The 72,089-nt window shown below is 42.1% G+C and overlaps 1 long non-coding RNA gene across 1 annotated transcript; it reads right to left on the bottom strand.

The window, feature by feature from the left end:
• Nucleotides 1-31,321: 31,321 nt before the first annotated feature.
• Nucleotides 31,322-70,165, bottom strand: LOC125129299 (uncharacterized). Its single transcript, XR_007135445.1, has 3 exons — nt 70,011-70,165; nt 67,180-67,516; nt 31,322-31,485 (listed from the first exon to the last, which is right to left on the bottom strand). It is a non-coding gene; the product is annotated as an uncharacterized LOC125129299 (long non-coding RNA).
• Nucleotides 70,166-72,089: the final 1,924 nt, after the last annotated feature.

Here is a 72,089-nt window from a genome sequence, read left to right as displayed (position 1 = left end):
GTTCCCTGGGAGCCAGGAGCACAAGGTAACTTGTTCATGCCCGAGCAGCACCCTGCAGGACTGCCCTTCCTGTGTTCCTGACTGTTTAGTACTCGAAAACAGTTGACCCTTTCTAATCTTTAGAAATAAAAGCTACATGGTCACTGGTGCCCAGTCACAGCTATTAATAGCCGGTGTTTGCTTGAGTACACGGGTGCACAGAGAGGTGAAGCAAATGGTCCAGCGTCATACAGCTGGTAAGAATGAGAACAAAACCTGAAACCAGGAAGTTGAGATCCAGAGCCAAGCTCTGAAACACTAGGTTTTGTTGCCTCTCAAGAGTGAATGAAACTGGATATCAGAGAGAAATGGGGGCCTCACTTTCCCATGAAATCAGCTGTGCTCTCACAGCAACAAAGTTAAATGTGGAACAAATCAGCCAAAAGTTTGACTAGTCAGCAGCAGGAAAGAGAGGTGTCATTCTTCAAACACAGCAAGAGCAAGAGGTCCACGTCCCTGGCCGTGGCCTTGGCCCCAGATGAAAGGGACAAGAAGGTTTGGGGTTGCTGGAGGAGAACTTGGATGGGGGCCCCATTGCTGATGAGCAGCTCCATGAGAGGTGGAAGGGGGAGCCCCCACTGTGGTGGCAACATGAGTGGTGGTGTCTCTGCAGTGCCAAGGATGCAAGTTCCATCCCCTGCCTGGCGCAGTGGGTTAAGGATCCTGTGTTGCCACAATTGCAGCATAGGCTGCGACTGGTGCTCAGATCTGATCTGTGGCCTGGAAACTCCATGGACCTCAGGGAAGCCAAAAAAAAAGAGGTGGAAGGGGCTGCACATGAAGGTCTAGATGGAGCCTCCACAGGAACAACGGGAACTGAAAGAGATTTTGGGCATAAGGCAAGGTCTGTGGCAGGCAAATTCACAGGGGTGGCCCCCACCCTGCATATATGTCCCCTCCATGTGACTACTTCCCTCATAAACTCTTGAATCCCACCCTCCTATTAAGCAGCAGGCATCTTATTAATGCTGTTGGATGACAGCCAGTTGTAGGATTTGCTTTAGTCAAGTATGGTCAGTAGGTCAGAGCAGCTAATCCACGAACCCTGTAAGGGGACAAAAATGCACTCATCCGAGTTATCTATTGCTGCATAATAAATCATTCCCAAATGTGGGGGCTTAAAAAACATCATCTCATGGTTTCCATGGGTCAAGACGCTGGGCTTGACTTCTTGCCAGCCTCTGTCCCTCACAAGGTTGCAGTTAAGATGTGGATGGGGGCTACTCTCATCTTGAGGCTCCACTGGGGAAGGGTCTTCTTCCTCGCTCCCTCCCATGGCAGCCTCAGCCTCTTGCACCTATTGGCTGGAGACACCAGTTCCTTTGCATGCAGGCCCTTCCACAGGGCAGCTCAGTACATGGCTGCCAGTTTGGGAGAGAGAGGGTCTTTTTATAACTTAACCTCGAAGAGACACTCCATCACCCATGTCCCCAGATCCAGCACGCACTCGAGGGGCGGGGATTACACGGGGCATGTGTACCACTGGGGTGTCTTAGCAGCAAAAGGTAGAGACGTGGGAGAGGTTCTATGATGGAAAAGTCTTATCAAAAGACTTACCTTAAAATTATAATTTTTGATACAGAAGCACCTCTTTACACAGTTAAGCTGCAAGAAGCCCATCAGCCAGATCATAGAAATATACAAGAAGAATGCAATGACATCCTCTTCCTTTTTGCCCAAGTCATCTGTGAATCCTCAGCAGTTTTCCTTCCCTGCAGGCACCACTTGACCTTTTGCAGTCCCGGGACTGGTGACCTATCATCCATTATGCTGCTGGCATTTGGGGCATGCATCTAGGGCAATAATTTGTCATCCATATTTGACACTTCTAGAGTGAAGGGGCACTGTTTCTAATTTTATGGGAACAACAGGCAAACCAGGATGCCTGGTCACCCTTCTCTGAGGCCACATCCATGCTCTCTCATCCATTCTCCTTCACCCTCTGTCTCACTTCTGTCCTCTTCTCCCATTGCTCACTCTCCACTCTCTCTTCTCTGTATCACTGCGTTAAAGTGAGCTGGCATCAGAGCATCATCCTTGAGCAGCCTGCTGAGGATGCTCCCTGGTCTGCACCTCGTGTGGCCCCTCCCCTCTCCTGGGTATCTGGTCCTACAGCTGCATTCAGAGATGAGGGAGCCTCACACGTGATGCTCCCTGCCCTGCTCAGCACTGCCACCGCTGTCAATGAAGGGTGATCCCCTTCCCCACTGTCAACAGCTCAAGGGGTGTGTGGGGGGGGGGTGGATGGGGGGGTGTGTGTGTGTGTTGTGTTCCCAGACAGGAAAGGATTAAAAGAAGTATGTCGATATTGATGGGTTGGCTTTTGGTTTTGTTTGTTTGTTTGTCTTTTTAGGGCCACACCTGTGGCATATAGAAGTTCCAAGGCTAAGGGTCGAATCAGAGCCACAGCCACCAGCCTACATCACAGCCACAGCAACACCAGATCCTAGCCACATCTGAAACCTACACAGCAGCTTGCGGCAACGCCCGATCCTTAACCCTGAGCAAGGCCAGGGTTCAAACCAAGGCCAGGATTCTTAACCCACTGAGCCACAATAAGAACTCCTTGGTTTTTGTGTTTCAAAAGCATTTCTTCAGAATCTCTGTGTGCAGAATGTCTGTTGGCTAATGAACCTTCACCTTGCGATGTTTTTTAATTATCCATTTAGTTAACATATCACTAAAAATATGGACTCCTAAACAGAAATGGGAACTTTGTTACTAAAATTGAATATAAAGATGAGGAACCATGGACCTCTTTTGCCCAATATCTCCAAGCCTTGTCCCTCTCTAAGGAAACAGATTTTTACAATCTCTGTTAACTCTCACCAATGGATAGACATTAGCCAGATTGTTGTTAGACAAATGAAATCTAAGAAACTACTTCCTTGAGCTGAGTTATTCATTAAAATAATGCTGCTGTCCATTATCCAGTTATTCTCCTTCCTTTCTTAGTAAACGTCCTTTAATTCATCCTAGAAAGCAGGTATGTGCACAGAAGAATATTTTCTTAAAACTGAAAAAGGAAGGTCTTATGATCTTAATAGCAATCATTTCTGGATCGTAAACACAAAAGCAATCCACATTGAAATTAACAGCTATAGCTTCTAATGATCTGGAAAAGCCATATATCTTTTTAACTGCTCAGTCATTCAGGACAGATGAACACAAAAGTGAATTTTCTCCTTTTTCTCAACTCAGGCAAACTGAATTGGCAACAAATAGGAAATCATTTTTCAGAGCTCTACAGCATGCATGTATAATATTATCAACTATAGACTGATATTAGTTTTGCAGCAAAGAAATGTTTCTATCATATTGTCCTTATCAAAGAAATTAACTAGAAGGACTGATAATTGGTGGGTAATATTCTCTCATGAGCTGTCTTTTAAATGGGTCACATTGTTCTCTATTTCATTGGAAACTGAAAATAGATGCTATATCAGCAATGTTTGTGGAAAAATAGCACATTATCCGGGACTGACTGGGGTGGGGTATATATTTCTTTATAAATTAAACTCTAGAAGAACCATAAAGTTTTTAGACTCTGACAGGATATATAAACTCCTCTCTTCCCAACTCTTCATTTTTTTTTACCTGAAGAAACAGACATCCAGAAATATTAAGGGACCAAAGTAAAACAACTCTTTAGTATCGGAATTATGATTTCAACTGTAAAAATTTGTTTTAATGTGAGCACATTAAGTGTAACTTTTTTCTGAATAACGATGGAGAAAAAGACAATTTATTCTTTCTGTAATGAATATCTTTTCAGAGTCTATAGATTTTACCCCTTGATGAGTCTTAACTGTAGTAAAATCAACAAGTCAAAACTGAGAAAAACAAGACAGAGGAACAATTTCCACCCCAAACAAAATGAAAGTAGCCCCCCACACACACACCGTTTTTGCAATTTCAGCAAACAGGACCTGGATCCTGCAGTGGTGTCTCTGTCTCCTGAGCTGAGTGTCATGTTCCTGGACTGCATTGCAGTTGTCCCCTCTGTTAGTGGAACCACTGGACCTATGGCCTCAGCTATGGCCACTTCAATATAATGCCATTTGCAGCAACATGGATGCAACTAAAGACTCTCAAAACTAAATGAAGTAGGTCAGAAGGAGAAAGACAAATACCGCATGATATCACTTATATGTGGAATCTAAAGTATGGCACAAATGATCCTATCTACAGAACAGAAACAGACTCACAGACGTGGAGAACAGACTTGTGGTTGCCAAGGAGAAGGGGAAGGAGTGGAATGGATGGGGAGTTTGGGTTTCATAGATGCAAACTATTGCATTTGGAGTGGATGGGCCATGGGGTCCTACTGTACTGCACAGGGAACTATGTGTGACTGGGTCACTTTGCTGTACAACAGAAATGGGATAAACACTGTAAATTAACTATACTTTAAAAAGAGAGAGAGAGAGATGGAGAAAGGAGTCTGGAAAGACTTTTCTCTTCCTGCTCCAGAGGGGCCACCATTAACCTCCCTGTTCCTGCCTCCTGAAACTGAAATGTCACATCAAGCATATCCTTCTAAAGCCAGCCTGCAAGAGCCACCTTTGAACAAGCTCAGATTAGTGCTCGATTGCCTTTGACCTCATGTCTGGAATACCTTACAGATGGTATTTCATGTATTTGGGGCTTGACAGGGCTGGTAGTGAGAGTTTTGTGTCCAGAACACACTAAATGAAGTTTCAGCTTAGAACCTTTTCCTGCCTCCTTCTTGCTGCTAAGGGTCATTCTGAAAAATAAAAAGATGAACAGCTGGAAGGCTAAGCAGTTTGCATTTTTTTTTTCCTCCCCACATACTTGATCTCCTACATCTTTGCTCAAGGACACACTGGGAGACGCTGGGCTCAGCTAAATTAGTAACTGATGGCAGTCCCTTGATAAATTAAAAAGAAATGAATTAATATCAGTACTCTGTAAGGTGAGGCCTAAAGCACCTCTTTGGCAGAGATAACTTAGGATGACCCAGTTATGATTATAATGAAGGCCGAATAAGGTGATAGTCCTCAGAGAATTTTAACAATTAGAAGACTGCTCAGTAATGGTAACCCACATAAAAACAATAGCTGATTTGTTGAGCACTCACTGTCTAGCAGACACTGCTAAGCTGTTTACAAACATTATCTCATTTATGCTCATAACGACCCTAAGAGATAGATTCAATTATTAGTTCCATGACTAGAAGCTTGGAGAAGTTCTGTAACTTGCCACAGGTCACACAGACAGCAAACAGTGGGATCAGGTCTTGAACCTATGGAGTTTGACTCCAGAACCCACACTTAACTGCTATTTGATAACTATAGCAAGAAGGATATCTCCCAAGTTGTAATGTAGTCGAGCATTTTTTTTTTTTTTTTTGGTCTTTTCTACAGCTGCACCTGTGGAGGTTTCCCAGGCTAGGGGTCTAATCGGAGTTGTCTACTGGCCTACACTAGAGCTCAGGTTCTGAGCCGTGTCTGCAACCTATACCACAGCTCACGGCAACACCGAATCCTTAACCCACTGAGCAAGGCCAGGGATCGAACCCAAAACCTCATGGTTCCTAGTCGTATTCGTTAACCACTGAGCCACAATGGACAAAATTATTTAAAGATCAGACAGAAATATAGATCAGTGGAACAGGATAGAAAGCCCAGAATTAAACCCACTCAACTACAGTCAACTAATCTATGACAAAGGAGGCAAGAATATACAATGAAATATAGATCAGTGGAATAGAATAGAAAGCCCAGAATTAAACCCACTCAACTACAGTCAACTAATCTATGACAAAGAAGGCAAGAATATACAATGGAGAAAAGATAGTCCCTTCAATAAGTGGTTCTGGGAAAACTGGACAACTACATGTAAAAGAATGACTTCAGAACACTTAGTTGACAGGGGCGTGTAAATCAGTGAAGTTAGAATACTCCCTCATGTCATACACAAAAATAAACTCAAAATGGATTAAAGACCTAAATATAAGACCAGATACTATAAAACTCTTTGAGGAAAACATAGGCCAAACACTCTCTGACATAAACCACAGCAATATCTTCTCAGATCCACCTCCTAGAGTAATGACCATAAAAACAAAAATAAACAAATGGGACCTAATTAAACTTAAAAGTTTCTGCATAGCAAAGGAAACCCTAAACAAAACAAAATGACAACCCACAGAATGAGAGAAAATATTTGCAAATGAAGCAACTGACAAGGGATTAATCTCCAAAATTTATAAACACCTCCTGTAGCTCAATACCAAAATACAAACAACCCCATCAAAAAATGGGCAGAAGATCTAAACAGACAATTCTCCAAAGAAGACATACGGATGACCAAAAAACACATAAAAAGATGTTCAACATCACTAACATTAGAGAAATGCAAATCAAAACTGCTATGAGGTACCACCTTACACCAGTGAGAATGGCCATCATCAAAAAGTCTACAAACAATAAATGCTGGAGAGGGTGTGAAGAAAAGAGAACCCTCTTACACTGGTTGTGGGAATGTGAATTGGTGCAACCACTGTGGAAAACAGTGTGGAGATGCCTTATAAAACTAAAAATACAATTACCATTTGAACCACCAATCCCACTCCTGGGCATCTATCCAGAGAAAACCATGACTCGAAAAGATACATGTACTCCAGTGTTCATGGCAGCACTGTTTACAATAGCCAAGAAATGGAAGCAACCTAAATGTCCATCCACAAAAGGAGTGGATAAAGAAGAGGTAGTACATATACACAATGGAATATTACTCAGCCATTGAAAGGAAAGAAATAATGGCATTTGCAACAACAAGGATGGACCTAGGAATTATCATGCTAAACGAAGTTAGCTAGATAGTGAGACACCAACTTCATGTGCTATCACTTACATGTGGAATCTAAAAAAAAAGGACACAATGAACTTCTTTGCAGAACAGATACTGACTCACAGACTTTGAAAAACTTACGGTTTCCAAAGGAGACAGTTTGAGGGGTGGGGCAATGCACTGAGGGTTTGGGGTGGAAATGCTGTGATGATCATTGTACAACTATAAATGTAATAAATTCATTGAGTAATAAAAATTTTTTTAATTAAAAAAAAAGTTTGGAGGGGTTGGGGAAAGGCTGGGGGTTTGGGATGGAAATGCTATAAAATTGGGTTGTGATGATCATTGTACAACTACAAATGTAATAAAATTCATTGAGTAAAAAAAAAATTAGGAGTTCCTGTTGTGGCACAGTGGTTAACGAATCCGACTAGGTAACCATGAGGTTGCGGGTTTGATCCCTGGCCTTGCTCAGTGGGTTAACGATCCGGCATTGCCGTGAGCTGTGGTGTAGGTCATAGATGCAGCTCGAATTCCAAGTGGCTGTGGCTCTGGCGTAGGCCAGCAGCTACAGCTCCGATTAGACCCCTAGCCTGGGAACCTCCATATGCCATGGGAGCGGCCCTAGCAAAGGCAAAAAGACCAAAAAAAAAAAAAAAAAAAAGGGAGTTCCCGTCGTGGCGCAGTGGTTAATGAATCCGACTGGGAACCATGAGGTTGCGGGTTCAGTCCCTGCCCTTGCTCAGTGGGTTAATGATCCGGCGTTGCCGTGAGCTGTGGTGTAGGTTGCAGACGCGGCTCGGGTCCCGCGTTGCTGTGGCTCTGGCATAGGCTAGTGGCTACAGCTCCGATTAGACCCCTAGCCTGGGAACCTCCATATGCCGAGGGAGTGGCCCTAGAAAAGACAAAGAAAAAAAAAAATTATTCAAAGATCAGAGTCAAAAGAGTTATCATGGCTCCAAAGTTGAAAATGGGAATGTTTGCAGAAATGGGCCAAGACGTAGATACAAAATTAGAAAAGCCTGTGCAAGCCAATGAGGAGACTGTTTAGGAAAGAAGGAAGCAGGCATAATATTCTGTGTTTTCTCGTTCTTGGCAATTATATGGAGTGACTTTTCCCCAAATGTAATTCCAAGTAAGTGATTAAGAAGGAATTGGAGGGAGCTCCCTGGTGGTCCAGTGGTTAGGATTCAACGCTTTCACCCCTGTGGCTTGGGTTCAATCCCTGGTCTGGGACCTGAGATCCTACATCAAGCTACAGCAAGAAGGAGTAGAAGAAATTGGAAAGAGGAGTCCAAGGCCAAGTGCTTACCGAAGTTCACACCCTGAAGAATTCAAAATATAGGCTTGGGCATCAAAAATCTCTCCTCTGCGTTTGTATCTTTTCACTAGAGTGAAAAAGTCTAGATCTTTGGTTTCCAAGACTATTCCAAGGATGCTGTGTAGCTGGGAGATGGTGAACGAACAACAGCTCTAAATTAAAACGAACCAAATTTTAACTCAGAAAAAAAAAAAATCGCCTATTTTATTTCCATGAAAAGGCTTATTTTAGAGAAGGGCAACAGACTTTTCCCCAGGTCGTGTCATGTATATTGCTGTTTAATCTTGGGTTTGAACATCTGAGAAGTTCTAAGATTTAGTGTTATTTTATGCAAACAGTTTCTAAGCTTGGGTAATAGAGTTTCACTGTGGCCCAGAAGAAACTCCCCACATTCGTGCTATTCAGGTGAAGTTTTCCCAAGTTCCCTTTTCCTCTGCAGAACAGCTAGTTGGTTGATGTCGCAGTGTTTAGACTATAGCGTTTTGCCAACTCTTATACCAAATCCTGACAGTTTTATTACCAATTACAAAATTAGAAAACCAAAGGTATACATGGTGCTTTTTTTCTAATGTATTTTGTTTAGCATGTGATAGTTTCCAGTTTGCTACAGTTCCTGATTTTTACACATGGAGAAGTTATAGGAAGACACATTGGATTACAATTTGCTTCCAAAGGTCCTTTGGTTAAAGGAAAAGTTACAACAGTGGAAATGTACCCAGGGTTCATTTGTGTACCTTCCTTTTTAATCCAACATTGTGGCTTTTGCTGATTTAAGAGAGGGCCAAGTGCCTACAGAAGTTCACTCTCAACAGTCTGGTAATCTTCCAAAGCATTTCTTAAGTCATTAATAACAGTGCCTGGATTGTGCTTTAGAGGAACTGAGCGAGGCTTAGACAACAATGATATTATTTCATTTCCAAAAGCACTTGACAGATTGGAAAGCTTTATTAATTAATGTATTTAGAAATAGTTATTAATTTTAACGCACTACAAAAGGAAGTGCAGAGGGATAAAGCAACCACAGATATGTGCTCAGTGCCCTCTGTGAGTCATATGCTCCTCAAATGATTTGAACACTGGATACAATGGCTCTCAAGATACTTCTAGAACAACCACCCTTCCTGAAGTTTACAGTCTTGCTGAAGGATCCGGTGGGGTGGGGAGCAGAACAATGAAGCCCTCAGTGGAGGGGTCTGTGTTAAGTGTCGACATCCAAAAAGTCAAGGTCTGCATAAGCTGTGTGCATAGCAGGGAGGGGGAGGGAAGGGGAGGAAAAGGGAGGCAGTCCTGGCGTCAGCTTGTGACCGGAGAAGGAGACACGCTTGGACTAAAGAGATTTTGCAAACACAACTGATGTGATGAATTCCGTGTGCCATGAGTGATCTTAGCAAGGAGAGGCTGCTCCCAGTCATGGCCAGCAGAGAAAGCGTCAAGGCAGTGATGTTTGAACTAGACATTCAAGAATGTATAGGATACCAGCAAGCCAGGGTGACTGGAGGATCTCCAACAGAGCAAAACTTGGAAGCAGCTGGACACAGGGGGAATGTAGGGCACAGCAAGCAGCACAGTGAGAGCGCTGAGAGCGGGCTGAGAGGCAGAACTGGCGAGGTGGGTATACAGGATTTTCAGAAGGGTATTGGAACCCCAGGAAATGCAAAGTTGAGCCTTCCCTAAAGCAGAAATGTAAATTCTTAATATGCCTTTGCTCCGTCAATTCAATATGAGAAACTGATTATTTTGCTTCCGAAATCTCTAAAAGAGGAATCCCAAAGGCACAGTTAGTCTTTGGAAAATGCCTGAAGCAATGCCTGTTGTCTTTCATGTTCCGTTTGCCGTTGGATTATTTATCAGGCATTCAGAGAGTCCGCTCTTCTGTCTAGTTGCCTGGGGTGAAGGAATGTAGACGCCTCCCCTGCCATAAGCTGACAGGATTACAAGGGATCATTTTCTAGCCCTGAAAACCGGGGAAGCTTTTGTCCTGTGCTCAAGGGACATCACATCCACAGAGGTCACTGTGAGATGCTGTTCTTCTAGAACAATCGAACAGAGAGTTTTCTTGCCCATCGCTTTGGTAAAGTTCAAAATGCAAGGTAGGGCAAAGTTTTACAAATCTTGAAACCCCAAAACAGATTTATCCCAAATAAGCATCCTTCATATGGATGCCGAAATTCTAGACAATCCCTTAACTGGTTCAAAGATTACTTTTCCCAGTTGAAATTGCTCTGCTGCCAAGAATGGATTTCTCAAAAGCTAGGCTTTTATATATTTGCCATCTTTTTTTTTTTTTTTTTGATTTTTAGGCCTGCGCCTGTGGCATATGGAGGTTCTCAGGCTAGGGGTCTAATCAAAGCTACAGCTGCCAGCCTACACCACAGCCACAGCAACGCCAGATCTGAGCTGTGTCTGTGACCTACACCACAGCTCACAGCAATGCCAGATCCTTAACCCACTGAGCAAGGCCAGGGATCAAACCCGCAACCTCATGATTCCTGGTCAGATTCGTTTCCGCTGTGCCACAACGGGAACTCCTATATTCGCCATCTTGATTTCAAGTGTATGTTCTTATGTTTTCTCACTATGGAACTGGTGTTTTATATGACCAATGGCTTCTGTGAAAGATCACTTTGATGTTTTCTCTCAGGTACAATTGGTCTTTTAAAGTACATGCTATGAGATTTTAGCCCATTATTATGAGATACTCCGAATTGGTGGAAAGTAGTATTAATGCTTTTGAGTTTTTACTACAGTAATAGAGATACACTTGATTTAAAAGATGAGGGAAGCAGAGTTTTAAAGAAGATCAACCTCTTACTCATGGCCTTTGCATGAGCCCTCCACCTTTCCTAGCATGAGATTTCTGTGATGCTGCTTTAGTGCTCTTAAAACTCATTACTCAGCCATCAAAAAGAACGAAATACCAGCATTTTTTGCAAATGGATGGACCTAGAAACCATCATGCTAAGTGAAGTCAGCCATACAATGAGACACCGACATCAAATGCTTTCACTGACATGTGGAATCTGAAAAAGGACAGACAGAATGTCTTTGCAGAACAGATGCTGACTCACAGACATTGAAAAACTTATGGTCTCCGGAGGAGACAGTTTGGGGGGTGGGGGGAATGTGCCTGGGCTGTGGGATGGAAATCCTGTGAAATCAGATTGTGATGATCATTATACAACTACAGATGTGATAAATTCATTTGAGTAATAAAAAAATTTTTAAAAACTTATTTCTTCAACAAATGTTCATTTATTAACTATCTAAAGACAACTCAAAGAATGTTAAGTCAACTCATATTTCTACTAGGCCTAAAACTGGATCTGTCCAGTTGGGCAGCTCAGCAGGTGAAAAGTTTTAAGAGTTCTAAGTAAGGTGGTAATATTTCCAAAGTGAACAATCTCTCAGATTTTTCTAGAAGCTGTTCGAAGAGTGAGTCCCTTTGGAGGACACCGAAGCCAGCGAGCAGAAGTGCACCAGGGCAGGTCTCTGGAGAAGATGGAAGCTCTCAGATGTCTTTTCCGAGCCGGCTGTCCAGATGTCCTATGGCAGCAGTAGCTACATGAGTCTTGGCAGGTTGCGTCTTTACACCAGCACAGCCACTGCATTCAGTCAGCAGCTGGGTGATTAATAATGAGGCTGGGGTATTCTGTGTGCTCTGTTGTTTAGGAAGAGGATACCCTCTCCCCTGTTAACATGTGACACAAAGGTCATCACACTGTCCATCCATATGCATCTACGATCTTCCAACCTTTTTCCTTCTAGACGCCTGACCAGCTGGCCAAGCCATTCACTATTTCGCATGGTTCTCATGATTTTCTGACTCTGGGCCACTTCTCTTTCATCATAAAGTGGATGACCAGGTGCATTGCCTGTTGGGAGGCTTTTCTCTGACCACATCCTACCAAGGCCACCTTGCAGGGAGCGTGCAGCAGAGTGGCCATCCATTCGCAGTTTGCACCCACCTAACAAGCTCACCCTCTACAAGTAGGTGTGGGCTTTTTCTTCCTCTCATGGGGTCCCCTATACAGCCAGGGATATGAGCCACCAGGGGGTGAGAACAAGTTACAGTGCGTTGGCACCTGGACCACTGTTCATGCCGTCTGCTTGGGCTCAGTAATGCTGCTAGGGCTCAATCCTGGACCAACTGTTCGTCTCATACAGGATGGTTGCTGGACCAGCCTTTATGATTTACCAGGTCTGCCCTGCTTATGATGGACAGACCCAGCTGAACGGCTACTGGGTGTAACAGAGCCCAATAACACACCAGGAGATGCTTTCCAAAACGCATGAAATTCTGTGCTGCTCTTAAACAGCTTGACTCCAGAACGCTGGGGGCCAGCTTTGTGATTCTCTGGCTGGGGCTTGCCATGTGTTCCACACAGCTTCTGTTCCCACTGCTGACACCTCCAACACCGGCTGCAGGGACCTTTCCCACTCGGTCGCATTCAGAGCTGGTCAGTAGCTTTTGGTCCACTTAGTGTTGGAACTAGGGCAGTATTCCCAGCTGTGGAATCTGCTGCTTCTACAACCCAAAGAGGCCAAACACACACTGCGAGTCTTTCTTTGTGAAAGATAGGGCAAGGTACATTGCTTTGGAGGTGCCGTCCTGACCACCAGACCCCTAAAAATTTTTACAAATATGGCAGTGCCATACCACTCATCTGCTTCCTGAAGTTCCTACCAAATCTCTACATTCCGTTGTAAGACTGGCTTTTTTTCAAGGGAAATTCCAGAAACTCTTGTCTCTCCTTCTTGCCATCGGTTGTCACATTGCAGCATACATGAGAATGCACTTGAATGCTTGCCCCAATGTGAATTATCAAGCCCTACCCACAGAGAGTCTGATTCCAAATATATCTGTGTGAGGAATCTGCATTTTGAGAAAGTACCTCCCACCCATGCTTCTAAAGGTCTTCGAGCAAGCTGTTCACTTTGCCTCTTGGCCTGCCTTTCTTCTTTTCTTCTCCACCTGTGACCTGCCCTTGCCCATTCTTCAAGACGCAGCTCCCATCAGTATCACCTCTTTTGTGAAGCTTTTCCTAACTCTCCCCAGGCTGGAATTAGTCCATCAGGATGTCACAGTAATTTTCATGCCCCTTTTCATCTCCATAGTTATTTATGTGAAGTCTCATCTTCCCACAAGGCTATAAACTTCTGAGATTTTTTTCATGTACCTTTTATCTCCAACAGTCATCCCAATGCTAAGTGTGTGGCAGGCACTCACAGTACACTTCTTGGATGGATCAGTGCATGAATCCTGGGGATCAAGGTGTGAAAATTCTGTGAATTGGTTGAGTTCCATGAGATAAAAAGTTAATATATCAACATTTAGTCCTTTCATTTTCTCACCAAGGGAATAGTATATGCTTTCTCCAGAAATCTCATCCTATACTCTTCTTAATCCCTTTATGGAGCTACAAGATAAGACCTTAATCCCTCAAGGACTGACATTTGATCAGCGCTTACAGACTTTTTCTAAACAGAGAACAGCTTTTTACCTATGATTTTTAAAAAATGGAAATTTTTCTGGGAAGAATTTTCTATGAATTTCCCATCCATTTCAACAGAGCACTTCTTTTGCTAATTAATTATTGATTTGCTTGACCTGACCCATTTTTGCAGTGCTGCGAGTTCGGGTCCCTGTGGATGCTGGTCTTTAATATCAACTCAAGGCAGAATCAAGTTGTTATGTCAGAGGCAGGGGCCTGGTAGTGGCATGAATGTCCTTTCTAAAGGCGGTGGAAACAGCAGAATGTCAGCGTGGTAACGGAACTTCTTAGAGTGAACGCTCTTGGTGTTGGGAGAGAACAAATCAAAGAAATCAAAACCTCAGAGCAACAGTTGATGGCACTTGAGAAATTAACAGACTTTTTCAGAGACAGCCTAAGAAACAAAGACCCTCCGACCAGAGTCTTGGTCTTCTCGTGTGATACTTATTACCTTTACCTGGGTTTTAGCTTCTGAACTGTGCTGGGTCAATTCAACAAATCTACAAAGCACATTCTTATTGGTTCCACTCAACTATGTTCCCACATCAGTGAAGAACCCTCGTCGCTTGATGCACCCAAAGGGAAGCTCCTGGTACATTGAAATAAAGTCAATAGGAGTTCCTGTCACGGCGCAGGGGAAACGAATCCAGCTAGTATCCATGAGGATGCAGGTTTGATCCCTGGCCTTGCTCAGTGGGGTCAGGGATCCCATGTTGCTGTGAGCTGTGGTGTAGGTGAAAGACTCAGCTTGGATCCCATGTTGCTGTGGCTGTGGTTATAAGCTGGCAGCTGTTCTTCCAATTCTACCCCTAGCCTGGGAACTTCCATATGCCATGAGTGTGGCCCTGAAAAGCAAATAAAGTCAGTAAAACGTAGGTAACAAGATGAAAAAAATAAATATGGAGCTTTTTCTGTATAATATGTAGTTGATAATTCTCCTAAAAGACCCAAAGAAATTATCTTTTTTGAGTTTACTCATCTAAACAAAATTAAAGACAAAAATCATAATGTTCCCCATAGATTCTAATGTATACTATTACCAAAAGGATAAAGTAAAACCTTCTTCTTAATAAAAGCATGTAAAATGATTTAAAAGATATGTACCATGAAATTACACTAGAAAGCTCCTATTTATTTGAATACAGTCTCTTCAATCTTTCTTTGCCATTTATGAGTAAATATTTGTATCTAAAAAGAAATTTGAATTCTAAAAAGAACAGGAGGCACTGAAGTATACAGAGAGGACCAGATACATTTATCTTATCACTTCTAAAACCCTACAGCTTCCGCCAGTGATTAGGAATTGTAGCACATTTTCTCCCCAGTTCGAAAAGAAAATAATGAGCTATACAAACATTTCCAGGATAATCAAGCAGAAATTTGCTGAAACGAACCATGAAAATTTTTTAACAATGCAAGAAAATAGTCAATGATATTTAATAGCCATCAAATCACTAATAGCTTCTAAATTCTGCTCCTATAATAGTAGGGGGATGGATGGGGTGAATGAAATGATACATGAAAAAGGAGTGACTCGTCCACCAACCAAATGGCTGTTTACAATGACAAATCGTCAGATTAATCAGCAATTCTTGGGCCAAATAAAAACCACTGCATTACTAAGCATATATATTCTTCTATGCTTTCTTCTAGCATTCCTTATCCTCTTTCTACCAAAATAAATACCTTCTGTCTCCATAAACATGTACATTACACATGGAAAAGGCAGTGAAGGGCACGCTGGAAATTAATGACTTTTTGATTAAGGTCCTTGTGAACCTACTTTAACATCACAGTATTCCTAAGGAGGAGTAACATGCGTGGGGAGTGGTCACCATACTGAAAATTTGTCTATCCGATCTTTCTTCTCTGCGACCCAAGCTACAAGAGAGGAAGTGGGATATTCAAGAAGTGGAGGGAGGAACCACAAAGACAAGCAGCCCACCACACACTTTCTCCAGCCCCGACACCCAGCGCTTGCATTGCTCGCCAGCGCCTAAGAGAGCCTCAGTGCAAGCACAATTCCAGCAAAATTACTTTTCATTGCCACCACCAGCTACACAGACAAAGGAAGGACCAAATTCTTGTCTTTGTGGCAAATCTGGGCATGCATCAATGGAAACCAAGCACAATAAAAGTTTCCTTGGTGAAAAGGATGAAGGCGGTGACTCTCTGCCATCTAATGGGTTCAGGTCCCAAAAAAGAAATTGTTTTTTCCCAAAAAGAAATTTTGACCTGACCTATAAACCAGGGGCTCTGGTCTAATGGATCTAATTCATTTCACCTTATGGGAATTTGTGGTTATTTCTTTATTGCTAGATGCAAACAATACCTATCCTGGCCCAAGAATGGAGCCTCAGTTACTCCCTAAGCAGAGGAGATTGATGTGGTGGTGGTGGTTTTCTCTAGACATAACAGCCACAAGGTAGCCAATGATATCGTACATGGATGACACAGTGACTGGCTTTCCAAGAGATGAAAATAGATTCGCACAGCTGTAGATACAGACTTTCTGTACGAAATAACTCTATTTCATCACCATGGAGAACTTGCCCAGTGGAGCTCTACCCTGCAGCAACTACACCTGCAAAAGTTGCTTTATTTTCAAGTGTTCCAAGCTCTAAATGAGTATTATTTGGGAATGTGGCCAGTGAAAGGAGAGGTGGCAGGTTCTGAGTATAAAGCGTTCAAAAGTCATGACCTCATTATAACAGCTATTCCAGGCAAGTACAAGTATACACCCTAGGTCAGGATAGTCTATAACTTGCTGTGAGGACCAAAAAAAAAAAAAAAAAAAATGGGCCCTTTATGACAGCTGCTAAACAGAGACTCTCATACACACATTCCATCTGGTTCTAGCTTGTCTATATCTTTCTGCCATCAATACTTTGAAGATTTAAAAGGTAATGATTTTTACTCCAAAACATTACCCTTGAAGTTTATTTCTCTAAGCCTCACCCTGCCTGTCCACCATACCACTAATATGTTTGCTGGCATGCAGGAAATTCAGTTAAAAAGTAAAAGACGTTTGGATGCTAACCAATGCTTACACTGCAGCTGGGTGCGAGTCTTTCAAAGGCCTCAAAAATGTGCATATTGTTGATCTACTAATTTCATTTCTAATAATTTTTCCAAAGAAAATAACTAGAGATTTGTGCAAGGATTTAGCTACAAGGGTTCTTATTCAAGAGTTGTTTTATAATATAAGAAAATAAGCCAACCACCTGAGCATACAGCTATATAAAATCTTTAAATAATTTGTGTGCATGTGTATGCATTAGAATATTTTGCTATCATTTAACAGTAATAACTATCTCTAAACAAATAGGAAAATATAGTGTAGCATTCAGTGGAAAGGCTTGGAAGGCAACATTTTGTACCATATAAACCATCAGGGAGAAAAAACTGAAAGAACACACACTCGACTCTAAAAGGAATTATTTATGAGTATTGGAACTAGGAAATGTTTTCTATAGTCTTTTCTCTGCTTTTCTATATTTTCCAAATAATCTGAAATAAATAGGTATCAGTTTCCTACTCAGAAAAAGTAATTTCCAGAACAATAAAGTAAATTGGGGAGCATAGATGTCAGTGGTTGGAAGCTATGAGCTCTTTGAGAACAAAAGTTTGCAGATTAAGGTGTGTGTTGACTTTGTATTGTATTAAACAGCAATACGTGCCACTGCTACGTCTGTGTTCACAAATTCCTGAAGTGGTTAAAGGCAAATATGTTTTTCCAGGATGTTTTGGATGAGTATTTAATGTGGCTGGTGGGTCGAAGCAAACAGCCAAGGAATAAAATGTTAGCCAAGGAGCAATGTGCAGGCAATAACCATTTCCTGCAGGTGCTGTGCTCAGAAATCCTGGGCATGAAAACTAAGGTTGACAATTCCTTTGACCATAGACATGGACTGACTTTCCTTCTGTTCCAACACGCCATGGCCCACACCACCAGGTTCCAGGGACATTCATGCCCTGTGGACTCAGGACAGTGGGTGACATGGCAGCCAAGCCGTCCAGAATACCCAGGGCTGGTCTGTTTCCAAGGGCCAGCACTAATCCCTGCACACCCGTGCAGACAGGAAATGAGACATTTTAAACTCTAAGAGAAAGATAGGTTCCTCAGAATGCAGATGGCTGGAGAAGAACATATAAACAGCAGGAGACTCTGGGAAGAACCAAAGAACCATTTGATTCTTGGTTTTTGGAGCCAGCAGAGCATCAAAGCCTTTGCACCAAATCCCAGCCCCGCCACTGACATACAGAGCACCTTCAGACATGTGGCCCAGACCTCGGCTTCCTCGACCACAAACTGGAGATACCGCTTGATCCTCACATTCATGGTAGTTATGTTCTATGAAGTAGCTGCCACACTGAAGTTGCGGGCCTGGAACCATCAACCCTACAAGAAACACAGGATTAGTTTGCTGTGAGTCTCTGGTCACAATACTCTCAGCAACCCATCAGTACCCAACCTTGTTTTATGTATGTTTTGCTTAAAGGCACCTTATTTAATATACATCATTGTTGACTTGTTGACAAACTCTGGGACTTGTGCCTACACGAAACTTCTCTGACGCACCCAGTCTCCCCATGGGGACACATCATGGCCTTCTTGTTCTTAACTATCTTTGTTTGGTTTGTGGGTTTTTGTTTGTTTTTATCCAAAACAAACAGTTTTTTTAATTGAAGTATAGTTTATTTACAATGTTGTGTTAGTATCAGGTGTACAGCAAAGTGATATGTACAGCACATATATAATATACACACACACATATACACACACACATATATATTCTTTTTCAGATTCCTTTCCATTGTAGATTACTACAAAGTATAAAATACAGTTCCCTGTGTTCTATAGTAGATCCTGTGGTCTACCTATTTTGTATTGAATAGTGTGTATCTGTTAAACATACTTCTAATTTATCCCTGCACCCCTTTCCTCTTTGGTAACCGTAAGTTTTCTGTCTGTTTGTTGCTGTTTTGTAAATATGCTCCTTTGTATCATGTTTTTAGATTCCACATATAACTGATATCATGTGATATTTGTCTTTCTCTGTCTGACTTACTTCACTTAGTATGATAATCTCTAGATCTATCCATGTTGCTGCAAATGGATTATTTCATTCTTTTTTATGGCTGAGTAATATTCCATTGTGTATATACCACATCCTCTTTATCCATTCATCTGTGAATTAACATTAAAGAGGTCCATGACTTGACTATTGTAAATAGTGTTGCTGTGAACATTGGGGTGCATGTATCTTTTCAAATTAGAGTTTTCATCTGTTTTGGATAGGTGCCCAGGAATGGGATTGCTGGATCAAATGGTAGCTCTGTTTTGTTTTTGTTTTTGTTTTTAAGGAATTTCCTTGTTATTAGGAAAACTCGTTAGCACTGTACTTGGGGGTAATTTTAAACAATGAAATCACCAACACAAAGCACAAAAATGCAAAAACAGCACCACAGGGACCCCCCCCCCCAAAAAAAGGCATTTGTTTACAGTCTGAGGCTGAAACAAGAAGGCAGAGTATGGCCTTGTTGCACCTCGTCTGGGAGCATGTGCAACAAACAAGTCAGGTTTTTGCCTACTCTGTGCAGGTGCCTGTCCACAAATGACCACCAAAGTGTGTCGGGCATCCAGGTAGTGTCACAAGTAAATTTTAGCAAGTAGGTGAATTTGCAAATATAGAAGCTTCAAATTGTAAAGATCAATGACCATAATAGTACCTGCTTCAGCAAGTTGTTGTAGAGATACATGAAGTAGTTCATGCCAGGCAGTTAGCACATATATACCAAGTATGTGCTGGAAGAAAACCCTGCTTTTGTAAAATATTTGAAGCCTCTGTTAAGGTGTTAGGCATATATTATGCATATTCCCACATAGTCTAGAAAGAAGATTACAAAAAAACCTACTGTTGACATTACCTGATAAACCTGTACAATTTTTTTTGCCATGATTTTTTCTGAATGCACTTAAAACACTTCACACAAGGTATTTATTTTCTGTAGCAGGTTTGATGAGTTATAATTAAAACCTTTGGGAGACCTGGGAGGGGGAGCAAATTAACTGTTTTACCATAAAAACTACCCTGATAGAAATAATTAACCCTTACTCAGGAGGAAATAGGGCTATTTCCTCAATAAAACTCCTCAACAGGACTCAGTAAAGAGTGCTTCGGTGTAAATTTTTTAAAAAAAACATTAGGAACTACCTTGTTTGGCATCTATTTTTACTCAATTGTGACAGTAAACACAAGGGATCCTCTTTATTGGGCATGGAAATCCTTGCCAGAGAGTAAATATTTAATGATTATGTAAGGAGCTATAAACACAATTTCCTGAGAGATTTTCTAGGAAGACGGTTACCCACCTGAGCCAAATAGATGGAGAGGGTTTTTAAAAACCAAGCTTCCTTCCAAATGTGACAAGGTGAGCATTTTCTTCTAAATCATTCTTCCCAACTCTCTGCAACCTTTGAAACCTCTCCTCTTTCCAGGTTCAGGTTCAAAACTTTGCCAGCTTTTGCTGTCCTCATCGTCATCATTCTTGTCTGAAGTGTTTGTGAAGCAGGAGTTCCTGTTGTGGCTCAGAGGTTAAGAACCCACCTAGTATTCATGATAATGCACATTTGATCCCTGGCCTGGTTCAGTGGGTTTAGAATCTGGTCGCAGATGTGGCTCAGATCCGGCATCGCACAGGCCTGCAGCTGCAGCTCCAATTCAACCCCTAGCCTGGGAACCTCCATATGCCACAGGTGTGGCCCTAAAAAGCAAAACATGAATAAATAAAAATAACCAAAATGTTTGTGAAGCTCTATCTACGGTGTCTATACCATTCCTGTCAAGTAGCTCAACTCCCAGACCGGCTCTTCCTCTGCTCCTGACTCTGTTTACAGGCAGGATCCACCATTCTTGCAGTTGCTCAGGCTCATAACCTTGGTTGCACCTTTTCTTCTTCCTCCTCATTGCCACATGCCAACGCCATCCAATTACTTCATCCTGATGACACTGCATCTGCAGCGTGTGCCACCTACGTGCCCGTCTCTCCATCCCTGGTCCTGTTCCTAGTTGAGTTCCCCAGTCCTTGCTGCTGGAGCCAAGGCAATAGCTTCAGTAGCTTTGTAACACCCTCCACCATCTCCCCCAGACCATCCTCCCCACAGCCACCAAATTCACTTTTGCAAAGGACTGATTGGGTATCACACCCCCGCTCAGAATTCTTCATTGGCTCCCCAGGGCCTGGGAATAAAGGGCTGACTCTCCTTTGCTTAGCAGGGAGCATCTTTGGGGGCCTGTCTGAAATCCTCCTTCACACCCACAGCCCTCACAGCTGCCGTCCGTGAAGCCTGGGTCGAGCCAAAGCTTCTCTCCTGGCACCCAGCAATCCCGACCCTGGACCCCTCCCACGACCTTCCTCCCACTCACATTTTCCTCTCTGCCAGCTCTCAGGGGCTCCATGGCTAAAGTCATCTCAGGCTCAACTCAGATGCCACTTCCTCCCTGACACCGCTCTGACTTCAGGGCACCACTGTCACCCTGTCCCCAAGGGCACAGCACAAGCTCTAAACCAGGCGACAGCCTTGCTTTGCGTGATTCAGGTATTTCAGTGCCAGAGTCTTCAACAGGGTCAGTGGAGAGTTTTGTCTACCCTTTGGGAGGAAATGGGAACTGAAACATTCAAAAGGAATGAAATCGGAGGTGGAAAAATACCAAATGTATCCCAGGAGTGTGGCAGGGAGGAGGAAAACAGAGGGCCTTTTATTGAGTAATCACTTCCAAATCTCTATGTTTTTTTCCTCTAGGCAATCATTTTCTGGAAGAGAACTGAAGAACGATGCCTATCTTTTTTCTTTTTTTTTGCTTTTTAGGGCCACACCCACAGCATATGAAGGTTCCCAGGACAGGAGTCAAACCAGAGCTACTGCTGCCGGCCTACACCACAGCCACAGCAACACCAGATCTGAGCCACATCTGCGACCTACACCACAGCTCAGAGCAACACCAGATCCTTAACCCACTGAACATGGCCAGGAATCGAATCTGCATCCTCGTGGATGCTAGTCAGACTCGTTTCCCCTGAGTCACGACGGGAACTCCGGGAACTCCGTAAAAGGCCTATCATTTATCCATAGGCAGGGAATTATCCTCCTCCACTATTTTAGATAAAATGGGGAAGGCCATTTGGGCTCTGAAAACATCCCAGTTACCAGCAGGGTTTCTGATGAGAGGGTTCCTGGGGAAGGACCTGGTGAGCAAAGAGGTCATCTCGTTCCAGGAGGGAACCGGCTACTTGGCTGCAGGATGCGAACCTGAAGTGATTCAAGACAGCACAGTCCCGTGCAGATGAAGACCTGACGGCCCGGTGCAGCCTTGAGGGTAACTGGTTCCCTGCAAAAGGACAAGGTGAGGAGAGAATTTTTTAAAATTTTTTATTATAGTCAATTTACAGTGTTCCTTCAGTTTCTGTTGTACAGCAAAGTGACCCAGTCAGTTGCCCATTCTTTTTTTCTCATACTATCTTCCATCATGCCCTACCCCTAAAGACTGGACATGGTTCCCTGTGCTGCACAGTAGGACCCCACTGCTTATCCATTCTGAATGTCATGGTTTGCATCTACCAAGCCCAAACTCCCCATCCATCCCACTCCCTCCCCCTGCCCCCCCCAAAATGAGAGAATTTATGATCCTAACCCCCACGAATGATGGTATTAGTAGATAGACCTTGGGGAGGGGCTTAGGTCCTGAAGGCAGAGCCCTCAGAATGGGATTAATGCCTTTTTTTTTTTTTTTTCTGGCCTGCCTGAGGCATATGGAGTTCCCAGGGCAAGAGATGGGATCAGGTCAGATCCTGGCTGCAGTTTCAATCTACACCACAGCTGCTACAATGCCAGATCCTTTAACCCACTGTGCCAGGCTGGGGATGGGAACCTGCATCCTGGAGCTGCAGAGACACCACAATCCCATTGTGCCACAGCAGGAACTCCATTGATGCCTTATTTAACAGGGCTCCAGAGAGTTCCTAGCCTTTCCATTGTGTGAGGACACAACCAGAAGGCCTGGCCGTGAGCCAGGAAGAGGCCTTTATGAGACTGTGCTGGCCCCTCCATCTCAAACCTCCCTCCTCCAGAACTAAATAAATGTGGTTCATAACAGCCCGAATGGACCAAGACATAGTCTTACCTATTTTGGGCCAATGGTTTCAGGAAAGAACCATGTTCAGATATAGAACAAACTATAAAAGGGAAATCTTTTGATTTGTACCGCTTATTAGGTTACAAAGATTCATTCTTCACACTGTTCTAAAATATCTCCTGGATTTGGCTGTATGGCAGTGTTCATTATTCAGGGGTGGTGAGATCAGTTTATTTTTTTGTTTTTGTCTGGCTGTAGTTTTTCATGTTTTTATAACAAACAATGTTAGCCTCTAGGACAATGGTTCTCAATTCTAGATGCACCCTATAAGGTTTTTAAAAAATGCCTAGGCCTGCCCCCAGCAATCTGGTTAGTCTGTGGTAAGACTCCATTGTCGGTATTTTTTATTTTTGGCCGCTCCTGCAGCATGCAGACGTTCCAAAGTCAGGGATCAAACCCATGCCACGGCGCTATCCAGAGCCACAGCAATGACAATGCCAGATCCTTAACCCTCTGAGCCACCAGGCAACTCCTGGCTGTCTGTATTTTTTTAGTTCTTCCAGTGAGCCTGCTGGGTTGAGGACATGGACCCTCTCCTCTGCAGCCCACCTCCTTCACTCTATCCTAGGAAGGAAGATTTTTGAGATGGAGTCAGGGAGTTGACATGAGCCCATAAGGAGAAACTCTGCTCCCTCCTCTTTTTCCTCTGGCTAGTGGGATGGGATCTTGCTCCAGTGAAAGGCAAGTTCCCAGCTTACGTGTGTGCAGTGGTGCCCAGGTGTATGCAGGGCAAACAGGCCTTGGTTCCAGCACAGTCCCACACCCAGCCTGAGAGAAGCCTTGGCTTCCAGGAGACCCAGTCCAGATCTGACTCTTCTGCATGGGTGCTTGGGGCTAGAGCCCAACTAAAGAGAATGTCTTTCTCTACAACTTGCTATGACCATTATTGCCTGGGATTCAATAACTCTCCCCCAGACTTAGCTGGGTCAACAGAGGATTCAGGAATCTGTGCCCCTTAATCAAATACCATTGAGTATCACCCTGTGAAACCTTGACTGTTCACAAACATGTCTTGTTTTTGTAATAAAATAATTTCAGGAGTTCCTATGGTGGAGCAGCAGTAATGAACCCAAACGGTGTCATGAGGACTCAGGTTTGATCCCTGGCCTTTCTCAGTGGGTTAAGGATCCAGCCCTGCCATGTAAGCTGTGGTGTAGGTCAAAGATGCAGCTCCAATCTGGTGTTGGTGTGGCTGTGGCATAGGCCGGCAGCTACAGCTCCAATCCATCCCCTAGCCTGGGAACTCCCATATGCCACAGGTGTGGCCCTAAAAAGACAAAAAATAAGAATAATAATTTCAAAGTAAAAGAAAACTACTGCTCATTTGGTGAATGAGGATGAGCACAGCTCATTTCTGTTACGCAGCAAATAATCCAGGAGAAACCTGCCATTCCCTGGCCATTGCTGAGCCTGTGGTTCACTGGGCAGTGTTTCTACATGAGACTTAATGAAGATGGCATCGGAAAGAAAGTGATGGAGGAATAAAGAGAAGTTTCTGTGATGTTGGTAAAACCTGTTTTAATGAACCAAAAAGCACAAAGGATGAGATAAAAGGAGTGGAGGAAAACATGCTTTAGTCACGAGATGATTAAAATGTGGAGAAGGGAGCTCTTCCCTTGAGTAAATATTGCACAGAACCCGCCAGGCCCTGAGCTGCCAAATGACCCAATGGAAAAGAACCTGTTGCTTAAACACGAAGCCCAAAACTGCCTACTGCTGTTTCAATACTAAAGGGCCAACCTACTATCACAAAATCTAAAGGGGTCTGTGAAGTTTCTGTTTGGCTAGAATTTTGAGAAGCCGAAATAAAATGAGTGGCCCATCAGCCAAAGTGGGGAATTTTCATGCGTTCTGAATGTCCAATGAATATTTCTGACGTGTGTGTGTAGTGCTTACATGACTTATTTCATTTACTTTTTTTGGTTTCTTTTTTTGTTTTGTAGGGCCACACCCACAGCATATGCAGGTTCCCAGGCTAGGGGGTTGAATCGGAGCTACTGATGCTGGCCTATACCACAGCCACAGCAACCCTAGATCTGAGTCGTGTCTGAGAACTACACCACAGCTCACGGCAACACTGGATCCTTAACCGAGGCCAGGGATCGAACCCACAACCTCATGGTTCCTAGTCATATTCATTTCCGCTGTGCCACGATGGGAACTCCACATTTACATTTTTAGGATCGACCTGTTTTCCTCCACATAATTTCTCAGAAATCCTTTAGATTTTTTAAGTTCAGTAATAGTAATGAAAATAATGTAACCATTTAATAAACATTAGCATAAATAGCACCATCCTAAGTACTTACAGATATTACTTCATCTATTCTTACAACTGCTGTGAAGTAGGTGTTACTAACTCCATCCTGAAGATGAAACTTAGAGAAGCTTAAATCACTTGTCTACAGTCAAATGTTAGTTACATAACCAGAAGTTCCCGCTGTGGCACAGTGGGTTAAGAACCAGACTGCAGTGGCTCAGATCACCATGGAAGTGAGAGTTCCATTCTTGTTGCTGAAGTTGCAGCTCACATTCTGTCCTTGCACAGGAATCTTCCATATTCTGTGGGTGTGGCCACAAATTTAAAAAAGATAAAAACTAAAAATAATAAAAATTAGTAACATATCCAGACCTATGCACCTCTAGTAAACTATATTAATATTAATCCTACTTATTAATTGCAGCACCCAGAGCATTTTCAATGAATTAAGTTAATGAATGCAATCTTCTCCATCATATTGGAATCATAATCTCCAGAAAAACTGGAAAGAAACTCAAAGAGTTCTGAATAACAGAGTATTAGCAAAATCATTTCAATTGTTTTTGAAAATTGAGAACCAAAGACAGGGAGTTCCCCGGTGGCCTTAGTTGTTAAGGATTCGGCATTGTCACTGCTGTACCTCAAGTTTGATCTTTGGCCTGAAAACTTCCACATCCCACTGACTCGGACCAAAAAAAAAAAAAAAAAAAAAACCCTGAGAACCAAAGAGAAAAAAATAACTTTCTCCAAGGTCACACACAAAATGATGAAATGATGTGTGTGAGAGAATATACACATATTAATTTTCCCAACAATCTGATCAGATAAATACTAATATCCCCATTTTAAAGGCTCCAGAAGAGTTGAATAAACTTGTCCAAGGTCACAGAACTATTACGTGTGGGAGTTTGAATTCAAATCTACAATTACCTAACTTGAATGCCTGCATTTATTAACTGCTCTGCTGTAATGTCTCCCAAATAGTCAACTCCAGAGCAAGTATTTGGGTCAGAGGAAAGATAGGTAATCTTACTACAAAAATGGAGTTTTGTGTATAGAAAGGTGAAACATTTAGGGAGCAGCATTTCCCTTTTTTACACTGGGGCACACAGAGGAGCCCCATGGACTTGACAGGGTTATGCTCTGAGGTTTGCCCAAGTCAACAGCCCCCCCCAAGGATGGTCCCGAGATCAGATGAATCAGAGAGATGGGGAAGATGGAGAGGAAGAAACTCTTTACTCAACAGATTTCATCATCAGTGCCCAAGAGCTAAGAGTCCAAGTTTAAAGTTGTAATAAGCACATTAAAATGAGGAGGCAGAAACTCCGAGCAACTGCAGACTCTCCCCCTCCATCTGCATCTAGAAGGAAAAGACCTGGAGAGGCTGAGAGATAACAATGCTGGTGTCTGGTATTGTTATTGTTATTTGGTTGGTTTTCGTATTATTTTTAAAACCCTGTATATGATGAGAAAAGTGGTGATTAACTACAGACAAAATGGAAAACATGATGTTCTTCCTCAATTTCTCTTTTAAAAATACAGCTTCTGTCCCAAGCGAGGTTTTGGCACAATTCTTTGAAGATTACTGTGAAAGCCCTCGAGAAGCCTAGATCAGAGGAAGCAGACTTTTTTGTCAACCCCCGAATATCTGAATTCCAACAATGAACAATTCGGATATGAATTCAAAGGAAGTTTATAATGTTGAGAGAAAATAGTTCTGCAATAATGCAAGGGAGCCCTGAAAACCTGCTTCCCGAGGGATTTATCTCCCTTTTTGTGCAAAGTTAAATGAGAAGTTGATGAAAGTCTATGGCTTAGAACACAGAAAAAAAATTCAGGCTTGACAGTTCTTCCCATTTCCTTCTAAACTAAATTAGCTACTTTTTGGGTGCATTTTTTTTTTTTTTTACTTCTAGAGGTTTTTGTTTTGTTTTGTTTTTTGTTTTTTTAAGAAACCATAGTTGCATATAGTAAAAACAGAGACTGTAGGCAGTTCTGTTTTCCATACTGGCCTGGTGACTTTCTTATCTATTTATTTTCAGTCACTGCTCTAAATTTAGACATTCCATCCAACTTCACTAGATTGCAAATTCTCCTAGATGCAAGAGTAAAAATATGGTAAAACTTGTCCCTGATTCAAAATCCTCTATAAAAAGGTTTGTTACATATACCGAGTCATTTGGTAAGTAGAAATGAAAGATAATTTCCATTGCCTGCAAAATATGATGTACCACCCCCAAAATGAAACTGTAACTAACTGGACTCTTGAATTCACTTGAAAATGTTGCAGACAGCCTATTTCAATTCTCCATTACCCCCTCTCAAGGCTAAATCAATATAATATCTTTCCGGAGTTCCCGTTGTGGTTCAGTGGCAACGAACCTGACTAGTATCCATGAGGACGCAAATTCAATACCTGGCCCTACCTAGTGGGTTAAGAATCCAGCATTGCCGTGAGCTATGGTGTAGGTCCAAGATGCAGCTCAGATCTGGTGTTGCCATGGCTGTGGTGTAGACTGGCAGCTGCAGCTCCGATGGACCCCTAGGCTGATGGACCCCATATGCTGCTGGTAGGACCTTAAATAATAGCAATAATAATAATATCTTCGTTTTTTTTGGGGGGGGGTTGTCTTTTTGCCATTTCTTGGGCTGCTCCTGCGGCATATGGAGGTTCCCAGGCTAGGGGTCGAATCGGAGCTGCAGCTACCAGCCTATGCCAGAGCCACAGCAGTGCAGGATCTGAGCCGCGTCTGCGACCTACACCACAGCTCATGGTAATACCGGATCGTTAACCCACTGAGCAAGGGCAGGGATCGAACCTACAACCTCGTGGTTCCTGGTCGGATTCGTTAACCACTGCACCACGATGGGAACTCCATATCTTCGTTTTGATACTAAGTACAGAAAAGAAAAAAAAGGACTTATTTATTTGGGTGTTTAGACAAAGGGACAGAGAAGTTGCCCTTCCGCTTATCTCCTAATACTGGTCTTCAAATGAAAGTTTCATGACCTGAGATTTCTTCTTCAATACAGATAGGACTGAAAATAACTGAGAAGTTATGATTGTTTGTTCTCTCATCTTGAATTTGTACCTGACCAGGGAGATACCATTTCTTGACTTTCATTTGGGTGAAGTTTTAGCGCCTAACTGAGTCTCAGACAGAAGGTGAGCAAGTCAGATGTGAAAGAAACAAGCTCCACCTCCTGGCTACCATTCTAAATCTTCTTATAGTGCACCCCCCCACACATCCTCTGCCACCCTCAAACCCCAGCCCATCAGAGAAAGAGTAGCTTTCTAGCCCACTCGTCTTTGTCCTCAAAGGCAGAAAGCTTTCCAGTACACTTGGAAAGAAAAGATTTGGCAATAGTGGAAATCAAAATATTTCTCTAGCCAGCACAGAATTATCTATAACCCATTGTATCCTTCCAAGCCAATGTACACTCGCTTAATAAGCCCTGTGCTTCTCTTTCTCATTGAGGGGAGAAAATATAGCAGTATTTTATACTGGAAAATCTGCATACACCGTCTAACAGTTGCTGCATCTTTTTCTTCCCAGCACCAAGCCTAGATCATTATTAACGGAACTTCTACATCTACTTATCAATAACATTTGCAAGTACGTCGTGATCCCCAGTTTATTCATCAATAGATAACTCAAAGTATAGCTTCGATGTACCCACTACATTTTGTATTTATAAATGTTTATATAGTGTTTGATTTGTCCCCAAGACCAGACATTGACAACCATCATATTTATGTCTTATCAATATGACCATGCACATGTAAGCGATGAGATGTAATGACCAGAATGCTTTCTACTATCCCCAAGTGGAGAAGACAGGTGAATGAAGGTTTACGGGATCATAATAAACAGGCTACACTAGCATAAAGTTATGTACGTGATGCCTCTTTAATCTACATCTGAATTTTGTGGCAAAGGAAAATAAACCATGCTAAGTGGGGACTGCACTATCCACAGTGGTTGGTAGTTGAAAGTAAGGGAGAGTTGAGGTGGGGATGAATTTCAGAATAAAATGTGTTAATGGAATGTGGGGTTGGGTGGGGAATGTGGAAGAGATGCCATTTGTCACCAATATCTTGTCAATACTGGGGGGAAATCAAGAACATGAGATCTCAATTTGACCTCTTTCTTTCTTTTTTTGGTCTTTTTAGGGGTGCACCAGCAGCACATGGAAGTTCCCAGGCTAGGGGTGAAATCAGAGCTATAGCTGCTGGCCTACACCACAGCTTACAGTAACGCCAGATCCTTAACCCACTGAGTGAGGCCAGGGATCGAACTCACGGCTTCATGGATACGAGTCGGGTTTGTTACCACTGAGCCACAATGGGAACTCCCTGAATGTGACTTTTTGAACCATTGATTTCTTAACTGAAATAAACAGCATGTCCTCCTCCCTTTGGCTTCTTGGGAAGATTTTTGTGAACTACTTTTCCGTTCACAAACAGACAGTTAAATAATATGTGTTGAAAGCACTGTAAGAAATCAAGACCGCATTGTTTCTGGTCCTCCTCGTTTCCGCCCCTTCTTATCTCTTCCCTGGCTCAGTCACTTCTCTTTTTCTTTCACTTGCTGTATTCTGGTCAATCATGAAGAGACTTGTCTATTTTATGCTTTAGTTCATTTCCATGCATTAATCCTGTTTCTGAAAATTAAATAAGTCCGTGAAAGGCAAAAAAAAAACAGATACCCAAACAAGGAAAATTAAGTGACTAAAACCAGAGAGTTGGTTTTAGGAATTGTCTTTTGCTAATCTAATCCTGAAAAGAAAATTAGTTTACCTTCATGTGTCTCCTTTGTCCATTTGCAAAAACCATGTTGCATTTCTGTGTTTCTGTTTTTCAAAAGTCATAACAAACAGAATCATTTACCTAGTATTTAGCATTTACAATGAAAATAACTGCTTGAATCTCAGCAACACCTGGTGGCAGAGGAATTCTTGGTCTCCCATTTAATAGATGAGCAAACCACGGGTGTAGAGGTCGTAATTCTTTCAGGGTCATTTCTGATTATACATCCTGGGTTCTCTTCACTGTGCTACGCTGCTTCTAAGGACTGGTTATAAATTACCAGCTTCCCTGGGTGACTGAGGCACCAGCACCTACGTTTTAGCCCGGTAGGCTGTGGGGAAATGCAGGAAGATCCTCCTTGGCATCTGAGGTAGAGAAGAGGGAGAGAGCTGTCTCAGCGCAGGCTGCCCTAAACGAAAGACCATAGACTGGGGGGTTTAACCACAGATGTTTGTTTTCTCGCAGTTCTGGAGTCTGGCTGGTCCAAGGTCAAGGTCTGGCAGTGTTCAGTTCCTGGTGGAAGCTCTGTTCCTGGCTTTCAGAAGGCTGCTTTCTCACTGTGTCCTCAGGTGGTGGCGGGGCGGGGCGGCGGGGGGGGGGCGGCGGGGGGCGGGGTGGAAGAGGGAAAGGGAGGGAGTCAGGGAGGGATGGAGGGAAGAGAGAGGAGGGAGGGAGAGAAAGAGAGAAGAGAAACCAAGCCCTCCATCTCTTCCTCCTCTTATAAGGGCACCAAATCCCATCATGAGGGTCCCACCCTCATGACGTCATCCAAACTCAATTCTCCGCAAAGGCGCCAGCTCTAAATACCATCACCTTGGGGGTTAGGGCGTCAACATATAATTTTTTGGAGGGGCACAAACATTCACTCCACATCAGTTGAATGCAAATGTATCTGCAGGCTAAATTACAGAACACAGTAATTAGTAGAATAAGAGAATTTTAGGATGAACTCAAAAATCATCTGGCTAATTTCTCTCTTTACAAAAGACAAATGGGGGAAAATTACATGCTCACCCATGGTCAGTTTATCATATGTACTTGTTTCTCTCCCATGTTCCTTCTACAGCTTATAGCTAATCTCACACCCAGGTACACTGCCTTCTTCTCTCACTCTTTGGTTCCCTCAGTTTCCCACCATCTGATTTACACCTTCACCATTTTACGGAATTGTCTCCTACTTAGCCAAACCCATTCTTCAGAACACAACCAATAAGAGAGATTTCTCCAGGAACCATTTTCCTGTAGCCCCCAGACTATCAGAAGCAAGATCACGCTCAGAGTCTGGCCCTTCCTGACAGATGAGATGAACACAAACCCCTTACCATAGACGATGGACATTCCACCCCACACCCTCCCCACCCCAGACATACCTGCAGAGCCCAGGAGCACTTACGTTCTAGGCAGATCCAGCTCCCAGTTCCTGCTGCCACTAAATCAGCTCAGCTTTAGGAATGTCTCTGTGATCTCTGTTGTTCAGGACTGGGTCAGTTCAGGTGTAGGTTAAAGACTTCTTCCTCAGCATTCACTAGCCACCACCCAACTCAAAACATCTGTGTGATAGAGAATGTGAATTGATTATTTGGAAAGATGGCAGAATCTATTTTGCAACATTGGTAACAGTTTAATATCATGTGGGGGCGGATCTGTAAAGGCCACGGCCACTTCTGGAATCTGAGCTTGAGCCTCTTGCATTGTGTCCAGCCTTCCTGTCTTCTTCTCTTCCCCAACAGCCCCCCTCCCACCCTCAGCCCCAGCTTAATGTCCAAGTGCATCTGGCTGGAAAGTTTGACTGTCTTCCCCTCCCCCCCCCTTGGGTTCTGCTAAATCATGCTCTCTTCTCACACCATGGTTCACCTTGCACTGAAAGACAGTTCCCTCCCTAAGAGCAGTTCTGGCTCCTGGTCTCAGGAAATCAAGGTTCTGTCCTATTTCACCAGGCTAAGTCTAAGGGCTACCAGCAACTAGACCTTCTGATCCCAGCCATGGCTTTTCTGCTATCTCTACTTCATTTAATAAAAGGCAACACTTTTCAAACATCCAAAAGCCATGCCTGCAGAGAGTTAAGCAGTTCACTGGGCCCTTGACAGGAGGGGCTGTCTACTGTGTCACCATGAGTATCCCTGCATTGACACCTCTCCCTGACTTAGCTTTCTCTTCTGATACTTTGAGTCCCCATCCCTGGGACCACTCCCAGGCAGCTGCTTCTGGTTCCTTCTGGTACATGTTACCTGGCACCGTTGCTCTTTTGGTGTATGCTTCTTCCCTCACACAGCAGGGAAACTGTCCCTGGGAAAGCCCCTATGTTGGACTTACTAGACAAAGACTTCGAATCACTTATTTTACAAATGTATGAAGAACCAAAGAAAATCATGTCTAAAGAACTAAAGGAGGAGTTCCTGTCATGGCACAGTGGTTAACGAATCTGACTAGGAACCATGAGGTTGCGGGTTCGATCCCTGGCCTTGCTCAGTGGGTTAAGGATCTGGCATTGCCGCGAGCTGTGGTGTAGGTTGCAGATGTGGCTCGGATCCCGCTTTGCTGTGGCTCTGGCGTAGGCCAGCAGCTACAGTTCTGATTAGACCCCTAGCCTGGGAATCTCCATATGCCGCGGGAGTGGCCCTAGAAAAGGCAAAAAAAAAAAAAAAAGAACTAAAGGAGAAGATGTGGACAGTGTCTTACCCAATAGAAAATATAAACAGAATTATTTTTAAAAAACAAGTAGAAATCCTGGAGTGGAAAAGAAAAGAAAAATTAATTAAAGAGGCTCAACTGTAGATTTGAGTAGAAAGAAGAAATAATCAGCAAACTTAAAGATAGACCAATTGAGATTATCCAGTCTAAGGAACAGAAAGAAAAACCAATGAAGAAAAATGAACAGGACATCAAGTATCCCAAAATATGTAAAATTGGAGTCCTAGAAAGAGGAGAAAGAGAAGAAGGGCAAAAGAGAATATTGGAGGAAATACTGATCCAAAACTTCCCAAATATAATGAAAGCATTATTCTACACATCTAAAAAGCTCTATAGGAGTTCCCGTCGTGGCGCAGTGGTTAACGAATCCGACCAGGAACCATGAAGTTGCGGGTTCGATCCCTGCCCTTGCTCAGTGGGTTAACGATCCGGTATTGCCGTGAGCTGTGGTGTAGGTTGCAGATGCGGCTCGGATCCTGCGTTGCTGTGGCTCTGGCACAGGCCAGCAGCTACAGCTCCGATTAGACCCCTAGCCTGGGAACCTCCATATGCCACAGGAGCAGCCCAAGAAATGGCAAAAAGACAAATAAATAAATAAATAAATAATAAAAAGCTCTATAAACTCCAAGGAGGATGAAAATAACACTAGCAAGGAATTAACTTGGTTAGCGATGTATTGCTGAACTGTGTCTATCAAAATTACAAATGTAAGATGCTTTTTTCTCAGGAATTCTAATTTGTAATTGAATTAATTGTTTCTTTTTGTCTTTGGTAACTCACCGCATGGGAATAAATTACATCCTGATAGTGTATGCTATAAGGAAAAGATGTAGGAGCTTAGATCTATCTAATGTCTAAAATCTAATGTCATGGTGCAAAGGAGTATGGAAAGGAGTAAGAAAAAAAACTCATCTTAAAAACCCATGTTATTAAAGTTATAAAATAAAAGTAACTAAAAGCATTAATATTCATGCATATGGAATAAAGATCTGAGTTAAGTCCGGCTCGAGTTTGAATTGTTTTAACATCATACATATAAGTTCATGGACCGTATTTCCCAGATTGCCTAGCCATGTTGCTATCAAGCTTATAATTATGGCCTAGAAGTCCAGTATTTTGCCTAAATTTTTAGAAGACCTGTTACTTTAGGACATTAAATTTCAGGGATAGTAAATTTAAAATAACACAAAATTAGGAATTTTTATATTCTCTTGTAAAACTGCAGTTTTGGAAAGAGTTTATAAATCTCATACATTGTAAGACATGGGTGCTGAACTAAAAGCCACTAACTGGTTTGGAAAGTTGTGATTAAAAATAAATCATTCATGAGAATTCCCTGGTGGTTCAGCAGGTTAAGGATCCAGGATTGTCACTGCTGTGGTATATGGGTTCAATTCCTGGCTCAGGAACTTCTGCAGCAAGGCCAAAAAAAAATTGAGATCATTAAAATCAAAAATAAAATTTTTTAGGAGTTCCCAACGTGGCACAGTGGAAATGAATCCTACTGGGAACCATGAGGTTGCAGGTTCCATCCCTGGCCTTGTTCAATGGGTTAAGTATCCAGCATTGCCATGAGCTGCGGTGTAGGTCGCAGACATGGCTGGGATCCCATGTTGCTGTGGCTGCGGTGTAGGTTGGTGGCTACAACTCCAATTAGACCCCTAGCCTGGGAATCTCCATATGCTGCAGGTGCAGCCCTAAAAAGACAAAAAGCAAAAAAAAAAAAATTTAACAAATAAAAAAAAAATTTTCTAAACTATAGAGAATACTTACAGAAGGTGGGTGATTAATTTTCAGTTTTTCCTATTTTATCTTGACTTGTTTTCTACCAACAGAAGTGAAAACCACAGAGAATATTGTGAAAAACATTTTTGTTGCTTTTTGAACTTAAGAAAAAAAAACCCGCAAAACTTATTTAAAAATGTATAAGAATAGTGTAAGTATAAAGATGCCTGTATACTTATTACTCAGTTTCCCCAACTATAAATAGGTTACACATTTGCTTTGCTCATTTCTTTTCTCTGTCTGTCCCTCAATGTTGCTGTCTCTCTCTCTCACTCTCTCTCTCTCTCATACATACACACATATACATATTAATTTTTTCCTGAACTAATGGAGAACAAATTGAAACATGCTGCTGTAAGTATTTTGAGGGTTATTTCTTAAAAAACAAGGACACTATTCTATATAACAGCCGCACCATCATCTATATAATGAAATTAACATTAATCCATCATTACTAATTCACAAGACCATTTCATATGTTGTCAAATTTCTCAATAATTCCATTTGTAGGAAAACATTTCTATAGGCTCAGGATCAAATCCAGCATCATGTATTGAATTTGGTTGTCAACTCTTTAGACTCCTGCAATTTAAAACAGTCCTTCCATTTTTCTTTGCCTTCTTTGAACTTGCTAATTTGGGTGAATTAAAAAAAATTATTTTACACAATATTTTTGATAAATATGATGAAAAAGTATTTTAATTAGCAGCAGAAACTTCAAACAATTATTAATTAATCAACACTCTATATCATATCACCTCAATGTTGCAGCTTGAACAAGAAGAACATTTTTAGAAGGAGAAGGAAAGCAAAAGAAAATGAAACCAATAAGAAAAGTTTCAGAACAAGAGAAATCACTTTCCTATAGCCACAACCTTTTATTTGAATCATAAAAATCTCATAAATATTAAATCCTGCATAAAATTTAGTAGAAATAACCAGTATCTATGTATAAATAGGCCAGTCTATTAATAGTTTGATGTATCTAGGTATCTAATGTCTCTTTTCAGACTTGAAATTCTGGCTTCTTCTTTGTACTTTGCATAGCCTGGAGCTTTTGCAAAACCAAACTATAAATGTCTTCACCCAACTTAACCGTAAAAAGTTTTCACCCTATTAGAACTCATTATTTTTCTTTCATCTGATTTTCAGTCTGTAATCTCACAGTTTAACTGCTGGACACCTCAGTTATTTCATGACCCAAGTGTCATTCTACTATCATTTATTTTGCTCATTATTTCTCAATAAATGTGATTTAATCAACAAATAAACTTCTCTTCCATGCAGATATTTTGCCTTCATAATCTAAGCATTATTTTGGGGAGAAAATTTTCCATCATATAATTGTAGCATCATACTACAAATTTTTCAGAACTGTGTGCACAAAATCTAGTTATGCATTTATAGTGGTGACCTCATCAAGATCCATATTTTATTATTTGTAAAAATTATGCATAGATTTGATCAGCATGGCAATGATGCATTAAGCTTTTATTTCTTCCATGAATTCTGTAGTTTATGATATACTGCCCTCTACTTCAGCTCACTAAGATTTTGTAAAAAATTTTAAAGTGTTATCTCTGAATGAGGTGGAGGTTTTATAAGTCGGAACCATATTTTAATTAACCTCAGGAATATATAAGTTGATTCTTTTGAATTTCCCTTGTAACTCATGTGTGTATCCTCCTTTTTTCTACACAGATGTATCATGAAACTCCATATGCCGAAGAGATGGAATAATATAGCAAGCAAGAATTTTTAAAGTAATTTTATTCAACACTCCATTTGGAAGGCAATTGAGAGAGGTGCAGAGAGACTAAGCCTCCAGGTTTCCCAATACCAGGCTGACAGCTATGCACAAAAGGACTTGCAGTATTCATAAAGATGATGTCTTATGTTTAAAAAAAAAAAAAAGAGGAAGAAAAGAAGAAAGGCGCTGGCATAGACTATGTTCTTTTTTTTTTTTTTTTTTTAATCATTTTAGGACCACACCTGTAGCATCTGGAGGTTCCCAGGCTAAGGGCTGAATCAGAGCTGCAGCTGCCAGCCTATCCCACAGCCACGGCCACAGAAATGCCAGATCCAAGTTGCATCTGCAACCTATCCTTCAGCTTGCAGCCACACCAGATCCTTAATCCATTGCACAAGGCCAGAGAAGGAACCCACATCCTCATGGACACTATGTCAGGTTCTTAACCCACTGAGCTACAACAGGAACTCTCAGAATATTTCTTTGTATCCTATTTGGGAAGGCTGAAATTCTCATTATGACTGCAGTTTCAAGAGGACTGAGATGACAGCCAATCATTTGTACTCATCACAGCCAGACCAGGCTCTTACACAGGTAAGCTGCCCAAGTTGTGATAACCTTTTATAGCCTCACCTTTAACTATTTAACAAATATTTCATGAATACCCATTTGAAGGACAGCAAATGACTAGCCTGACCAATGGGTACACATGTTTCCATACAGATCTACAATATTTGAGGCCACTTCCTATATCAGGGAGCAAAAAGAGAATTGGGATTTTTAACCAGCAATTTAATAAATTTCCATCAACTGTTCTTGGTCACAGATCTGGGGGTGTGCTAGGCTTTCCTTACAAAACCAGCTCTAGGATCTGAGTGTACAGTCATACAGGGGTGGGGGAGGTTCTCTCTCCTTTCTATGACTTTGCCTCAAAAGTCAAATGGAAGAGCTCCCATTGTGGCTCAATGGTAAAGGTCCAACTAGTAACCACGAGGATGCAGGTTCACTCCCTGGCCTGGCACGGTGGGTCAAGGATCCAGCGTTGCTGTGAGCTGTGGTGGAGGTCACAGATGTGGCTCGGATTTGGTGTTGCTGTGGCTGTGGTGTAGGCTGGCAGCTGCAGCTCCAATTCTACCCCTAGCCTGGGAACTTCCATATGAAGCAGTGGCCCTAAAAAGAAAAAAATTAAAAAGAAGAAATCACATGGGATCCCTTCAGCCATACTCTATCACCCACAGTTGGGACAGTTTGTGACTGTCCCAACCATGCCCTGACTCAATAACCTCCAAAAGGCCCATCTCCTGGGGGGGGGGGTGAAGATGTGAGTCCTGTTGTAAGAAGAGCAGTGGGATGGGATCGAATACATAAGAGCAGAGAGCAAAGGGAAATAGGATTTCCCACAACCTTACACTCTGGTAAAGATCTTAGGATGAGCCCCAGAAACATGCTTCCTGTCAGGACTCCGTAAGCGATCATTCAGAGAAGGAAAGGATCAGAGATTGCTTCTGACTAGGCATCAAGGCAGGCTTCAAAGAGGAAGCAATATTTGAGTTTTATCCTGATTGGGCAGAATTTCAATTCATGTATTCACTGTGCCTACTTGGTGTACGTAAAACACATTGAATGAAATGAAATGGCCTATTTGTAGATCATTGAGTTGCCCTTTTTTTTTCATCTTCAAAGAAACCAGATTTCTTTGTAATTCAAGTATTCCAAATATATAGAAGCAAGTATTCTTATAATTCCCATTTTCTGTTTTATTTCACTCTTTCTCATTCTTTACCTCTCCATCTCCATGTGATCCCATAGGGAATAGAGATCAGAAATTTTTATTTGTTGAGGAGGAAATGCATAGAAAAATCTAAATGAGATTTACAGTCATTAATAACTGGACCAAAGAAACTAGGAATGTCAAAGTCGTGATTATGATTTCTAAATTCCATCAATTATTCTGCCTCTGAGCAAGTGAAACTTTCAATGCACTAGAGCATTGCTTTTTTAAATAGCTCCAAGTTTTATATTTTATTACAGAGCAACTTCCTAAAGTAGGATATGCCCCAGATTTATACATCAGCAATTCAGCAAAGAAATGTTCATTGTTTCTAACCCCACACATATAAAATAACTGACTTTGGGAACTCAGTGTAAATGCCGAGCTTCATCTCTGATAATGAAAATTTGGCCACTATTCAGCTGTGCTTTCTTTTCTCATATATGGGATTAGTGTATAACTTTAGGCTTGTCTTGAAAGCAGATCATCAAATATCTTTGCAGTGAAGGACCTTGTAACTTTTAGCTCTAATTGAAGATCAAGGCCTCGTTATTTAAAAACATCATGATTTCAAGAGGCTAAAATTTTCATAGGGTGAAGACATTAATTTTTTCTAGGTTGGAGAATAATTTTTAACACAGAAAAAAAATAGCCCTAAACTCCCATTTCTCCCTTCTGGAGGTCTTTAGAGCTGGATCATAGATAAAATTCAAAAACAATGAAATTTGGATAAACCAGCTCATCAGGTTCAAGTAGATTTGGAGACTCCACCACTGTAAGAAAAACTCTAGATAGTCTGTTCTGTTATCTCCCCTCTGTATTCTGTGATTCACATCAAGCTTTAAAAGACAGAATTATTTCTATGTGTGATCTAAGAAGCTCAAGGAAACCACATATTTATTCAAATAGTGAAGTGTGGGAAAAACCACACTATTAAAGAAATATAAGAATCTACAATTACACTAGTTGGTAAGCATTCCAAATTATGAAAAGTACGAGTTGAACCACCAACAACGACAAGACCCACTTGATATCCACATTCATATGGGAAAAGGAACCTGGGACACCTTGGTGCCCTGAGGACAGGGGAACTCAAAATCACCAAGAGTGACTCTTAAGCATAGCAGCGGAACTTTCAGAATGTTCTGCAAATTCTGATTCACAGGTGCGGACCTGTGGAAAGGCCAGCAGGTGCTGAAATGGCCTTGGCCTTAGGATTCTCAAAACTTGCAATCCTGAGCTCTTTTTTAGAGCAAGCCTCTCACTAAGGATAAGTTGGTGAGAGCAGAATCTAAGTTGAGCAGGACAAGGGTATCTGAGGCAAAGAAAAGAGAAATCTAGATATGCATGAGGAAAGAGAGCAGAGAAGACAAAGCTCAGAAACTGGTCCATGTTTTAATCATTTCATCAAAACAGCAAAACAAGGAAGCTCTAGAGCTATGAAGCTAGAAGAGATATTGTGGCCAACCTCTGCATCTTAAAAGTATAGGGAAAATGTCACTTAAAATGAGCAACAGAAAAGTGTTACAAGTCACTTTCTATACAACATTATCATTGCAAAAGGAGGGAGGGAAGGAGAGAGGGAGGGAGGGAGGGACAGCCTTATATGAACAATGAAAGCACACCAAAAAAAAAAAAGTGCCCACAAAGCCAATAAAAACGCTTACCTAATATTTCAAAAAGAATTAAAATAAATAACTGTAGAAAGCATTAAAGAAGAACACAAAGGAGAATTAGGAAAACTTGGAAATGAAGTGATTGGAGAAAAGAAATACTTTTTAAAAGGTGAGGGAACTCAAAAAAGAATTCAAAATAAAGAAAAATCAGGCAAACCTGAATAAAAACCATAAAACATGCCCTGAAGAGAATTATGAGATGGAAAAACAAATACTTCTTAAACTAAAAGTATAATTTTGAGGGCAAAAATAAGATCCAATATACATATTAGGAGTCCCCAAAGAAATGAGCAAAGTAATGGAAGAGAACAAAAAAATCTATAAGAAAATTTTCCTGTATTAAAAAAGACATGAACCTACCTTATGTACTAGACAAAAGTGATGCAGAATTGTCAACACTGAAACATTACAGGGACACTGTTAGTCTTTAAAAAGAAAACCTTTGGCCATTCAGCAAAATTATCAACTCACAAATAAAGAAAATTGTCATACGACTTTTTTGGAACAAGAATTACAAGCCAGAAGACAATGAAATAATATGTTTAAGGTATGCAAAACAAAATGCAAGCCAAGGATTTTATATTCTGCTCAAATGAACTTCAAGTTTAAGAACAACAGACTAATGGCTTTGAATTCCAGAAACATGGTTCAGATAAATCTTCTATAAGAATTTACTAGAAAATGAGTTTCTGACAACCAAAATAAAAGGAGAAATATTGATGAAACACTACATAATGGTTATAAGGTAGACAGATAATATTTAGTAATATGGTTTAATAATGTATGCTATAAAACAACTATCAATACTTGGGGAAAAAATACTTGGTGGGAAAATATATGAAAATAGAAGATTCTCACTTAAAGAAAAGGTACATTACATCAAATGACACGATGCGGAGATAAATAGGAGGGGAAATAGGACACCAGCTAATTTCAGTCTTGTTCATAAATAGACAATTGCCAAAAAAAGAGAGTGCTTAAAGTGTTATATAAAGATATTAGTATAAAGGTAACCATGAGAACAAAAAACACAAACCTTCCTAAATAACATACTCATTTATTGGTTTAAAAAAAGAAAGATATGTAAATGGTTGCCTATAAAATGAAGGGTAAAATAGGGTAGAAGAATGCCATGTTAGTCCTTTTCTGAATGTATCTTAGTTTGTATATTTGATTTTGGAACATAAATATTTTATATAATCCTAAAGCAAAATTAAAAATCTTAAAAGCAGTCTCTGGAGTTCACTTCTGGGATGAAAAGTGTGAAGATGTCCATGGACCCAATCATCAGAGAAACAAAAAATTTTATGAAAACTTTTTTATTTTTAATCAATCATTTAAACTCTCTGGGATTTTTCTAAAGAGATACAGCAAATGAAGAACATGTATTCAAGAAAACCTACTAAAGGAGTTCCCATTGTGGCTCAGCAGGTTAAGAACCCGACTAGTATCCATGAGGATGTGGGTTCGATCCCTGGCCCTGTTCAGTGGGTTAAAGGATCTGGCATTGCTCCAGCTGCAGTGTAGGTCACAGACACTCCTCAGATCTGGTATGGCTATGGCTGTGGCGTAGGCCAGCCGCTACAGTACTGATTCGACCCCTAGTCCAGGAACTTCCATACATTGTGGGTGTGGCCCAAAAAAAGACCAAAAAAAAAGAAAAAAGAAAAAAGAAAAAGAAAATCCACTAAAATCTCTAAGAACAATGTGAATGTGCATAAGAGCCGTAAACCACTCCCAACAGCTAGGTAGGACAGAAGCTCCACTTCTGGGCAAGAAGACAGGTCTCCTTCTCTCTTCAGCTCTCACTCAAGGGTTTCCAGTATCTCACCAGGAAAGGCAGTATGCCAAGGTTTCTCATCCCCACCAACTCTATGATGAAGCTAAATTCCTGGTGAGAACATCTGAGAGGTCAGGGCCCCCCTCTTCCACCTAGTCTCCACCATAGGGTAGAAGTTATATCCCAGGCATAGCATGCCTGGAGTATTGGACCCTGACTACAGTCACCCCAGCTCACTTGTAGGTTAGAGATTCCACTCCAGGTGAGGCATGCTAAGACAAGAGGCTACGAACATACCCAGTACCTAGAGTGTGGTTCAGAGATTGTTCCCAAGGGGAGAGGCAGTTCATAAGAAAATAACTCTACAGCTCTCCCAGAAACATGACTTTATTTGAAATAGATTTGGGGGAAGTTCAAGACTAAGGATGTTTCCCAAAGCAATAGTTTCTTTTAATTAAGAGCAATAGCTCTTAATGAGCTATAACCATTGTGGCTCAGCAGTAGTGAACCCAACTAGTATTCATGAGGATGCAGGTTCAATCCCTGGCCTCACTCAGTGGGATAAGGATCCTGTGTTGTTTTGAGATGTGGTGTAAGTTGTAGACGTGGCTTGGATCCTGTGTTGCTGTGACTGTGGCATCAGCCAGCAGCTGCAGCTCCAACTTGACCCCTGGCCTGGGAACTTTTATATGCTGCACATGCAACCCTAAAAAAAAGCAATAAGCTAAACCATAAGCCAGCTAGTTCACCAGAGAGAATCATGGAAAAGTGCAGTTAAGAGCCTTGCTGAGGTCAGAACAAACCTCAAAGACTGACCTCAAAAACTACTCCCGTGTGAATTTAATTGGATCCCTCTTCTGAGCAATTTATGCCCCAAGAGCCCTGTCATAAACAATAGAGAAACCAGTTGATAATTAATGGAGTCTAACAAGTTAAATATAATATCAAATGAGACAGAGAGCTTAACAGGGAAAAGAGAGCCCTGCCAAAACCACTATCACACCCAATGCTGTGCCCTCTGAGGAGCTTCTTAATTGTGGGGGAAATAGACTCCATTGAATGAAGAATCTAGCTAAGTCACAAAGCACCACAAACAACAACAAAAACAAGCCCCAGAAAACAAGTAAGGTAGTCAGTGTCTGAAGTTACTACAATGTATTACCTAAAATGTCCAGTTTCAGCAACAAAAAATTACATGACATGCCCAAAAAAAAAAATGTAAATCATACACAGGAAAAAGAACAGGGAACAGAAACTGCCTGTTGCAGGCAGGAGGGGATGCTTATATGTCAGATTTAACAGACAAAAACTTAAAGTAGCAATATGGTCAAAGACCTAAAGGAAACCCAGAAAAAGAAGTAAACTAAGACAATATCTTAGCAAAGAAAGACTATCAATAAAGAGAGAAATTATTTTAAAAGGACCTAAATAGAAATTTTAAATTAATTAAGTAATTAATTTAAAAGTACAGTGACTGAGATGAAAAATTCATCAGAGAAACTCAAAGGTAGATTTGAACTAGCAAAAGAAAAAAAATCAGTGAACCTGACTATGAATCATAGAAATCATGCAATTCAAAGAATAGAGATTAAAAAATTAAGAATAATGAACAGCCTTAGAGAATAAGACATCTTTAATCACACAAACATATGTGGAATAAGAGTACCAGAAGGACAAAGAGAGAAAAAGAAGCAGAAAAATTATTCAAAGAAATAATATCTGGAAACTTCTCAAATTTGCTGAAAAACATTATTCTACAGATCCAAGTGCTCAATGAACTCAAGGTTAAAATAAATGTAAAGAAATCCACAACAAGACATATCGCAGTAAATGTCATAGTAAATATGTGGAATGACAAATTCAAAGAGAAAATCTTGAAAGTAGCAATAAAAAATGACATCATATACAAGAGAACCCCAATGAGATTAACAGCTGGCTTCTCCTGAGAAACAATGTAGACAAGAAGGCAGTCACAAGAAGTGGTGAAAGAAATACACTGTCAACCAAAAACCTTACATCCAGCACAAATAACTTTAAAAAATGAAATCAAAATAAAGACATGCTGAGATAAACAAAGTCTGAGAGAATTTACTGTTACCAGAGATTCACCTTACAAGATATATATATCAAATTCTTCAGACAAAAACCAGGACACCCCAGTTAGTACCAGTAAAGATAATTATACAGTTATAAAGGATAATATGAATGCTTATTTCTTCTTCTTTCTTCTATTAACTGATTTTGAAACCAGTTATATAAAACAACATGTGTATAATTGTACTATTGGTCTACAACAGGAAAATATATTATCTGACAATAATAGCACAAAGGAGATAGGTGGAGCACAGCTGTACTTGAGTAAGGAAATAACACCAGATGGTAACTCAAACACACAAGAACAAATTAAATGAAACAGATGGTAGATAAGAAGGGTAAATAACAAATGGTAAATAACAAACTCTAAACACATACTTATTCTCCTATCTTTTCTCAGCATTTTAGCAGACATAAAAATATAAATAATTATAATAATGTATTCTTGCTTTGTAACATAAAAAGGTGTAATAAATATAATAATAATAGTACAAAAAGTGGGAAGAGAGAATAGAGCTATATGGAAGTTTCATCTCTAAATTTTTGCACCATGATTAATTTAGTATAAATCTGAAATTGACCTTGATAAGATGTATGTGGTAAACTCTACAACAACCACTAAGGTAATAACTCAAAAAGTAGCAAAAAAAATTTAATAAATTAAAATGTTTTACTAGAATATATTTATTTAATGAAAGAGAATGCAATAAGGGAGGAATAGTGGAAGAAAAATGGCATGCAATATAAAGAAAACTAAAAGTAAAAAGGCAGACATAAATCCAATACCAATAATAGCATTAAATATGAATGGAGTAGATAATTCAATCAAAAGGCAGAGATTACAAGATTGGATTTTTTTTTTTTTGTCTTTTTAGGGCTGCACCTGCAGCGTATGGAAGTTCCCAAGCTAGAGGTCAAATTGGAGCTACAGTTGCCAGCCTATGCCACAGCCACAGCAATGCCAGATCTGAGCCACATCTGCAACCTACACCACAGCTCACAGCAACACCAGATCCTTAGCCCACTGAGTGAGACCAGGGATCGAACGTGCATCCTCATGTGTACTAGTCAGATTTGTTTCCACTGACCCGCAATAGGAGCTCCAAGATTGGATTTTTTTTAAAAAAGACCCAACTATATGCTCTTTATAGTGTATAGTATATAATGCATTTACACACTTTAGATGCAAATAGGTTGAAAGTAAAATGATGGAAAAATACGTCATATAAACAGCAACCATGAGAAAGCTGGAGTGGCCATACTAATATCAGACAAAAATGGACTTTAACAAAAAATTTTACTAAAGAGGGACATTTTAAAATGATAAAAGGGTCAATCCATCAGAAAGTCAGAAAAATTTATGAACATATATGCATATATATGCACCTAAAAACAGAGCCCCAAAACACGCAAAAGAAAGGCTGAGAATTCAACAGTAATAGACACTTCAATACTCTAACTTCAGTAATGAATAGAACAACTTGGCAGAAGATCAGCTAGGAAATAGAGGAATTGAAAAACACTAAAAAAAAAAAGAAAAAAAAACTAGACCTATGAGAAAACTCCACCCAAAGACAGCAAAATACCTAATACATATTCCTCTCATATGTGTAAAAGGATTTAAATTATACAGTGTATTTCCTCTGATGACAATGCAGTGAAATAGGAAATTTAAAATAGAAAAAATGGAGGAGTTCCCATCATGGATCAGTGCTTAATGAATCTGACTAGGAACCATGAGGTTCCCTGGCCTTGCTCAATGGATTAAGGATCTGGTATTGCCGTGAGCTGTGGTGTAGGTTGCAAATGCGGCTCGGATCCCCAGTTGCTGTGGCTCTGGCATAAGCCGGTGGCTACAGCTCTGATTAGACCCCTAGCCTGGGAACCTCCATATGCCATGGGAAGCGGCCCTAGAAAAGGCAAAAAGACAAAAAATAAAATAAAATAAAATAAAATAAAATAAAATAAAATAAAATAGAAAAAATGTTTTTGCAAATTCACAAATATTTGGAAAGTATACAACACACTACTAAATATCAGTGGATCAAACAAAAAATCAAAAGGGAAATTAGAAAATACTTGGAGATGACAGAAAATGAAGACATGGAGTTCCCGTCGTGGCTCAGTGGTTAAGGAATCCGACTAGGAATCGTGAGGTTGTGGGTTCGATTCCTGGCCTTGCTCAGTGGGTTAAGGATCTGGCATTGCCATGAGCTGTGGTTTAGGTCAAAGACATGGCTCGGATCTGGTGTTGCTGTGGCTGTGGTGTAGGTCAGCAGCTGTAGCTCCAATTCAACCCCTAGCCTGGGAACCTCCATATGCCATGGGAAGCGGCCCTAGAAAAGGCAAAAAGACAAAAAAAAAAGAAAAGAAAATGAAGACATAAACACAACAACTCTTATGGAATATAGCTAAATTAATGCTTAGAGAAAAATTCATAGCTATAATCACTACTTTAAAAGAAGAAGAAAGATTTTAAATCCATAACCTAAACTTTTACCTTAAGTCACTTAGAGAAAAAAAAAATTTGAGCACAAAGCTAATAGAAAATAGGAAACAGTATTAGTGCTAAAACTAATAAAATAAAAAGTAGAAAAACAATAAAGAAAAATCAACAAAACCAAATGTTTTTTATTTTATTTTTTTTTTGTCTTTTTTTTTTTGCTATTTCTTGGGCCGCTCCCGCAGCATATGGAGGTTCCCAGGCTAGGGGTTGAATCGGAGCTGTAGCCACCGGCCTACGCCAGAGCCACAGCAACGAAGAAGAATCCGAGCCTCGTCTGCAACCTACACCACAGCTCACAGCAACGCCGGATCGTTAACCCACTGAGCAAGGGCAGGGACCGAACCTGCAACCTCATGGTTCCTAGTCGGATTCGTTAACCACTGCGCCACGACGGGAACTCCCCAAATGTTTTTTTAAACTTTAATTAGATTAAGAAAAAAAGAAAGAAGACTCAAAGAATTAGAATCATAAAATTAATGAGGGAACATTTATACCAATATTACATAAATAAAAAGAATTATAAAGGAATACTATGAACAATCATGTACCTACAAATTAGATAACTTAGATGAAATGAATGCACTCCAAGAAAAACACAAACCAAAATTGACTCAAAAAAAAATAGAAAATCTGAATAGACCTTCAATAAGTAAATAAATTGAATTAGTAATCAAAAAAAAACTTCCCAAAATAAACAGCTCAGGACCAGAAGTTCCCGTTGTGGCGAGGTGGAGAAAATCCAACTAGTTTCCATGAGGATTACAGGTTTGATCCCTGGCCTCACTCAGTGGGTTAAGGATCTGGTTTTGCAGTGAGTTGTGGTGTAGGTCAGAGACGTGGCTCGGATCCCACATTGCTGTGGCTGTGGTGTAGGCTGGCAGCTGTAGCTTTGATTCAGCCTCTAGCCTGGGAACTTTCATATGCCATGGGCACGGCCCTAAAAAGAAAAAACAAAAAAGCTCAGGATCAGATGGCTTCACTGATGACATCTACCAAATGTTTGAAGAAGAATTAATACCAATTCTTCGCCAACACTTCCAAAACATAAAAGAGGAAAAAAAGCAACACTTCCCAACTTATTTTTACCTATTGTATCTCTGACAAGGGACTTGTTTCAAGAATATGTAAAACTCTTGGGGCTTTATAATAAAAAGCCTAATTTTAAAATGGGCAAAATTTCTGAAAAGACATTTCTCAAAAGAAGATGCACGATGACCAGGAAAAGGTGTTCAGCATCACTAACCATCAGGGAAATGCAAATCAAAACCAGAATTAGATATCACTTTACACCTGCGGGGATAGCTATAATGAAAAAGACAGGTAGCAAGTATTGGCAAGGATGTAGAGAAACTGGGATCCTCATACATTTCTGGTGGGAATGTGAAATGGTGCAAGTGTTTTAGAAAATAGTCTAGCAGTTCCTCAGAATATTAAACAGAGTTACCATATGACCTGGCAATGCCATTCCTGGTATATACTCAAGAGAAATGAAAACGCATATCCGCATAAAAACTATATACAAATATTCATAACAGCATTATTCATAATTGTCCCAAAGCGGTCAAAAGCCAAAAATGTCCACCATCTAATGAATGGGTAAGTAAAGTGGAACATTATTTGGCAATTTAAAAAAGTTCTAATTCGTGCTACTTCCGAACTCAGACACACCAGCACAGGAGCACCCCCTTCCTTAGAGTTCTGGCTCCCAGCCCACAGCTCAGAAACAGCGCTCCAGGCCTTCCTCTTCCAGGGGCTGAGTTTCAGCTCCTCAAGCTCATCCTTAGGCTTCTAAGTGTTAATAAGTCTATTCCTTGCCTTCTGTCAATCTCTGCAGAGTTGTTTCTCCCTGCAGTTTTTACTCTGATACCTGAAAGTTGTCTGTTTCCCTTTCCAGTTACCTGTTCACAACTTTGTTCCCATTATCAATTCTTCATATTAAATTATCTGAGTTCAGTAAAGTGGTGTGGTTTCTGCCTCCTGACTGAACTTAACTCCCCCACTGGTTAAATATTACCTGTCAAAATGCTGAATTGGAATCCGATCAAGCACCTAGCTACCAATTTCCAAGAAACACAGGGAGCAGAGGAACCTATAACTCATACCACAGGAATGCAATCGGCAAAACCTGGACTCTGGCAAAAATATGGACGTGACCCAATTTCTTCAGTGACGAAAACAACAAATTGTTTACAATATACTTTTACAGGATGACCCTTTCACAAGGAATGTAAGTGCTCACTGGATAATTGATGTCTTTGAAGAATTAATATGTTATTGAAACAATATGGCCATTATTTAAATAATATGGCCATGACCGTGAAAAGTGGGAATTGGAGGGACTAACCCTCTGGTAAACATAATGGCCCCAAAGCAATGACTGAATCTGCAGAACCGGTATGTATGTTGCATAGCAAGGGCAAATTAAGGTTGCAGCTCTGTTGCAGTTGCTAGTCAGAGGACCTGGAGGTGAGGAAATTACCCTGGATTATCCAGACGGGCCCATGATGATCACAAGGATCTTATAAGTGAAAGTGTGTTCTTTCTCCAGGCCCAACTGCAGTGGCGCCTCTTTTCTTCTTCCCGGCTTCATTCTCCCCACATCAAATGCCTCCCACTTTTATTATGTGGAACAAGTCATCCTCACCTCATATCTCTCTTCTACCTTCAGACAAACTCTTCACAATGTCTGAAAAACAAAGAACTTTCTGGAGCCCAGGATCGATCCTCCCCTGAAAACTGTGTGGGGACTTAAGCTATTTTTTAGAAGTCAGCCTTCAGATGTGGCATTGAATCACAATACTGTATTTTTGAAAGACACAATATGAATCCGGATGCATCTAAAGCCCATGCAACAGAAAGTTACAGCTAATGGGTTTGAACCACAGCAAATGCATAAATGTTTTCACAGTGAAGATAAACTTATTACAGGTAGCTGCAGAGAATTCCTGACAAATTCCAACTCTAAAAGAACTATTAACTGCACGGTTAACAGATGGAATTTTAGAGACGATATACTACTGACTAATATCTTACTGATATGTTTTTGTTCTTCAAATAACACTCAGTGATTTCCATTTATTTAAGTAATAATGATGTGTCAGAGCTCTTTTGTTATCAGGAAGAATTGAAAAAAATCCCAAAAGGTAATTGAATGATTACATTCCTTCGCCTTCAGGCAGGCTGTCCCTTGAATGGTCCCAACAGGTGCCAGGTGCTTTTTCAGGACATCCCAAGGATGAGAGGCCATACAGCCTCTTGGTGTCCCATGCATGGAGTCATTGCATTGGCTAGGCTGTGATGTGAGCAGTTCTTTGCTTTCTTACAGAGAATGACTGTGTAAGAGTCCCCAGAGCTCACAGTGACGGTGACAGCCCACATTGAAATACAAAGGAGGAACTGTCCAGCCTCTGAACACTCTAGACTCCATGTTAGGGAAAGAGTCACTGGACGGGGTCCCCGCCACCAAATGTTTAGACATTAAAAGAGTAAAAAATAAAATCATAAGCATTAAATGCTAATGACCACTTGCTCTGAGAAGGAAAACCAATCGAAATCATCAGGGAGTTCCCATTGTGGCTCAGTGGGTTAAGAACCCAACCAGTATCCATGAGGATGCGTGTTCGATCCCTGGCTCTGCTCTGTGGGTTAAAGGATCCAGTGTTGCTGTGAGCTGTGGCGTAGGTGGCAGACACATTGGGATCTTGCGTTGCGGTGGCTTTGGCACAGGCCAGGGGCTACAGCTCCCATTCAGTCCGTAGTCCCGGGAGCCACAGGTGCGGCCCTAGAAAGAAAGAAAGAGAGAGAGAGAGAGAGGAAAGAAGGAAGGAAGGAAGGAAGGAAGGCCATCAGAGCAAGGAAAATAATAACTCAGCAACAACTTTTGTTGCCCAATGTTAAGAAGACCTAGTAGATGGACTCAAGCTCTATCTGTTGCCCTCTAAAGTTAAAAAATGAGCCCAAGTCCTTTATGTGGCATCTGGGAGTCATTTACAAATGACTACAAATATACACACCCCTTTTCTGAAAAGTTGGACTTCCAGTGCTACTTTCAGAACATGACCTACACATCAGATCCCTAGACTGTAATGACTCTTGACAACTTAAACATCACACTGGCTAAAAACTGGGGAACTTATTTAGGAGAAATGAAAGCCAGAAGTAGGACTGAGCACACATTGAGGAAGGTCATGGTCAGTGCATCTGGCCAAGGTCAGTCCTAGAACTCAGGGCAGAAGTACACCCTTCCTAGTGCTTCTGATGGGTCCACATGTGGTTTTGATTCACAGCTCCAGTAGGTCCACAGAGATGAGTTTACATGCCTAAAGTTAAAGCTTCAAAGTGAAATGCAAGTTTATCAGAGAGAGCTGATTGCAGAGGCCAAGCCATTGCCGGAGAGAAGACCTGTGACCGTTCTGATGTGGGTCCTCAGTCAGACCTAATGGAGTAGAGTCTGAGCCCCAGGGACAAGGGGCTGAGAGCAGAAAAGGCACAGGGCAGTGTGACTCCAAGTCTCCTGGGGTCTTCAAGTCCTGAGAGCAATCTCACCCAGGCAGAGCCAGATCCGGGGCTATGGTGGGACTCAGCGCGTGGAAGAGCATGAGGAGCGGAGGGGGACCTCAGGAAACTGCCCTGAATTGAGGCCACAGCGGGGATGTGGGCATTCCTCCCTTAGCTTCACAGGGAGGTTGGCCTGGTCTCGCCTTCCCAGAGACGTGATGAATCAGGGGGACAAAGCTGAGAAATACTGTTCCCACCACGATGGCAGCTGAAGGAAATGCTCAGGATCCCCCCTTGAGAAGAACTGGAACTCGGATTGACAGGTGGTCCCCAGCACGAGGGTGAGAAAGACACCTTTCTGTTTGGCTGCTGCCAGTGTGTGCCTGAGATGTCTTTCCCGCACGCATCCAGAAAGACAGCAGCAGAGTGCCCTGGGATCAGAGAGACCCTTCTTGCCAGCATTTAAAAGGGTGAGAATTCCCTTTTGCCATTTAGAAGCCAACACATGTATTTCTAGAGTCAGCTGAGCAAAAGGTAAGGTTATGAAAGCTGAGACACCTAGAAAAAGGTCTCGTGCGGAGTAGAAGGCCACTTTTTCTGCAGTGAGGGAATGAGAATACAGTGGAAACAGGCAAGATTTTTCTACTGCTAGACACAGAAAAACAAGCAGCTGAGTCTCAAAGCTCTGTTATTTGGAACATGGAAACAAGCATCTTTGTATGGGAAACGATTTACCAAAATCTCAGGGGAAAAAAAAGTCCTTATTAAAGCCCCTTTTGAGATCCAACTGTAAGTAGCATAACTACTCACTGAAACTCCCAAGATCTCTGATCAAATTGGCCCTAAAGTAATTGACTGGATTGGCCTGCTTTATAGAGCAGTTAACTATCGGTCAGTTGTAGGCTGAGGGAGTCTATTAAAATATAGGAGTTTTTCGTTTCTGAAGTCCTTCAATCTGGAAATACTTGTAAAGGAAGACTTTTCAGTTGTCAATTAAGGTCACTCTCTTTTTTTTTTTTTGTCTTTTTGTATTTTTAGGGCCGCACCTGTGGCATATGGAGGTTCCCAGGCTATGGGCCCGATCGGAGCTGTAGCCACAGGCCTGTGCCACAGCCACAGCATCTCAGGATCTGAGCCACATCTTCAGCCTACACCACAGCTCACTGCAATGCTAGATCTTTAACCCACTGAGCAAGGCCAGGGATCAAACCCAGGTCCGCACCGATACTAGTCCGGTTCGTTAACCACTGAGCCACAACGGGAATTCCAATTAAAGTTACTCTTTGTTCTTGAGCTGAAACATATGATCCACTTATAATAAAAATGTTTCTATTTGTTTTCAGGGACTCAGAATGTGAATTTTATTGAGATCTTTTTAAGTTAGGTATGTCCAACTAAAAAATAAGTATCTTACTTCTATCTAAACTTTTTTTTTTAATATAGACCCTTTCCAAACCCAATTTAAAAAATCGGTACTTTTTTTTTCCTTTTTAGGGCTATACCTGCAGCATATGGAAGTTCCCAGGCTAGGGATCGAATTGGAGCTGCAGCTGCCAGCCTACACCACAGCCATACCAACCCCAGAGCTGAGCCACATCTGTGACCTACACACCACATCTCACAACAACGCTGGATCCTTAACCCACCGATTGAGGCCATGGATTGAACCTGCATCGTCATGGATACCTTATTACCACTAAGCCACAACGGGAATTCCAAAAACCAGTACGGTTTTAAAGAAGCACATTATCAATTAAGTGTAAAATTTTCACATTAAAAGTAATAGTGATAGGGAGAATCCTCGTGGCGCAGTGGGTTGAGCATCTGGCATTGTGACCGCTGTGGTCCTGGTTACAGCTGTGGCATGGGTTCCATCCCTGGCCAGGAAACTTCCAAATGCCATGGGCACGGCCAAAAAAAAGTAATAATGATAACTCCCACTAGAAGTTGCTGGTCAGATACTGTGGTTTGATTACAAATTTAGGAAAATGGAAGGACAGACTAGCCCCACAAGAGTCAGAGTTTTGTTTATTCATATATTTGCCACAGCTTCTGCAGAAAGCAATATATTCCCCCAAAGAAGCCAAGGACAATTCCACCCCAAAATGGTCCAAAAAACCTTGGAGACACAGTGACAAAATAGAAAATAGTATTGTTCCTAAGGAATGTTGAATCACAGAGCTGTGAGCCTCAAATTAATAGCTTAAAATTACTTCTATAACATGTGTTTATAAGGTGAAACAATGCTGAAAATATGCATGAAATCTGGAAGAGTACTCAGCACAATATTTTATAAAGTCATTTTAGATCAAGACCTTCAAAACCATAACTTCCGATTCATCTACAGCAGTTAAGAGTCCACATCAGTAAGAGAGAGGCTATGATAAGCCATCACCGCCAGAGTTCAGACTGATGTTTAAAACCCAAGACTCCAATCCTTCCTCCTTTGATTCATCCCATGTCAAAGAAATAAATGTCGAGAGAGCAGAAGACCTTTCAACTAGATGGAACACTGTGTTAAAATGAGAATTAAGGGAATTTGATTCTGACATGACCCCATCAAGTCCCAAACCTCATTTTGCTGATAGAGATCGGAGGAAAACGCAAAAAGGTTGAATCTACACTTGTGTGCCAGTAAAAATTCCATTGTAGGTTTTACAGAGAGAACAACTGACATTTGGGAAGGCGCAGGGAACGTGGTTGAAATACCAAATAGAAGTCTGCAATATTAAACTTCTATTTCCAGCAGCTCTGGAAGCACCAAAAAGCAGAGTAAAAATTGTTAGGAAAACGTTGTTCCTATCAGCAGCATATCCCACCTGAGCTACCATATTTGTTAAATGGGAATATGTAATTAAAAAATACCTGCAGCAGAGGCAAGGCCAGCCTGACAGCCAAGGGCCATTGTTTTCGCATAGACCTTAGTCTTGGCGATTGTGCGAAGGACAGTGGCTAACTTGGAGTGATATGAAGTTAAAAAGGATCATGGACTTTATGAATCATTTTGCAAACTAAACCATATTCCTGTTAAGGGGGCCTTAGGTCTTGTTTTCCAAATGTTTCAAGAATGTTCCAAAAACTTTCCATTTTGGCGGTAGCTTACAAGAAACAGCAAGGTCACTTACATGCAGATTAAGCTTATGGTCCTACCAGATCCTAAAATCCACATCCAAGTTACAGGTGAAACCTTTCTCGCATATTAACATGAGTCCAAGTAATTCACCAAAAGGAAGACATAGTTGCCAGGGTTTGTTATGGAAATACGCATTTAACATCCTGCAGACTTTCCCGCACAGCTATGACATGTTAGGCCCTGGAGATCTAACCTGCCCTCAGATGCCTTAGGAAATGGTCTGGAGACAGACACTAATCATATATTCAGTGACAATTACAAGACAGTGTTGCCTGCTTCTTGTAATCAACCCAGTCATGTCTCTTAGGACCAAGGTTAGAGAACAAATGCAGTTAAATAGGGATGTCCTAGAAATGAAATACAAAAATAGATGGAACATGGTTTCCATAAATAAAACTGAGGACATCAAGAGCAAAATGCTGAATCTGGAGTTTCTGAGGAAAAGGGTGAAAATCCATGCGACAGCCCTTGGAACAACACAATTACCAACCAATATCACATGAGGTGCAAGGATTGTGTTCAGGGCTCAGACCTGCACTGTCCAGTGTGGGTGGCGTCCACAGCACACTTGAAATGCTGTGTACTGGAGTTCCCGTCGTGGCGCAGCAGAAACAAGTCCGACTAGGAACCCTGAGGTTGCCAGTTCGATCCCTGGCCTCGCTTAGTGGGTTAAGGATCCGGCGTTACTGTGAGCTGTAGTTTAGGTCGCAGACGCAGCTCAGATCTGGCATTGCTATGGCTGTGGTGTAGGCCAGTGGCTACAGCTCCGATTAGACCCCTAGCCTGGGAACCTCCATATGCTGCAGGTGCCACCTAAAAAGACAAAAGACAAAAATACAAAAAAATAAAAAATGAAAGAAATGCTGTGAACTGAGCAAATTGAAATGTAATTTAAATGTAAAACATATACTGGATTTCAAAGGCAATATGGGAGAAAGCACATAGATCATCTCGTTAATAATTTCTTCATGTGGATTATATGGTGAAAATGATAATATTTTGGATATACTGGTTAAGTAAAATATATCATTCAAAATAATTCCACATGCTTCTTTTAATTTTTTTTAATGTGGCCACTAAAAATGTATTAATTACATATATGGTTCACATTATATTTTTTTGGATAACACTGACTTATACTTTTAAGTTTAAGGTGTTTTCCTGCTCTTCCTTACTCATAAATTTAAGGCATGGCTTAGACTCTTGAACCAAAGAAAGCCAAGTTCAAATCCATTATATTAGCTGTGTGACCTTTGGCAAGTTACTGAATTTCCCTAACCACTTGCTATATAGCAGGCTTTGTTTGATTAGTAAGGATCCATCAAGGACTTATTTTTTGGATGAAGTTCACCAAGGTGACTGATTCAACATAAGTCGTCAGTATATTTTAGCAAATATTTTCAAAACCGTCTCAGCTATGTAGTGACCCTTTCTTTCACTTCACTGTTAGCCATCAATTTAAAGAATCACAGGATCTAAATCAATGCAGCATCTTTATGTAAGAAGTGGTGTTTTCCACTCCCACGTGGCTTATTGCTTCCATCCTCCTCCATCTGATGAATTCCTGCTCGACCTTCAAGACCTAGCTCAGATACAGCTCCTTAACAATGTTTCTGACTTTCCTATCCAATTAACTCTCTCAACACAGATCATTTGACATTCGTTTAACAAGTTTTGGGAATTCCCGTCATGATGCAGTGGAAACGAACCTAACTAGTATCCATGAAGACATGGGTTCGATACTGGCCTCACTCAGTGGGTCAAGGACCTGGAGTTTCCATGAGCTGTGGTGTAGGTCAGAGATGAAGCTTGGATCTGATGTTGCTGTGTCTATGGCTTAGGCTGGCAGCTGCAGCTCCAATTAGACCCCTAGCCTGGGAACTTCCATATGTTGTGGATGCAGCCCTAAAAAGCAAAAAAAAAAAATCATTCAACAAGTTTTTATTGAGTACCTACTATGTACCAGAGATGGAGAGAGGGAGGAAGGAAGAGAGAGAGAGGAAAAAGAAGGAGGGGGAGAGGAAGAGAGGGGAGGAGGAGAAGAGAGGGAGGGGAAAAAGAAGAAGAAGAAAAGGAGGGAGGAAGGGGGAAGAGGAGGAAGGAGAAAGGAAAGCTAGGACACTTGAGACAAAGCCTGATGGAAGCCATGGCCCCAAACAGAACTTGACATCCTAAGATGATGATGCCTTTGCACCAAGGGCCAAAGCTTTCAGTGAGAAGGTCTTGGACCCTTTCATTAACAGGCAACACAGACTTGTTAAAAGTTATAAGAAGAAAGAAAGAAAGAAAGAAGAAGGAAAGAAAGAAAGAAAGAAAGAAAGAAAGAAAGAAAGAAAGAAAGAAGAAAGAAAAGAGAGAAAGAGAGAGAAAGAGAAAGAAAGAGAGAGAGAGAAAGAGAAAGAGAGAAAGAAAGAAGGAAGGAAGGAAGGAAGGAAGGAAGGAAGGGAGAAAGAAAGAGAAAGAAAGAAGGAAGAAAAGAAGGAAAGAAGGAAATAAATAAATCATGAGTTTTCCACCATCACTAATCACTAGGAAAATGCAAATCAAAACCAAAATGAGATTTCACCTCACACCTGTTAAATAGGCTATCATCAAAAAGAACACAAATAGGAGTTCCCATCATGGTTCAGCAGAAATGAATCTGACTAGCATCCATGAGGACACAGGTTCGATCCCTGGCCTCGCTCAGTGCGTTAAGAATCTGACATTGCCATGAGCTGTGGTGTGGGTCTCAGATGAGGCTCGGATCTGGCGTTGCTGTGGCTGTGGTGTAGGCCACAGATGTGGCTTGGATCTTGCATTGTTGTGGCTCTGGCATAGGCTGGTGGCTACAGTTCTGATTGGACCCCTAGCCTTGGAACCTCCATATGCCACTGGTACGGCCCTTAAAAAACAAAAACAAAACAAAACAAAAAGATAAATACTGTATGATATCACTTATATGTGGAATGTAAAAAATACAACAAACTGGTGATTATAACAAAAAAAGAAGCAGACACAGATATAGAGAACATTTGGGGGTGCAATATAAGAGGGGGTCAGTGGAGGTACAAACTATTGGGCATAAGACAGGCTCAAGAGGAGCCATTGTGGCTCAGTGGTAATGAACCGACTAGTATCCATGAGGACTCGGGTCAGATCCCTGGCCCCACTCAGTGGGTTAAGGATCTGGTATTGCCATGAGCTGCAGTGTAGATTGCAGACATGGCTCGGATCCCAAGTTGCTGTGGCTGTGGTGTAGGCTGACAGCTGCAGCTCCAATTCAACCTCTAGCCTGGGAACCTCCATATGCCATGGGTGTGGCTTTAAAAAAAAAAAAAAAGACAGGCTCAAGAATGTAGTACTTGGAGTTCCCATAGTGGTACAGGGAAAACGAATCTAGGAACAATGAGGATTCAGGTTTGGTCCCTGGCCTCGCTCAGCAGGTTAAGGATCTGGCATTGCTGTGGCTGTGGTGTAGGCCAGCGGCTACAGCTCCGATTGGACCCCTAGCCTGGAAACCTCCATATGCAGAGGGTACGGCCCTAAAAAGACAAAAGACAAAAGACAAAAAAAAAAAAAAAAAGAATGTAGTACCACATGGGGAATATAGCCAATATTTTATAAAAGCCAAAAATAGAAAACCTTTAAAATTGTACAAAAATTAAAACTGTTTTTAAAAAGAGAGCAATCCAGAGCTTCCAAGCTAGGCACAGACGTCTGGAGCATCTGATAACCACCCACCCACATGCTGGAGTTCATGTGGGTTTATAAAAACTGTGAGTTCAGTAAGATTCATACCAGTGTCCTTCCTATGTGCTTTATCTTTTTGACCGAAAGGAGATAAAGAATATATAATATTTAATTTAATTTACTATTAAAGTCTGATCTGCCTTCTTATTCCCATTATAGTTATTAAATCGAAGAAGACAGGAGAAGAAAAGACAAAGCTACGGAAATGTCACCGGTTAAAGGATGAGTCCTGATTGGCTCCGCCCTTAGGGTATAAAGAGGTCTGCCCTGGTTAAGAGCTGCGTGGTTTGCAGAGCTAAGTTTCCATGTTCACCGATTTCTTTTTATATCAAAAGCCAGCCTGGTTGGTAATCTTCCATGGTGGAATAATACAGCTTCCATTTGTTTTCCTTCCATTAGTTGCAGCTGTTTTTCTACTGTTTTCTTATTCGAGTAATTTACACACTGATTTATTTTGTCCTGACAGCCTGGGGCAATGGTACTAAGAGTAGAAACTGTTAAGTTGAACAAACACAGGGACCTCTTGAAAATGCCTCACACTAGACTTCCTTCTTTTCAGATTCTCCTGCAGTCCGATAATAGGAATTCCGGGGACCATACACTGGGCCAGAATGAAAAAAAAGATTTTATAGCCAATAATGATCTACACAAACTCTTCACCCTTTAAGACTATTCACCTCAGTCACCTAATTTTTCTCCAAAGGGATGAATACATACCTGCTCGGATTTCAGCCAATGAGAACAGCTAAAAATGTCACCCGAAAAATACATTGTCCAGAGTTCTCAGCCCTCAGCTCACAAGGGGAGGGTGTTGTCTTGTTCATAAAACACTTTTGATCTTAGCGGAGCCAGCCAGACTTCAGGATCCAGAAAATTCACCCTGCACAACAGATCTTAAACTCACAATGGTCCTAATTAAGGACCAGTGAGTTACATTAGAGGCCACATTTTTTTTTTTTGAATAAAGAACATTTGTTGGGAGCGATGCTGCCGACAGGAACGTACTCATTGTGCCATCTCTCTCACAACTGCTGGAGCGAACCGGCCAAGGCCCTGTTGCTCATGCCAGGACCTCACTGGAGACACTGCTGTGAATCAAGTGTCAGTCTGAGTTGTGCCATCGTTTGTAAATAGCACTTCCTTAATTACCACCAAGAATTTGCCCAAAACAAAACAAAACAAAAAAACCAATAACATATAACCAAGTGTAGCCTAGGAAGGTTATACTAAACTGATCGCATTTAATATAAAAGTCCCTGGCAAGGAGTTCCCGTCGTGGCGCAGTGGTTAACGAATCCGACTAGGAACCATGAGGTCGTGGGTTCGATCCCTGACCTTGCTCAGTGGGTTAAGGATACGGCATTGCCGTGAGCTGTGGTGTAGGTCACAGATGCGGCTTGGGTCCTGCATTGCTGTGGCTGTGGTGTAGGCCAGTGGCTACAGCTCCGATTCAACTCCTAGCCTGGGAACCTCCCTAGAAATGGCAAAAAGACAAAAAAAAAAAAAATCCCTGGCAACATACTCAAAGGAACACTGTTGAGGCAGCGGGCCGCCTGAGTTCTCATCAGTGTTGTTCCTTATTCCGTGTCATTTATTCTTGCACAAGTTGGTTGAGCTTTCGCTTCCTCTGTTTTCCCATCTTTACAGTGAGGAACATATGCTAATAATCGCCATACTTTTTCTGGCTCCTACCTTCTAACTGTACGTCTCTGAATCATTTAAAGTAACAGAGTGTCTCTACATAAACTAATCCTGCTAAACTGATTCCAAGAGGACTTCAGTTGACTCATCTAAGTAGGTTAAACATCCCCACGTTAGGAGCTCGGAATCATGTTCTTCCTATTAATTTTCTCCTAAATAGCACAGAAGTAAGTTGCGACCCAGTTTTGCCTGCAGTGTCATAAAATCTAAATTAGCTGAATTTAAATGAGTGAGGTGTGAGGATGCGTTAGACTGAAACCTAATGTCAATTAATATGCATGTTCTGTCCTGAGTCATTGTGTCTTTCTCTCTACAATCTGCCTGGGAAATTATAAATCGCCCACAGTATCCACAGACACTCATGACCCCCGAAAGTCTAAACTTCAGAAGATGTACCCCTGCGCTCCAAACCAATATTAGCTCATAACCGTTAGCCCCCCCACCCCCCAAGCCCCTCTTTCAGTTTGGGTGCCGAGCTGTCACTTTAACAACCTGGTCTCCCCCTGGATGGCACCCCTGCAGGGCGGAAGGTGTTATCTCCCTGTATCACCGAGCAGATTGAGTCTCAGAGAGGCCATGTTGCTGGTCAGTGTCACACAGCTGATCATTTCAAAGTCATGATCATAGCCCAGGTCTTGCTGGCTTAGAAACCCATGGCCCCTGGACTATTCTGTAAGAAGGAAGAGAGAGTTGGAAATGCAGGATAGTAATTCTTGACAGCTATTATGAGTAAAGTTTTCTTCTTGGCCTAGACAGAGGCAGGGGACAGTGGGGCACCGGCCCAGGAAGAATGAGATTTGGGGTCTGAGGTCAAGAGCAGAGGACGGGGAGGCTGAACAGGAAGGTCTGGGCCATACTGGGCCCAGCATTGAGGGCCAGGACAGGGACTATAGACTTCTCTAAGACATTGTGGGTCACCCAAGGGTTTCAAGAGGGAGCAGGAAGTGGCATCTATCATCAGTTTCATATTTTAGGGGACATGCTCTGAGAAAAAAAACTTTAAGAAGAATTGAGAAGTAAATAAAGAGAATTTAGAAGTTGGAAAATCACTGAAGAAACTATTCCAATAGACCAGGTAAGAGGAAATTCAGGCCTGAAATAAGACAGTGACAGATGAAGGAATGGAAAGAAAAAAAAAAGGATTCAGAACTGGGCACACAATTAAATTGGAGAAGTGAAAGTTCCTGACATGGTGCAGTGGTTAACAATCCGACTAGGAACCATGAGGTTGCGGGTTCAATCCCTGGCCTTGCTCAGTGGGTTAAGGATCTGGCATTGCCAGTGAGCTGTGGTGTAGCTTGCAGACACAGCTCAGATCCTGCATTGCTGTGGCTCTGGTGTAGGCTGGTGGCTACAGCTCCAATTGGACCCCTAGCCTGGGAACCTCCATATGCCATGAGTGTGGGCCTATAAAGAAAAAAAAAAGTTAAAAAAAATTGGAGAAGTGGATTAAGATGAGGTTATGTCAACCTCAGAGCAACTCTGATTAGTCTTTACCTGGCTGCCTAGTCAAGCAGGTTCCTAACGGCACACCTGCTACAAAGCCCCCACCTCAATGGAGAACATCACTGCTGGACCAACGTTGAAAAGCCAGAATGTCTGGATCCTATTATTGAGTTACTTAACCTCTGTGTGTCTTTTTTCAATTTTTAGGAAGAGGGAGCATCCCCAGTGCATGATTCCTTGTTACTGCATTTCTGTGTCTTCAGACTAGAGGTAGGAAAGAAATGAGGCTAAGGCTTTAGGGAGTGCAGAAAACAGAAGGACACCCCGGGAGTGCCCTGTTACCTGTGTAAGTCCATGACCTCACAAGAGAGAGGCTTATCTCTGTGAAAGTGATGAGATGGCCTCAGGATAGTGTGAACTCCAGGACCTGACCTCAGCTTCTGTCCCTATCTGCACACGCTTATGCCACATGTAGTTCAAACTCAACCTCCCTAAATCTCTCATCACCTGCACTCACCAGTCAGGTCCCAGAAACCTCTGCCTCTCACCTGGGCTCTTACGGCCTCTCCTAACCCATCTTCCCCCATCCACCCTTGGCCCTGCTTTCAGAGTATTCTCAACCCCCAAACCTTTTGAAACTTATGTCAGATCATCTTACTCCTCTACTCAGAACTGCCCAATAGATTAGCAGATGCAGACTATTGCCTAGAGAATGGGTAGACAATAAGGTCCTACCGTAGAGCACAGGGAACTCTATTCACTATCCCATGATAAGGGATAATGGAAGAGGATATGAAAAAGAATAGGTACAATATATATGCATATATATTATATATATATAACTGAATTGCTTTGCTATACAGTAGAAATTAACACATTGTAAACCAACTATACTTCAGTAAAATAAATTTTTAAAAAAAGCAGAAAAAGCACTCCCCAAAGCCCCACGGTGAATCCCCCCAAGCAGTAGTAAGACCCTGGGTGTCCCACGACCACTGACCTTCCATTTCCTTCCACTCCCTCCACCCTGGCCTCACTGGTCACATTCTACCTCAGGGCCTTTACACTGTTTTTTTCCTCTGCCCAGAACACTTCCGTGCAACCTCTTTGACTCTCACTCCCGCATCTCCTTCGAGGTTTGGTTCAAATGTCTCCTATGCAGTAAGTCATACCCTGAACCGCCTACGGAACATAGCAAACCTCCTGCTACCTTGCTTCATATCCAGAGGCCCTCCTCAACACACCTATGTTGTGTTATTTATTATTATTTCACTCTAACCTACTGTTATGGGTGGCCTGTGTCTCCCCCAGTCTCAGTTCCTGTGAGTGCAACTTTTCTAGAAGGGTCTTTGCTGATGATGGCATGAAAACAAAGTCATTAGGGTGGGCCCTGATCCAATACTGCTGGTGTCCTTATTTAGAAGGGAAATTTGGACCCAGAGGCATACACAGAGAGATGCCCTGTGTAGATGGAGACAGAGATCAGGACAATGCTTCCACGAGCCAACAAACACCAGGAGCTGGGTGAGAAGCTGGGACAGAATCTCTCCCACAGACTCAGGAGGAACCAACCCTACCAACACCTGGATCTTGGACATCCAGCCTCCAGAATGGTGAGAAATAAAGTTCTATTGTCTAAACCCAGCTTGTGCTTCTTTGTTACGGCAGCTTTAGCAAACTAATATTCATACCAAATAATCTGCCTGGTTTTTGTATCTATTATCAGTCCTCACCTCTGAAGGTAAGCTTCACAAGGAGGGGGAGGGGGCATTGGTTATTTATTTTTGCTATTCTGTCTCCAGCAGTGATGAATATCAACCATTGTGCCCAGTCCACACTTCCAGCATTTTCTCCCATCTCTCTCCGAGATAAAATCCTTTCACCTTTCCCCCCCATACTATGGACTCTCATCCCTTCTTTGCTCGTGTTGGTTCCTCGGCCTGGGATGCCCACCTGCCCCTTCTCTACCTGTTAGCACCCCCTCATCAGTAAAGCCATAGCCTTGTCATCCCTTTGGTGAGGAATTCCCCCAGCCCTGCTCTTTGGTTTTATTATTCATGTGATCGTGAACTCTGCCTATAAGCCGTGACCACTTTGAGTTCTGGAATCATATCCTATTAATCTTTCTAGCCCCAGAACTCGGCCCGGGGTCTGGCACACCAGAGGTGCTCAGTAAATGTTTGCTAGATTGAATTAAATCTGTATCCTGCAGCTTTGGCTCTGGCTGCCCTTCCCTAAGACCGCTCGCCACAGCAGGGTACGAGAGGATTAGAGAAGACCGTGTGAGCAGAGCACAGATTAGAGTGAGAGCACTAAGGGGCTGCGGCTCTCTGCAGCCTCTTTGTCTTCGTGCAATCTCGGGAGAGTTTCTGAAATTGGAACAGTCAGCGATGTGGTACTTAAACCACTCAGCTGCGCCCTAGGAGACGTTTGCCAGAATTCACAGCAACACAAACAGCTCAATCAAAGAAGGTGTGTGAAGCCTCCTCCTGTTTATTAACTAGAGCAAGTATCTGGTTGGGGGAAAAAAGGACAATCTTTTGAGACAGCACTTTCCAGGCTGCTGGGTGAGAATACACTGGCTTTGATTCCAGCCAGTGGTTTCCTCTCTGTTTTCCTTTCTTCTCCTAGTTCTTTCCAGTGGGCGGCTGTAGTAAATGCCTCGTGTCTGCGCCCAGCTTTGCCGAAAGGATGCATTGGCACCAGCTCCAGAAAGGAAGGATGTGTTTGGTGCGGCCAACACTTGTTTAGCCCATCTGAATGTTCACATGGACATGACCTGAAAAGGCTAGAAGACGCAGCCTTCCAGACAATCTAATTGAACGGAACCTAATTATCAAACTTGCATTCTGAGGCACCACTGTGGGTTCTCAGAAGGTTCTCCACCCCTCTCCATTTTTTGAAAGACATTAATTCCTCAGAGTCTTGCAGTCTTTACCTAAACAGCCAAGTGGGCCCCACAGAATGCAGGAAATGTCAGATAACACTACTTATAGCCTCACTCCTGGTAAGTGCTGTCCTGGTTGGGTTCGCTTCAAATGCATAAGAATAAATGATTGCATAACCCCAATGATGTGCCCTTGACAGGTCAAATGTCCAGTTAATTGTGTTCATGTGGGTTACTCGGTCATGGGCCCAAACTCAACACCTCTTCAGTGCCAAACACCATGCTTTTCTCAAGCGCATCAAAGCAGCAGGGCTCCTGTTTCTCGAAGTATGTCATAGAGTTGATCAAACAATAACTTGGTGAGCACCTACACTATCCCCAGCGAAATATACTGTTTTGTGATTGTGAGTAAAGAATTGCTTGCTAATTTTTAGTAACTCAATTCAGCCCTGCCCTCAGTCCCCTTAAATTCATGTGGGCAATGTTCCAATCGTTCTTTGTAGCTTGGACCCATAAGGCTTTGAGCTGCCATCATCATCATCGTCATCATCATTATTATTATTGTTATTAAGAACAGTGGATAGGCCCTCATCCAGGAAGACTATGGCCTTAACATTTTGGAGGTCACATGCACCTTTCAGATCAAAGAAAGTCAAGAATCCTCTCTCCAGAAAAAAAAGAAAATTCATATTCCTCAGACACTGCTTTCCATTCCATTTTGGACAGACCCTCTATAACAAGCATCAGTAAACTTTTTCTCTGAAGGCCAGATAATAAATATTTTAGGCCTCACTGGTCAAGAGGCAAAATATGGATATTAGCTAGGCACTTAGATTCCAAAAGAGAAAATAAATTCTCACGCATTTTAACTGATAAAATCCAAAATATCATAATCGAGGAGGATATTTGTGGAATACAGGTCTATTCATGAGGAGAATGGAGTTTGGCAGGAGGGGTAAGGAGGAAAATACTTCACTCTGTTGCAGTTCAGAGTACCTCCTATCCTCAAATCAATTGAAAATATCAAGCTAGGAGTTCCCATTGTGGCTCAGTGGGTTAAGAACCCAACATAGTATTCGTGAGGATGCAGGTTCAATCCCTGGCCTGGCTCAGTGGGTTAGGGATCTGGCTTTGCCACAAGCAGCATAGAGCAAAGATGCAGCTCAGATCCAGTGATGCTGTGGCTGTAGCATAGGCCTGCAGCTGTAGCTCTGATTTGCCTCCTTGCCTGGGAACTTCCTCCATATGCTGCAGGTGAAGCCTTTAAAAAAAAAAAAGAAAAGAAAAGAAAGAAAAGGAGAGGAAATGTCCAATTGTAAAAATCACTATGAATTCAAAGGGTGTGAAACCCAGTGCTGGATTTGCTAATCCCTGCCTTAAAGTACACACAGAGGAAGACACTCTGGCCTAGACTGTTTTAAGGAGGCCCTGCTGGGACTGCATTGCTGGCCAGGGCTTTGACCTCCGTGGCAGGAAAGAAGCCCATGCAGAGACCTCGCATGGAGGCAGCAAGGATTCCTGGGGCAGCGCTGCCTGGGTAGGGCTGGCAGCTGAATTGGGGCCATATCCCTACTGCTCTGAGCTGCAACCAAGAACGCATGGTATACTCAGTTCTATTAACCTACATTCCGTGACCTGAATAAAATGTTCTCAGTAATCAGCAAGAATAACAATGCATATGAAAAGAAACTCTTTTGCCCAGTGTTTGAAAACTGAAATGTAAAAAATACATCAGTGGATAAGGCTTTTTAATGAATAAAATTATTTCCTTAATCTGCAGTTATCTTTCAATCCATACTCACTTCCTGAGATTCAAAAAAATACCATCTTGCAAATCTAAAAGAGCTTAGAATAAATCATAACAAACTAATCAGGAGTCTGTGTTCAACAAAAACGATTATGCAGAAATCTTGGCTTATCCTCACACAGTTCATTTTTTCTCCAAAAACATTCCATAGTAACAGCCAATCACAAGAGAAATGTAATTCTATATAATGTTTTCAGGCCTATAACGTTTGAAAAGCTTAGGCCACTAAGAATAGGCATAAATGCATCTCATTGTCAGTTAGAACCCATCATTTCATCTCAATAATGGTAAAATAAATAAATAAAGGCGTACATTAATGCAGCTCCCTTGACTCGCTAGCGGGGTTTCACAGTTTGAGCAGCAAACTCAGTGCAAGTTCTCCACCTAGTGGATGGTTCCAAAACTATGTGCTGAAATAAAAATTGCGTGCACCTGTGCCCGCTGGAGACAAAGAGATGCAGGCAGAAGGGGACAGCCTTCTCTACATCAACCAGTGACGTCATGTCGAAGTTCATTTTCTCTATTTTCCAATCTCTTTTAAGTCTCTCCCTGTCTTGGCCCAGGTTCCCCAGGAATGACTCAAAGAAAGATATTTGCCTGCAGATCGTTCACTGGGGCGTGCTCCAGGGAAAGACACCCTTGAGGGCACAGCGGTGGACCAAGGATGCAGCTGGACTGTGACGCAGGTGCAGCGGCGTTCAAGTTGCACCCCCACCTCACCCCCGGACCCAAGCCTTGTTGGAGGGGAACTGCCCTCCAACCCCACATCAGGGCTCACGACTGGTCTTGATTGGACCCTTACAGCCAGCAGTCTTGGTGACTGGGGGCACACTGATAGGCCACACATGGCCTCCAGTCCTGCCAGCTCATCTGCTCCATCCGCGCGCCTCTTGGCCAGCACTGGGATGATGAGCTTCGGTGAAGGTTCGCTCAGTACACGGTGCGTGCTGTCTGTGGGTCTCACTTGGGGAACAAAGCCCTTCACACTGGGTGCCTGCTTCTTCCCCAGACTCGCTGGGCTCTGCGGTCCAGGTTTTCTCCTTGCAGGCTTCTGACCAACCCACGAGCCGTCAGCCACTGCTCGTGAATCCATGCGCCTTGGCCATTCGCCTCACACGCCAAGTGGATGAATAGAGGCACCATCTAAAGCCCCGCCCCTCGGATGTCCGTTCCCATCTGTCCTTCGGGCCACTGGGGGCAGGGGCCGCGGAGCACAGCAGCCGTCTGGTCTTAGCCTGCAACTCATTCCAAGCTGACCCAGCGTGAACTAAGCCTGGCCTTTCTCCTCCCCATCAGCGGGTCAAAAAGACCCCCCATCCCGCCATGAGTATGAGCTAGGGAGGGGCCCGTACACCTGTGACGGAGGAATGGCGTCTGAAATCTCACCGTTTGCGCCTCAAACTGGTGCTTAGGCTCGTCACCCCAACGTGAGCTGATGAAACGGGAAAGGCAGTGCAAATGGAATGCACAGAGAGTAATGAGAAATGATGGACGGGAAGAAATAGGCGCATGGAAGGCAGCCTCCGAAGAAGTGGGGACTTTTTCCACCTGCCCGGCAGCCTCATGCCGGCTGACCCCTCCCCCCTCCTTCTTCTTGGACCCTCGTTCCTTGCTTCCTGGACCTCTAAGCCTTGGAGTGACCCAGCCCAGGCCCTGGAGCCCCTCCTCCCTGCTTTCCACGCTGGTGGGCTCCCCCAGATCTCGTCTCTGGGCTCTAAGCCCCAGACCTCACCTGCGCTGTCTGTCCCCCCACCACCACCACCGCCTGGTTACCACCTGAATCCCGGTGACCAGAAGCCTCTTCAGGCCCAACACCCCGAGCTCAAGACCTAGTGCCTCTGACACCCGGGTCTCCCATGTCTCGTGAATGTCAGCTTAATTTTGCCCAGTAACTCAGGCCAAAAACATGGAGTCACCCTTGACTCCTGTTTCTCGCACCCCCACATCAGAGCCTCAAGCAAATCTACTGCTAATTCATTGCGTCTCACCACTTCGGGGCAGTCACGTGGTCCAGGAACCGTCCATTCCCGTCTTCCCATCCTGTCGGAGACGCTCTCCCGGTCTCTGCCCTCCCCCTGTTGTCTGCTCTCTAGACTTCCCAGTCCTTGAAACACAGGCGAGGCCCTCACACTCCCTCCTGCTTCCTTGGGTCTCGGCCCTCAGAGTCTGCGTCCCTTGCCAGCCTCTCACGGGTCTTTATTCAAATGCCAAGATATCCGAAAGGTCTCCTTATAAATCCAGTTTGAAATCGGAAGAAACCGGAATTTCCCTTGCGGCGCAGTGGTTCAGGCGTTGCCATAGCTGCGGTGCAGGTTCAATCCTGCTCTGGGAATTTCCAGTTTCGTAGGGTGCAGACAAAAAAAAAGTTTATATAAATTAATTAATAATGATATCACTTATATCTGGCATCAAATATACAGCACATATGAACCTTTCCACAGAAGAGAAACTCACAAACTTGGAGAACAGACTTATGGTTCCCAAGGAGAGGGGCACGGAGCCGGAAGGATTGGGAGTCTGGGGTTAATAGATGCAAACTATTGCATTTGGAGCGGATAAGCAATGTGATCCTGCTGTATAGGACGGGGAACTATATCTAGTCACTTATGATGAAACATAATGGAGGATAATGTGAGAAAAAGAATATATATGTATGACTGGGTCACCTTGCTGTACAGTATAAATTGGCAGAACACTGTAAACCAGCTATAATGGAAACTATTTAAATCATTTCAAAATTTAAAAAAACTAATAAAAATACTATTGGAAAAAAACAACTTTTGTTCTTCCTTGTAGTGGATTAAATGCTGGTCCCCAAAAGAGACATATATCTTAATCTTGGGAATCTGTGATTGTGCCCTTATTTGGGAGGCAGAGCTTTGCAGATGGAATTAGGTTTTGGATCTTTAATTGAGACCATCTTGGATGACATGGGGGGACCTTAAATCTGATAACAATTGTCATTATAAGAGACAGAAGAGGAAAAAGCAGACACCCAGAAGCAGAGAAGGCCATGCAAAGATGCACCACTACCCAAGAGAAAATTCATTTATCATAGTTACCGACTTTCTAACCTACTAATCTAAAAGCTGCAAGAAGGCAGAGATGTTTTACCAGTTTTGTTCACTGCTGTATTGTGAGCCTAGAACCTGGGAATACAAGTGACAGACCCTAGGATGTAACCTAACTACATGCAGAAGTGTATATTCTTTCACTAATTTACGATTTACTTATCCTTCTTATCCAACCAGCTCCAAAAGAATTTCATTTTGTTTTATTTTATTTATTTATTGGTCTTTTAGGGCCGCACCTGCAGCATATGGAGGTTCCCAGGCTAGGGGTCTAATTGGAACTGTAGTCGGCAGCCTACACCACAGCCACAGCAACTTGGGATCCGAGCTACATCTTTGACCTACACCACAGCTCACTTCAATGCCGGATCCTTAACCCACTGAGCGAGGCCAGGGATCAAACCCACAAACTCGTGGTTCCTGGTCAGATTTGTTTCTGCTGCGCCACTACGGGAACTCCCTCCAAAAGAATTTGAGAAGACTTACATCATCATTTTAAGATGATAATAAGACAAAAACATGATGACAAGATGATAATAAGACAAAAACATGATGACATTGGAGATTTAGAACAGATGTTTCTATGAAATGTCAGAGTCGAGAACACATAGATGGAGTTCCCATTGTGGCGCAGTGGTTGCCAAACCCGGCCAGCATCCACGAAGATGCAGGTTCAATCCCTGGCCTTGCTCAGCAGGTTAAAGATTTGATATTGCCATGTGCTGTGCTGTAGGTCTCAGATGCAGCTCAGATCTGGCATTTCTGTGGCTCTGGCGTAGGCCAGTGGCTATAGCTCCAATTGGACCCCTAGCCTGGAAACCTCCATGTGCCATAGGTATGGCCCTAAAAAGACAGAAAAAAAAAGAGAGAGAGAGAGAATACATAGATGGGTGATTAAATTTCAGTTTGTCACCCTTCAAAATCCTATTTTAACCAACTTCCCTTGCACCAGATGTTTCATTACATGAAATCGAAATTGATTGATTGATTGACTAATGGATTGATTTCACCAATGTTTCCCCCTTTCTGTATATTGAGGCAATACTACCAATTAGAAAAGCAGCCAAGATTCAGATTATATAAAGGATAGGGACAAGCACTTGCTCTAGAAAACCCCAGAGATGAGGAGCAGAACTTTCCACCAGCACTAGCCTGGGAGCACACATGCTCCCTAAAGGCTGACCATCATTTGAGACTGGCTGAAGGAGCCAGCCTGACAGAACACACAGGACCAGGGAGGGGAAGTGTGCCCTGCCCACACTCCCCACCCTTCCTTCCTCCATCCCCGTTTAACTCAGTATTTCCAGTGCTCGTATTTTTTGTTGTTGTTGTTATAGTTGATTTATGATGTCTTGACAATTTCTGCTTTATAGCAAACAGACCCATTTATATATATGCATATGTATATATATTTTTATTAAATGTGTATATAATATGTATATTCTTTTTACTCACATTATTCTTCATCATGTTCCATCACAATTGATTAGATATAGTTCCCTGTGTTGTACAGCAGAATTTCATTGCTTATCCACTCCAAATGCAATAGTTTGCATCTACTAACCCCAAACGCCCAGTCCATCCCACTCCCTCACCCTCCACCTTAGCAACCACAAGTCTGTTCTCCACGTCCATGAGTTTGTTTCTTTTCTGTAGACAGTATTTTCCAAAATAGTTTTGCTTGCCAAAGAAAAAAGAAAGAGCTACATATAATAGCTCTTAGGCATTAGAAGTGGAATAGATCTTACCTCTCAACGTGGCAATTTCAAATTTACACCACATCTTCCAAATGAGAAAATGTCAGTGAGAAAGATGTAGATCAGAGTTGGGGTTGCCGATTATTTTAGAAGATTTGCAGAGCCTCAGTGATCATCTTGCAGATGGCTGTCCTGGAGCCTCAGGGGACTGTCACAGGCCCTGTCCGAGCTCAGACCAACTGTCTTCTTGGCGGCCAGCAGGAGGCGGGCTGGCATCCTCCTCACTCAGTGTCATTGGGCAACTTCCGGAAGAGCCCCTTATGCATTTCGGAAAACATCAAAGTTGAAAAAGTCCTTTTAAATCTGAAAAAATCTTAGCTTCATAGATGAAATCTGAACTTGGCATTGATTTGTTAAAGGGCACTGACTGATGAGATGGATCAATAATCTTGCCTTATCCGCTGTATACCTTGTATCTCAATACCATGACATAGAATAAAGCCATTTTCTTTCTCTCTCTCTCTCTTTTTTTTTTTTTTTAACTTTTGAGTTCATTTTCATTCCAAAGTTCAAACAAACTGGAAAGCTTGGATGATTTTAAAATATTATCTCTCCCACCATGAGTGTCAGATCGTACTTGCATATTTCACAGGGCTTTAAGCTACTTTGCTGTTATTAACATCTTCTCCCTGGCAAAGAAGTTCTAAGCATTTGAATAAAACCTGTAGGCCCTGTTGTAAGGAAAAAGTGACTTTTGACCTCATAAAACAATTTTTTTACAAAACTTTTTTTTTTCTTTCCCGGCTGGCCTATGAAGTTCCTGGGCCAGGGATCAGATTCAAGCCAAAGTGGCTACCTTCGCCACAGCTTTGGCAACGCAAGATCTTTGCTCTGTTGCGCCAGGCTGGGGATTGAACCTGGGTCCCAGTGCTCCAGAGATGCTACTGATCCCTGTGCCACAGCTAAAAGTAGTTCTGATAGACTGTTACTGGACCGATACCCCTCTAGAAAGACAGGGAGCATTATTTTATGACATTAATTTAGCCTCGGACTGGAAGAGAAATAACATTCCCTTGGGGTCAGATTGTAGGGTTAATTTTTCCACAAAAAGCAGATATAGATCTATATAGAATAGGGAGAGAGAGTGTGAGACGTATGTGTAACATAGATATAGACATCTCCTTTTGTGGAAAAAGTATATTTACAGGTATAATATATCTGACTTTTCAGACTATATTTTTAAAATAAATTATAGTTTAGGAGTTCCCATCGTGGCGCAGCGGAAATGGATCCAACTAGGAACCATGAGGTTGTGGGTTTGATCCCTGGCCTCACTCAGTGGGTCAAGGATCCAGTGTTGCCATGAGTTGTGGTGCAGTTTACAGACAAGGCTCAGATCTGGCGTTGCTGTGGTATAGGCTGGCCGCTACATCTCCGACTCGACCCCTAGCCTGGGAACCTCCATATGCCACAGGTGTGGCCCTAAAAAACAAAACAAAACAAAAAATAAAATAAATTGTAGTTTAATTATTATACATGTTCTCCATAACACAGGTCAGAATTTTGAGCATTCTTTCTAATAAACGTTATGCTTCTGACCCACTAGAAAGCAAGACTGGGCATTAAGTCAACAAACATTTTTTTTTTAATAATTCTTCTTTTTTTTTTCTTTTTCTTTTTAGGGCCACACCCAAGGCATATGGAAGCTCCCAGGCCAGGGGTCAATGGAGCTGCAGCTGCTGGCCTACACCACAGCCACAGCAACACTGGATCTGAGCCCCATCTGCCACCTAGACCACAGCTCACAGCAACACCAGATTCTTAACCCACTGAGCAAGGCCAGGGATTGAACCTGTGTCGTCAAGGATATTGGTTGGTCCATTACTGCGAAGCCACAACTGGAACTCCCAAGTCAACAAATCTTTACTGAACAGGGGTTATACAGGAGACATGGAGAAACACAAGAAACGCCCCCAAGCTCCCCAAGGGCAGGCGCCCAGGTTGGGATGAATCTGGATTTATAGACCTTGAGTTTCTTCCTTCCAAGCATTGCTAAATTACACTAATTCACACAGTGGTGCTAATGGGTGACAGTGAATGTGTTATCTCCTCAAGGCCGTTTGTATTTAC

Source organism: Phacochoerus africanus, chromosome 6 (genome assembly GCF_016906955.1).
Source record: "Phacochoerus africanus isolate WHEZ1 chromosome 6, ROS_Pafr_v1, whole genome shotgun sequence".
Classification (NCBI taxonomy): Eukaryota; Metazoa; Chordata; class Mammalia; order Artiodactyla; family Suidae; genus Phacochoerus; species Phacochoerus africanus.
Note: the sequence above shows the minus strand (reverse complement) of the source record. Positions and strands in the feature narration are given on the sequence as shown.